This window comes from Colossoma macropomum, unplaced genomic scaffold, assembly GCF_904425465.1.
Source record: "Colossoma macropomum unplaced genomic scaffold, Colossoma_macropomum, whole genome shotgun sequence".
NCBI lineage: Eukaryota > Metazoa > Chordata > Actinopteri > Characiformes > Serrasalmidae > Colossoma > Colossoma macropomum.
In genome coordinates this window covers 42,439,863-42,511,791 of record NW_023494802.1, presented here as the reverse complement: position 1 = coordinate 42,511,791, position 71,929 = coordinate 42,439,863, and the positions used below count along the sequence as shown (strand labels likewise).

The 71,929-nt window shown below is 43.9% G+C and overlaps 3 protein-coding genes and 1 long non-coding RNA gene across 6 annotated transcripts in view; 2 read left to right on the top strand and 2 right to left on the bottom strand.

The window, feature by feature from the left end:
* The window catches only part of LOC118822949 (NACHT, LRR and PYD domains-containing protein 12-like), a 27,588-nt gene extending 21,538 nt beyond the window's left edge, over nt 1–6,050 (bottom strand). The window contains exons 1-3 of the mRNA XM_036592274.1: nt 5,867–6,050; nt 2,736–3,007; nt 197–309 (exon numbers count right to left, since the gene is read on the bottom strand). Coding sequence (XP_036448167.1) covers nt 197–309; nt 2,736–3,007; nt 5,867–6,050 — 569 coding nt within the window. The remainder of the gene's footprint in view (nt 1–196; nt 310–2,735; nt 3,008–5,866) is intronic.
* A 17,728-nt stretch (nt 6,051–23,778) lies between these two features.
* On the top strand, nt 23,779–25,265 carry LOC118822532. The gene has a single exon (XM_036591632.1). The coding sequence runs from the start codon at nt 23,809–23,811 to the stop codon at nt 24,739–24,741; it is 933 nt and encodes a 310-aa protein (XP_036447525.1). The 5' UTR covers nt 23,779–23,808; the 3' UTR covers nt 24,742–25,265.
* Nucleotides 25,266–31,199: 5,934 nt separating this feature from the next.
* LOC118821948 (alpha-2,8-sialyltransferase 8E-like) lies at nt 31,200–55,502 on the bottom strand. 3 transcript variants are annotated; one of them, XM_036590650.1, is made up of 7 exons: nt 55,107–55,500; nt 53,251–53,343; nt 52,557–52,643; nt 41,763–41,907; nt 40,756–40,868; nt 34,573–34,656; nt 31,200–32,863 (listed from the first exon to the last, which is right to left on the bottom strand). In XM_036590650.1, the coding sequence occupies exons 1-7, from the start codon at nt 55,211–55,213 to the stop codon at nt 32,389–32,391; spliced, it is 1,104 nt and encodes a 367-aa protein (XP_036446543.1). In that variant the 5' UTR covers nt 55,214–55,500; the 3' UTR covers nt 31,200–32,388. The 3 variants fall into 3 exon arrangements, with proteins under 3 accessions (XP_036446543.1, XP_036446544.1, XP_036446545.1); XM_036590651.1 differs by having other exon boundaries at nt 31,200–32,842; nt 55,107–55,497; XM_036590652.1 differs by lacking the exon at nt 53,251–53,343 and having other exon boundaries at nt 55,107–55,502.
* A 2,133-nt stretch (nt 55,503–57,635) lies between these two features.
* Nucleotides 57,636–58,450, top strand: LOC118822032. Its single transcript, XR_005008395.1, has 3 exons — nt 57,636–57,788; nt 58,236–58,311; nt 58,402–58,450. It is a non-coding gene; the product is annotated as an uncharacterized LOC118822032 (long non-coding RNA).
* Nucleotides 58,451–71,929: the final 13,479 nt, after the last annotated feature.

The following is a 71,929-nucleotide window of genomic DNA, read 5'->3' as shown; positions in this document are numbered from 1 at the left end:
TCGCGGCCGTGATCAGGGCCTGGGGGACGGGCGCATGCCTACTCACTTATTTATTGTGGTAAGGATATTAATACCCCAGTGTTGGTGACGGGTTTTACTCAATGTCTTGTTATAATGATGAGATTTACAGATGGTGGATTTTTACTGATGAATATTTTTAAGTGGAGAGGGGTTTTACATCAAGAATGGAGTTTACCTGATGACAAAAATCTGCTCACTGTCGATTCTCTTCCACAGCCACTGTTGAGTAGATCCACCACTGCCCACCACAGCACAACGGCCCAGAGAGCGCCCCTTCCAGGGCATGTCCTACACACACACACACATGGACTGTTGAATAAACAGTTTAAGATGAAACACCTCCATTACCAGTATTATCCTGGATTGATATCCTTCGACTGAGAATTTTACATTATAAAACCATATACAAGAGATTAACAAGACAATAGCAGTTTCTTAAAATTGATCCAGAGTAAAGTCTTCAGAAACAGGACGTGTTATCTCTCTGGTCTTGGGAGAGACATGTGCAGCAGATTTTGGAATCAACTGTAACTTATACTACACTACTGAGGAAGCTTATTCTGGGTTTATATGCTAGAATGAAGGGCAGTTGAAACTCAGTGTTTATGAGATGGTAAAAGGAGTTCTGGTGTACTTTCCTTACTTGCATTAAAGAGCACAGTTAAGCACAAGGTCATTATTAACGGCTGTATTCAGCAACATCCCACTCGTACAGAAAGCCAAGCTGACCTAACACTCAAGCTCACGACTCTGCACTCTCTCGATTACACCTTTCAACCGACCAGATCTCTGTTATGACACCACGAGCCTTGCCTTTATAATAGATCCTCATTCAAGGGGGGAAAAATAAACCCAGAGAAATAAACCAGAGATCCAAATCAACCCCATTCCATAAAAGTGGAAATGCTGCAGAATGTAAATAAAAATAGAATGCCATGATGCTCATGTAAATTCTTACATTAAATTGAAAATAGTACCATAAACAACATATCAAATGTTGAAAACGAAATTGTTTTTTGAAAAAATGTCCATTTTGAATTTAATGCCAACAGCACGTTCCAAAAAAGTGAGACGGGGCCGTGTACCACTGTGGTTTCATCACCTCCTCTTTTACAGCACTCTGTAAGCGTTGGGAAACTGAGGAGATACTGTGTTAGTTACAGTTCAGGGTTCCTTTGTCTTATTTTTTATTTCATAATCACACCAAATGTTCAATGGTTGACAGTTCTGGACTACAGCTGGTCAGTTTAGCACCTGGACTCTTTAATATGGAGCCATGCTGTGTAAATACATGTTAGAATGTGGGTTTACATGGTATGCCTGAAATAATCAAGCGGCTTCCCTGCAAAAAGACGTCATCTGGATGGCAGCATATGTTGCCAAAAATGTATATATAATTCAGCATATTAATGGGTTTTTCCCTTCACAGATCGTGCATGTCACCATACATGTGTCTAATGCCCCCCTTATACCATCAAGAATACGGCTTTTGAATTAGTGGCACTGATAACAAACTGAGTGGTCTTTAGCCAGAGGAACAGTGTCCATGATTTCAAAAGAATTTTCAAATGTATTGATTCGTCAGACCACAGGGACACTTTCCACTCCCCTCAGTCCATTTTAAATGGGCTCCCAGCCCAGAGAAAGGTATTTGGCAGGCGTTTCTGGACATGTTTATGCTCAGTTTATTCTTTGGTTTCAGGTTTTAACTCTCATTTGTGGAGCAGGATGAAACTGTTGTTTCAGACAGTGCGTTTTCAGAAGTGTTGCTGAGCCCATGCAGTGATTTTTCCACTACAGAATCATCTGTTGTTTATAATGCAGTGCTGCCTGAGGACCCAAAGATAACAGCCAGCAAATACTGGTTTTTGCCTCGTACCGTACATACAGAGATGTCCTCCAGTCTTTTAATGTTATTTTGCTACCATAGATGATGAAAAGTTCTTGGCTTTTTATGTGAGAACGTTATTCTGAATGTTGCACTATTGATTGTACCGTCTTTTACAGAGTGGTGAACCCCTCTCATCTTACTTCTGAAGACTCCGCCTCTATGAGATGACTCTTTTTATACGCGATATTGTTATCGGCCTGTGCCAGTTAAACGCCAGGTGTTTTTTTGTTTGTTTCCAGTCATTACTCCAACTTTCCAGCCTTTTGTTGGCCCCATCCCAGCTTTTTGGAACATGTTGTTGGCAGTCAAATTCAAAATTCAAATTTTTCCACAAAAAACAAAAAAATTCGGTTTCAAAAATTGTCATTGTTTTTTTTTGTGCTATTTCAATGAAATATCTATGGGTTAAATGATTTGCCCAATATTGCATTCATTTTGTTTTATTACATTTTGCACAACATCCCAACTTTTTTTTTTTGAAATGGGTTGTATCTGGAAAAATTAACATCGTCTCTTGAATACACTACAATATAGATTTTCAGCATATTATAAATCTGGATCTAAAACAGACAAAGATTTTCACACAACAGCATAGAAATGCTTGTAAAAGGTTTTTTTAAATGGTAAAGTTTGTCACTCTGGACAATCAGCAGGACAGAGTCACCCAGGGCATAAAACATACTCAGTTGTTAACGTCAGAGTTCATCTGAATCATCATGAGATTATGATTAAGAGGACCTGATTAACAGTGACAATCAGTCCCCATCATCTCTGATTACAGATCACAGAGGTGACATACACTGATAGAAACCCAAACAGTAACCTGGAACTCACAATGATACACAGCTACTAGAGGACATGAGATGACGTCAGTGCCTGCCTGATCAAACACACCTCTGGTCATCAGCGGTGAAGCTGTAGACTGAGAGTACGCTGACGCTGAGCCGTACCGAGGCAGACTTCCTGTACACATCAGGTCGAGTTTGTATTTTGGCGTTTGGTCTGGTTTCATAGGACCCGCTCTGATTAACTGAGGTTCTTCTGGGTCAGGAACAGAGAATCCGGACGCATTACAGCAGGAACTCAACCCGCACTCTACAAGAGAGAGAGAGAGCGAGAGAGAGACACAGACACAGACAGAGAGAGAGTGATAGAGAGATATTGGGTCATTCCTAGACTGAAGCTCTGATTTTTTTAAGGGTTTGTCTTGTAAAAGTTGATCGAGTGGAGAAATTTCATATGAACTAAACATCCGGACTAAATCAGTTATAGGTTAAGTTGACTCATTTCCGATGTAACTTGTGTCCACTGAGTGAAATATGAATGATTAGGAACACTAAATGGTCAGCCGTTACTTCTTGTTTCGATACTGTTTCAGAATGTCTCCGTACCATGTACTGCAGGCCTCAGGCTAAGATGTGCTGCGTGATGACACATATGACTGTCCATGTTTCATCGCTTCTGACTGCAGGAAAGCTCAAATATTTCACTGAATTTAACACTCCACTTACTACAAGAGCAGCTTAGAGTACAATAAATAAAAAGTTCTTTTCCACCAAAACATTGAGAAAAACAGAGTTTTGAGGATCATGGACTGTGTGCTCTCACTTGCAGCTCGCATCACGTTCATACGGCAGATTTTCAATTTTGTGACTGATCTTCTACATATTTACATCTGAGAACTTTTTCAGAAATTTCAGTAACGTTAGGGCGTTAGTTTGGAAACACAGTTAAAGAGTTCAGTTACTAAGTTTCATTTACACTGCCAGCTCACACAGCCGACACTGTAAAAATGTTTGTAGAAAGTACGGTAAAAACTATCAAATAGCAACAGTAAAAGACTATAAAATCCAAACAGTATTTCACTGTAAAAGATACATTGAATTACCAAATCAGAAACCGTAAATAACTTTAATTTTTATTCTGTACTGTGTAGAAAATACACAATTCAAACCTGTGAAAATACAATTTTTTTGTAAAATTACATGGAAAAATACCATAATGTAATAAGCAAGTAATTACCCTTAAAATTAATGCTGTAATTTTGTTCAATTACAGCATTTGTTGTTACATTACAATATAAAACCTCACTATCAGCAAATCATACCATCATTCTACAGAAAACAAGATGTTGAACTATGGTATATGTTGTTAAATAAGTTTATTTCAAGGGAAAAAATATATTTAAATATATATAATTAATTTACTGTCATTTTATGCAATGTTCTTGTAAATCTGACACGTAATGTGTGCTACATGCATGGAAAACTAAAAACAATAGAAAAGAATGCATTTTTCTTGGAGAAAGTTCAATCGAATACCTGTGCAGCAAGCTAGCAGTCATTTGTGGTAGCAGTGTTGATTAGGTGGTGTAAGGTTGTTTTAGATGGTCTGCTAGGGTATTTTAAGTGGTTGCTATGATTGTGGTAAGATGGATACTAGGTGGTTAACAAAAACTAAAAAAAATCTAAGTCTGCTAAGTTAGGCAAATAAAAAAACAGCTGGTCCCCCAAGATGTTCATATGATTTAATCACTCATCAGCCTTTACCGTGTCAGGCCGTCTCACTGCCAGGCAGATGCCCGAACTATTAACGTCAATGAAACGTTTTACGGATGCGCGCTCAAGTACTTAGGGCGGGGCAGCTGTTGGTGGGTGAAATCAGTAGCGTATCTGATTCCTCTATTAAAACGGTCGCTACATAACGGAAGGAGAAAATAAAAAACTAACATATCGGCTACAGACTATGCTATTCGGCTGCTAGAGTGGCACGGCCACATCATAATCGGCCCGGGCACGGAGAACTGGAGAGGCTCTGTGAAATGTGTCGGTGAAAAAATACAGGATTTTCCACCTGTATTAGGAGAGCAGATCAAACCCTATTGAGGTCCGAGCCGTCACCACAACGTTCACCGCAGAGGCTCGGCGGAAACAGTGCACCTAGAGCTGCTTCTGAGAACCTCGGAAGGATTCCAAACATGTTTGGTGAGTAGATTACTGCTTCGTCAATAAACAATAACTTAGTTTTCCCCCCCCCAATCGGATATTATTCAAACCTCAATCATAGATTTGTAAAATGCTCAACTTCCATATGTCAACACAGAAATAAGAACCACTACTAACAGTAAGTAGCTAGCCATCATATAAAATGTTGGTAAGTCTCTATTTAGATGATTGCTCTCTCAAGAAATCTGGGCATGTAAGTGGGACGGGGTTGTCGGATTTATTGGTGTAATGTAAAACCGGTGTGTTACACTTAGTAGAGTTGTAGCTAGTCTATTAGTGGCCTAGCATAGGCTATGTACGCGCGGAGCTTAGGCTAAGTAATATCTCTGCTGGTCGCGGGAACGGTTCACTCGGCTTGACCTGTGCTGACCAATGATGAATGGGCGAATGTGAGACAAAGGGACGACGTCGAGTGACTCTGGTGTTGTAGTGACAGAGAGAAGCAGGAAAATAGCTGGATACTACGCTCTGTGATGTGGGGGGGCTGTTAGCTTGGTTGGGCCACACACCACAGAGCAGATTTGATGTTCTCTCACAGAGTTTGGAGAATAAAACAGCATCATCTCCCTACCTTTTTCCGAGTAAACAACTGCCCACCTGCTGGAAGGACACAGATGGATGATTGTCTGTCGAGCTCTCCTGCTATCGCTTAATACCAGTTGCCCCAAGCCCAGTCCACCCGCAACTTGCCCAGCTACTGCCACTTGACTGGAACAAGCTGCACACTCCACTCTGCACTGAAGTTTCATGGACTTCCTAACACTACTATACTACGATTAATGTTAGTAGTATAATAATTTTGTAGGTAGTTTATGACCAGAGGAGGAGTGTCCCCCCATGTGGAGCCTTGGTTCCTTCCCCAGGTTCTTCCCTCAGCTTGAGGGAGTTTTCCTGGCTTGATCACTGGATGATTACAATTTCATGTTGAAATGTTGAAATGATCACTCACCGGAAACCGGACTTGCGTTCAATAACGCCGATCCTTGTTTGCTAACACTGGAAGAGGCGCCACTCATCTGGGCACCGCCGGACACCGCACCCGTCTGAAGACGCAGGGGAAAAAAAAAGAGCAAAGAGAGCCGGCGTGCTCGTCCAGACTCAGACGACGTGCCCATCGGCCGTCTCTCCACCATATTTAATGCTCACGTGGCAGTCCTTAGGAAAACAAGTTGTGTGAGCTTCATGCACGGGTCGCTTCCAGCGAGAGATCCGGGACTGCTAGCGTTATCTGCCTCACAGAAACGTGCGTTATCGATGAGTCCCTGATAATGCCATCGAACCCGCTGGGTTCTCTCTGCACCGCGCCGATAGAACCAAGCAGCCTCTCCGGGAAAAGCAAAGGAGGAGGTGTATGTTTTCTGATCAATAACGCTTGGTGTGATCGGAGGAATGTACATTTCATCGAGTCTTTCCTGCTCGCCGGATTTGGAACTTTCTCATCGTTCTTTGTTTTGCGGCCGCGTGGCTGCCCGTGAGATAGTGGGACTCTGTCTGGCCGCGGTGTACATCCCCCCGCAGGCGGACTCGGACCTCGCGATCGGGAGGAAGCACACTAGGCTTATCAGACAAGCAGATGAACGCGCGCGGAGGCTGCACTTAATTGTTGCGGGGGACTTAATTGGAATAACCTGCAAACCTACTGTCAGACATTATTCAAGCACGTAAACATGTTTCACTCGAAAGACAGGATTTTAGACCATGTTTACTCCAGCATTCCGGAACTGTTACAAATACCTCCCACCGGACCCCGTTTCGGCAAATCAGATCACTCCTCCATCCTGCTCCTGCCCACCTATAGGCAGAAGCTCTGAAACGTGGGGCCGGTCATACAGGGAAGGTGCGCCGCCTGGTCTGACCAATCAGACGCTACTGCGCAGGATTGTTTTGATCATGTGGGACTGGGAAATGTTCCGGATTCGTCGGGCAGCGTGGATGATGTACGCAGACCAGTCACCGCCTTCATACGCAAGTGTGTGGATGACGTTAGTGTCCTGCAGACAAGTCGCGTTTACCCCAATCAGAAGCCTGGCTGAACTGTGGGTTCGCTTCGCCCTCAGCGCACGCAGCGCTGCATTCAGAGCGGGAAATACGGAGGAGTACAAGCAATCCAACTACGCTCTCCGTAAAATCCATCAGAGCCGCTAACGTGCGTACAGAATGAAAAGTGGAAGCACAGTTCAACACCTGCCAACACACGAATCTGTATGGCAGGGGTTAAATACAATCTCTGACTATAAAACTGCCTCTCGCACTCTGCCCAGTACCAGCGCTGATCGCCGGACGAGCTTAATAACTTCTACGCTCGCTCGACGGAATTCCCGCAGCACACTGGAGAGCGACCGCCCCGCCCACAAATGATCCCAACCCCCCTCCGTCTCCGTAGCTGATGTGTGCAAAGCCTTCAAGAGGGTGAACCCAAGCAAGTCAGCAGGACCAGATGGCATTTCCGGGAGAGTGCTTAAAGCCTGCTACAGGGAATACAGGAGTTTTTTGCAGACATCTATAACACCTCACTGTCTCTCCGGTCGTGCCAGCTAGTTTCAAACTAGCACCATTGTGCATTTCCAAAGCAGCTAGGATACCTGTTGAAACGGACTGGCGATGTTGCCCTGACCTCCATCGTAAGCAATGCTTTGACGAGGCTGGTCAGGGATATCATCTGTTCCTCACGCCTGGCCAACCGGACCCACTGCAAATTGCATATAGGCGGAATAGATCCACGACGATGCAATCGCCCGGACCCTGCCACACTGCCCTCTCCCACTGGAAAAGAAAGCGAACACTATTGAGAAGGCTGTTTGTAGATTGTTACAGTTTCAGCATTCAACACAATCGTTCCTCGAGGCCAGACCTGCAAGATCCGGGGATCTGGGTATGAACAGCACACTGTCAGAGGATCCTGAACTTCCTGACGGACCGACGGCCAGGTGGTAAGGATGGAGAAGTATCACACTCTCTATTGACCCTCCAACATCGGAACCCACCAGGGTGTGTGTCAGCCCGCTCCTGTACTCCCGGAACCCTGACTGCATGCTAGACACAGCTCCAAACCGTCAGCTAAAAGTTTGCTGACGACACAACCGTTGTGGGCATGATCTCCCAACAGCGATGAATTCGGCTACAGAGAGGAGGTTAAATCCTGGAAAACTGGGGCCAGGAGAATAACCTCTCTCTAAAACAAAAAAAAAAATGGTTTAGTCAGACCAAGGAGCGGACGTTGGACTTCAGGAAGCAGGAGAGAGTACACCCATCGATTTCCATCAATGGGACTGACTGGTAGCGAGGGTCAGCAGCTTTAAGTTTCTCGGTGTTTCACATCAGCGAGGACCTGGAATGGGCAGTGCCACACCTCACAGGTGGTGAAGAAGGCCCACAGCGCCTCACTTCCTCAGAAGGCTGAGGAAGTTTTGGCCTGAACCCCGAATCCTTAAGACTTTCTACACCTGCACTGTGGAAAGCATCCTGGACGGGCAGCAAGCATCACCAACGCGTACGGGAACTGTACTGTCGTGAGAGGAAATCTCTGCAGAGGGTGGTGCGGACAGCACAGCCATCAAACGGGGTTCAGCCTCCCTAACCTATTGGATTTATACACCAGTCGCTGACTGAGGAATCACAGAAGGATTATGAAGGGACCCTCCCCATCCTAGTCACTGTCGTTCTCTCAGCTGCCGAGCGGTTGGAGGCTCAGAAAGCTTAAAAGCCAGGAACAGTCGGCTCAAAAGACAGCTTCTTTCCCACATGCAACCAGGCTATTGAACAGCAGTAATCACTGCTCTGCCCAGCCCAACCTTCCATTACACGTTACGTGCACCCACTGTACCCCGCACTTTACTGCATAGCTGGACTTTGAAACCTATACAAAGACAATACTCTCCCCCTGCGCCTTCCACTTAACTTCCTGTACCTTGCACTTTACTAAATACTCTGCACTACTGTACCATCTTCTTACCTCCACACCCTAGTGTGATATTTGCACATCCACATAGCATTGTAATATCCATACTATATATAGTAATAGTTGATTACACCCACCCTTACATTCCCAGCTGCAATATTATATGTCTCGGTGCAATATTACTTATTTTTAAGTTATTGTGTAAGATTATATGTAATATATTTTAGTTAAAGTGGTTTTATCTATTCTTCTATCTATCTATAGTTTTGTTATCTATGTGTAAAAATACTGTTCTCTGCATAATTTGTGGAACTCGCACTCAAAGTTTTTCACCAACCTGTGTCCCTGTACTCTTGTGATGTGACAATAAATCGATTTGATTGATTTGATTTGGATCTTGAACTTTGTCCTAAATGGATTTCTGTTGAAGCTGCTTTGTGACACAGTGGAAAAAGTGCTATACAAATAAAAATTTGATTGATTTGACATCGGAGGGCAGGGACGTCGAGCGGGGTGGTGATGGCTACAGTTAAGACAGTCCCGTTTGAGGTAATCAGGTCAAACTGAGCTAGCGATTTGTTCACTAACTCTCAAGTGGTTTTACATGTGAGTTAACTGCTATGTCAGGGGGGATAAAGTTTGTAAAATCTGTTCTTTCTTCCTCTTAAGTCAGTATTTTAAGGCTTAAACCACATCTTTTCGTCTTGCAGTGACTTACCACGTTTCCTACATTCGACTACCGGGCATTTCTAGGTGTGTAATGTTTATTTACATAAATACCTGCTATTCCACTCAATTTGTCTGAAATTGCTGTGCAAGATTTACATACTTTGTTAGGCAGTATAATGCAGTGTTCTCAAGGATTTCTGGTGTAATCAGTTCATTTATGCCTTACCTGTGAACACGGTTTTAAGAATTGTTGAACTTGTCTAGATATGAGGCAGTATGTAGTGGTTGTAGTGGTTAAATATATGATAATACATTATTACTTTCTTAGAACGGTGGCCAGATTATTGATTGGATCAGCTGTGTTCACCTGTGATTTACTTGTTCCTGCTTTGCTTGAGGACTAAGTTGTACCTAATATCTTCGAAAGACGCTTATTCCTTCGGGTTCACGGGGGGCGCGCTGGAAGCCTATTCCCAGCAGCATTGGGTGGAAGGCGCCGGTACACCATGGACAGGTACCAGTCCAATTGCAGGCACGTTGACGAACACCAAAAGAGAATCTATACGGTATACTAAGATGTAACATTGGCATGCTGGGGTGTTTCTAGATTGTGGTATTTGAACTAGATGGTCACAGATAGTGCCAGGTGGTTCATTTCCAGTGGATAATTTGGTTACTAAGGTGTCTGATGACGGAGGATCTGCACATTTAGCTACAAGTCGACAGAGATGACAACAAATGCTGATGATGGCTCAGTGTTGAAACAGGTCCTTTTTACCTTTCACACCCAAACTTTATCAGTTATAAACATGGTACCGGCAACTCTGATTACAGAATTCGCGGTTTCTCCTGAGTACTTTGGGCTCGTTTAACAACAGAAGGCCTTGTGTTTTATTTGAGGGAGTCATCACGTCAAGCGCTGCATCAATCTACTTTGCTTTGGTTTTCTGGTTTCTGGTTACAGAGAGGGTCATGCGGAGTCTGCTAAGTGGGAACAAACACTGATGGCAACATGCGAGTCAGTCCTCATGCAGAATGCGTGACAGAAAAGCATTGTGCACACTTTAAGTCCAGTCGTAATCAAACATCATGTCCGTGTGAGATCTATCCCATGTTGAGCACCCCTTCGGTCAAGTCTGGACTCAGTGACTTCATTATTCGTGATCAAACGGGCAAGTGGCATTTTATTATGTTTGTTTATTTTAATGTTATTCATTCCACCACTGATTATCCTGGGTAATATGGACACATGCTGCGTTTCTCACCCATCTCAACCCTGCTTTCTGAGAATCCTGGCCAAGTATGATCATGCAAGAAACTTCTTAAGATTTATCAAAATAATAGTCTGTAACTGGTTATTTATGTATTATTTGTGGTTATTTTTGTTTCCTGGGTAATAATCATTTAGCATTAGATGTAAATCTATGCCCACTAATTGTAATTCCTATTGTTGTTGCAGTGTATATTTTGCAGTGAAATCTGGCACCACAGCTGCTGGTAAGTTACTGAAAAGTTGAAACTTTGCAGTAGATAACTGTAATGTGTCATACGGTTGACTGTGTTATCACTGATAGACTGTAATTATGTTAACTAGTTATATTGTTGTTTTTATGTAATTTACTGTATACATATTACAATATATGCTGTTTTTCACAGTAAATTAACCATAAACAAAACAACAGTTTCTCAACAGTGTAATTACGGTTGCCACAAAGCATACCGCATGTAGAAAATTCTGGCAACCACAGCTGCCGCGTATTTTACGAAAAATTTCACGTTTTTTACAGTGTGTGTTCTTCTCATTGCACATACAGGGCCTGTTCTCCCGGTGGTAACTGTACTAGTTGGTTAGTTACAGTCAGTGTTGTGTGTGTTACATGTGCTGGTGTTTGTGTGGTCAGCCTCTGTGTGTGGTTTGTGTCTCCAGCAGGGGAGCTCAGTGAGTCTGGAGTTTCTCTGAGCTGTTATTTTACAGCTAAAAAAGATCACCTGCAGTTCACGCAGTGATTACTTGACCATCCGCCTTTTTACCATATAGCTTAATATGCTAAATGCTACGAGAGGGGACCATTACTTACCCACACACACACACCACACACACACCACCACACACAACAAACTCACACTGTACCTGTAAGTTTCCCTCAGAGTGATGTTGGGTTTGCTTCTGAACAGGTGAAGAGATCAGTTACATCAGCACAAACACACCTGCATGTCCATCCTGAAAAACAATGTTTTTTTTTTTTTTAAGCAAAAACAGTAATAAACAATGTATTTTAAATTGATTAAAAGCACTATATTATATATTTAATAGATAATTACAGTACTGCTGTTACTAAATATATGGCATCTCTAAAATAATACAACAGTATCATACACAGTTACAGCATTACCTATAATAACACTGCAGTATGTAAACAATTACGCATTGTCTATGTAATAGAGCAACATTATGTATACAGGTATTGTGTTGTAATATTACAGTGGTTCTATAATTGTGCTGTATATATACAGTTTATTGTGTTGTGCATTAAATACAGCAGTTATGATATCTGATAGCTTTAATTTCTGTGTTTTCTGTCTTTCTGTTTTCTAATCAAATCAAAACAGAAAGTGAATTCAGGTTTTAGTGACATAATCCAGTGGAACTGCCTCTGGTTCCCCTGTAAGACTGGTAAAAACCGTAACACGCACTCAGTACATTGTTCTGAACCGACTACAGATCTTCCGTTGGAGAGCTCTTAAAGAGGAAATGTTCGATAGAAAAGAATTGATCCTGCTCAGTTCTGAGTCAGCAGCAGTCAATCAGGAAACATCTTTCGGTACGGAGGAACAGCTCACTTTTTAGTGGTCCTCGTTGGAGATTCTTGGCCTCTTGGGGGCTGGGGAACAGTGACACTCTGTGATTAAAACTCCTGATTGATTGCTGGATACACTCTGCGAAATAATCTTTACAACACAGTCATTCGAGACGATAAATACGGACAGGTTTAGCGTGTTTGTAGTGGTTTGTGGTTTAGTTCAGTCCCTGACAGCGATCTACAGAGACGCAGATTATTAATAAATCTCTGTTAGATTCTTTCACGTAAACAGTTATGATTAGTGTTAGGATTAGGATTTGGTTTTAGAGTTCGATTCTATTGTATGCACTTAAAGTTCAGTTGCTTCTATCATTAATCTATCACCTTACATTTAAAGTTTACTTTAATAACATATTAGAACAATGTTGTTAAAGGGAAGTGAGTGTTCCAGGGACGTCTCTGCCAATATTAGCAAACAATAATATTCTGAAATATTATCAGCTGCAAATTAGTGTTAATCTCTGATAAATGTTATATAACAGTGAAAGTTATTTTATCGCGAAACTAAAATAAATTGCATTAAAAGGAAAGTTTAAGAAAATTTTCCTTTAGTTTCATCAGCGATGTTTCCAGATTAGACTAGTATATCATGTGTTTCTAATGAGAATCTGTATTATCATAATCCACACTCAAGAATCTGAATAGCGTACATAGAACATGTTGGCATAGTTGTATATCAACACAGAAACAATAAATAAAACCTATTTAAAAGTGCTGTGTTACTAAATCATTTCTGAACTCATTTGGTCTTTAATCATATTTACAAAACACTTCCTAAGTCGTGTTTTGGCCCACATGGTATCGTATAAAGTAACGGTACTAATACTGCAGTATTATTATAGATACTAATGGTTGTAGTTGACTGTAAAGGGGAAGGAAAAGGGTTTGATATGATCTAAAAATAAGGCGGGTCCCAAGCTCTGTTAATTAAGAAAACAATATATGACAAAAACCTGGACTGAAACAGAGACTATAAACACAGGCATGTAGGAATAACATGCTATAGTTTAGTCCGATATATGTCAGCAGAGCTCTGATGTATCGGTCAGTGTGGGTTTGATATGAGGTCATTCGAGTAAATTTTGAATAAATTAATGTGAATCTCACAGTGACCTGCAGCTGAGAGCTCAGTCTTCTGGAGAAAACTGGTTTTAGTGATCAGCTAATGTAGGAAAGTAAGAGCTATTGTCAGTTTTACGGCTCATTAAAGGCTCCTTACATTCTTACATATTAGAGTTAATGTAGTTCAGTACAGACATTGTACTCAATTATCTACACACTAATATCTCTACACACTAATAACTTCCACACTTTACATATATGCACACTTGTCTAATATCTCTACTGTCTCTAATATATCTCAGTTTATCTCTGTACTCCTCTTAATATGTCTTAAATTTAATGTCTTAGACCAGGGATGGGGAGTAGCTAAGTAGTGACTACTTTTTGAGTAGCCACTACAGTTGTATGAAAGTAGCTAACAGCTGTAGGCCTAGAATGATTGTTATGTAGCTATAGTGATAAATTTTCGCTACAGACTTCAGGCAAACCCGTGCAAAAAATCTTGGACCCACAGGAGCTCGGTCTGTAACTGGAGTGGTGGCGACTCGGCAGTAATGACTGAGCCGCGGACAGCCGAGCGAGCGAACGGTCACGTGCTGCCCCCACGCGCTGATCACCCTTACAGGTGATAAGCGATTAAAATGGACCACAGCGAGCAGGTGGGAAGGTTCTCAGCTGACCTTAGTACAGCTGTAGCTCGGCCAAAGATGAACTGCCCGCTGGTTTGTCCTGTACGAGACGTAAACATACCAGAGAACCAGAGTAGCTTTGACTCTTGAGCGTTCAGGTCTGCAGCACACAGGCTATAGCTTAACACACAACATCGCCTATGCAAAATTGTAGCTAGCTGGTTATGAGCACAATCACACGCATTACATTAAGACTTGTAAAATGAAAAACACTATCTCATTTTTTGCTTGGGCATGCCAAATCAGCTGCTTTAGTCTGGCTCCAGTAGCTGCTCAGGTTTAGGCTACAGGATCCACAGTCGGGCTATATTAGAGATTAGATGTGAAATACAGTTATATTGTGTTACTCATAACAGGACTACAAACACTGTTCCAATGTTAACCAGCATATGAAGGTTATAGTATCATGCGGAAACATTAGAAATCAGGCTAGATTAGACTTATTTTGTCTCATAACTATATGAGTAGCCACCTTTTACTCTAGCTGGCTTTGGTACAGACAGCCGTTATAACATGTGCTTTACAATAATCAGCTGAGTACAGAGACGCAAAGAGACAACGCGGAGAGAGAGAGAGAGAGAGAGACATGAACGAGAGAGAGAGAGAGGTAAATAAAACAAAGTCCATTTGAAACTATCGCCTGATTTAATGTAGGTTTAGTGTATATTTTAGCGTGAAAATAAACATAAATAAAGAGTTAAATATTGTATTCGGTAATTTTGTAGATTTTTGTTAGTAAAAAAAAAACCTGTAATTAATGACTTTGCCTTAGTTAAGTCTACATTTTAGTTGGATATCACGCCTTTGGCTGTGTAAGTTTGCTTGTTGTTACACTTCTACAAAAACTTACTTTTGCTGATCTTTTTGTAGATTTGCAGTCTTTCAACTGTGAGTTTCTTTCAGCTCATGATAACGCAGTGTCTTGTCAAACAGTCAGTTGGGCTTGTTTGGTGTGTAAGGTGGAGATTCACAAAATTCTGACAATAACGCTCGAAAGTAGCTAAAAAGTAGCCACTACTTTTTTGGAAAGTAGCCTTCATTTGTAGCAGATACAAAGTTTGAGAAAGTAGCTTAACGGCAGATTTTTTAATATTCTACACTATAATTTCTCTATACAGTCTATATCTCTACACTCTAATAACTCCACACACTTTCTAATATGCTTCTGGACATTATAGTATCTACACTCATTATTCCTCATTCTACACTGTAAAATCTCCACATCGATCTAAATATCTTTATATTTGTATATATAATATATAATTGACTCACTGCTGAGAAGGGAATCATATGAGTAAACAGTCAAAAGGCTGCCCACAGTCAGCAGCATTTTGGGAGATTTTGGGAAATTGATGGGACGACGACACAGCTTCTCAGTATTGTGTACTGGAACCATACAGGGGGACAGTTACACAGTAAACTCCTCTGTAACTATTCCCAGTAACCGTCTTCAGTAGTCGTCCACTGTAACAGTCCTCAGTAGTCATCCACTGTAACGTCCCAGTAGTCGTCCACTGTTAACCGTCTTCAATAGTCGTCCATGTAACCATCTCAGCAGTCGTCACTGTAACCATCCTCAGTAGTCGTCCACTGTAACCGTCCTCAGTAGTCGTTCCACTTGTACGATTCTCAGTAGTCGTCCACTGTAACCGCCTCAGTAGTCGTCACTGTAAACATTTCAGTAGTCGTCCACTGTAAACCGTTCCTCAGTAGTCGTCCACTGTAAGAGCCTTCAGTAGTTGTCCACGGTAACCGGCTTCAGTAGTCCGTCCACTGTACCGTCCTCAGTAGTCGTCCACTGTACACCGTGCTCAGTAGTCAGCCACTGTACCGTCCCCAGTAGTCTGTCCACTGTAGAGCCTCGGTAGTCGACATCACTGTAAACCATTCTCAGTAGGCGTCGCCTGTAACCGTCCTCAGTAGTCGTCCACTGTAAGAGCCTCAGTAGTTGTCCCCCTGTACGTCTTCAGTAGTCGGCCACTGTAAGAGCCTTCAGTATTCGTCACTGTAACCGTCTTCAGTAGCGTCCACAGTAACTGTACCTCAGTAGTCGTCCACTGCTACCGTCCTCAGTAGTCGTTCTTACACTCGTAAGAGCATCAGTAGTGTCTGCCCCGGTAACGTCTTCAGTAGTCGTCCACTGTACCGTGCCTCAGTAGTCGTCCACTGTAGAGCCTTCCGTAGTTGTCCACTGTACCGTTTTCAGTAGTCGTCCACTGTAAGAGCCTCAGTAGTGTCACTGTAACCTGTCTCAGTAGTTCGTCCACTGTAACCGTCTTCAGTAGTCGTCCACAGTCACTGTCCTCAGTAGTCGTCCACTGTAACCGTCCACATCGAGTCGTTCCACTGTAACCGCCTTCAGTAGTCGTCTTCCACTGTAACCGTCTCAGTAACTGTTCACTGTTAAGCTATACGATGCTGTCCTGAGTTTTAGGTTTGTGAGCGGATCGCGGAAATGGTTGGTAACCTTAGTGCTGTTTCCAGTGTGTGTGTGTGCGGTTATCTCTCATTGAGGTGGAGCTGGATGACCTCACACGCACACACACACATACACTCACACACACATACACACACACACACATAGACTCACACACACACACACACGCACACAAAGCACATAGACTCCCACACTGCACACCCATGGTGGCCTATGTGTCTCCAGCATTAGCATAGCATTAGCCTGTGGTAGTGTGGTTATGTAACCAGTAATTTCACTCATATATATGAAATTCAGATAGCCCGTCACACTGCATGTGTCCGCATGATATATGCTGTGCTTTTCATATGCTGCGCATGTGTGCTCATGAATTAGGGTGGACTGTCACTGTTCTCTGGCTGAAGAAAGCTAACAAATCAGCTCCTCCTCACAGTCGTTCAGGTCTGAATCTCCTGTTTCCCTCCACAGAGCTGGGAGCTGATAGAAGCTACAGTGGATCGTGTGGCCTTGAGGTACAGCTCATCTCAAAGAGACCAGATGTGAGAAAGACCGTCGCTGACCAATATGAATTCATTCCTGCTCATTAGTATGCATAATATTAACACTGTCTTCTGTGATTCATCTCACAATTATGTGTAAACAAGTGAATGTCACTCTCTGTTCTCTGTTACTGTAAAATCACCCACTGGAGACGACAGAACTTCTGTAATTGTGGTCTGATTCAGAGATCTCTGGGTGTCTGCCAGGAGCTTCTACCCACCCAGAGGTTTTTTAATAAATACGTACTCTGGAGCGATAACTAGTGATCTGCTGAGAGTCACTGTGTACTGTCTATGTGGAGATCCCACACTGCCTGACAACAACGGCACATTCCCTGAGAAGTGAGACGGCCCGCACTTCAGTTTAGATATTCCAGGTCAGGAGGAGAGTTTAGCGGTTGTGGGGCAAAAAGCAGCAGCTCTCTTAAAGTTCTCGAGTAGCCATATGAAATATATAACACAACTTTTCTTCTCTACACATCAAATTGATAACACGATCAATGCAAAACACAAACAAAGTGCAGAATCGACATCATCCTGAACATTCCCATTCACTCAGGTGGCAGGGAATTATGTAACTGATAAACACTCAGTCGGACAAAGCATTAGGCTTGTTAAATTTAACACAGTGGGGTGCGATGATCACCACCTGGCTTATTACAGTGCATGCTGGGATATTTTCAGTCCATCCAGCTGGCAAAGTAATTCTAGCCGATCACGGAAATATGCTAATAAGTTCATCAGCTGAAGGAAAACCCTTCCGAGAATATAGAGCGAGAAATCGTTACAGAGAATCTTTAATCTTAATCCTGAGTCTGATTTGGTGGTTGTATTTTTACATCATAGAGTAATCAGACTACACTTCACACTGACTCGCTCCCTAATCACTCGCGGACTCTGGCAGAAATTATGTCAAGTAATACTTTAACCTGCTGAACACTGATCCATCCGTACATCAAAAAGTCATGATGGCTCATCTCAGATGCTAACTGTTCGTAAAATGCACTCTAATAGGCCGCCATGTACACCAACATTGTTACCTCTGCTGTGACAACTAATGTACCTGCATATTACTGAAGAACACTCTGTCAACCTTGCTAGCTGGTAGATTAAGGCAGGCAAGTTTACTTTTGTACAGCACCTTCATACACAGTGCAGTTCAAAGTGCTTGATGCAAAATAAAAGGCATAGTGAACGAATTAAGAGCTAGAGATTGTATAATAAAGACATGACATAAAGTGCAATGAAACTGAAAGAATAGATGACAAACAGCTTCTGACATTTCTATCATAAAAAGCAGTGACTGGTGGAGCTTGTCACACCCTGAGATCCAGCACCTCAAAAAACGGCTTTGGCAACATAGTTCATCAGAAGAAGAAACAAAATGCATAGAAATAAGGTGGAGTGTGAAACAAAGCACAGAAAACATTGTTTTTAAAGAACGTCTTTGATCTGGACTTTGAGACGGCTTTGCTCGGAGCACATCTGACCTCAGCTAGGATTTGGTTCCAGCAGTTGGCAGCATCAGTGATCACTGACGCTGCCTCACCCTGCTTAGTTCTGATTCAGGCTCTTCTAACTGACCGTCTGAGAAGTGACTGAGAGGGCCAGACTGGGTTCATATTACTTCCAGGAGATCAGCAGTGATATTTGGTCCCGAAGGCCATAGTGATTTATGTATCATATCAGCACGCGCTTTAACAAGTGAATTCTGTAGCCACAGTAGCACGACAAGTTCTAGTTTGTCATGAGGTTATCCAGGTGCGACAATAAAGTCACCAATGATAAGAATGATAATGTCAGTAAAATAACTGTAGCAGCTCAGTGAATCATGAATAAAGTCAGTACAGTAAGTACTTAGGTGGCCTATAAATTGTTAGTGATAAAGCGATGGTGTACACCAAATTTTTAGCACAGTACGGAGAGTGATGCAAAACAGAGGAAGTGGCAAGGGCCGGCTGTTTACACTGAAATACACTTTAAAAATAGCTGCTATTCCCCCATCTATCTATTGGACTGTTTACATTCTCTAAGCACAGCTGCACTGTGCTATAATCCAGCCAGGTTCATTCAGAAACATGAGGTCTAGGTCATGTAAGTAGTAAGATCATTAGTATAAAGATTTGTTTTCAAGTGATCTAATATTTAATAGTGCCAGATCATAATGTTGCTTCAAATCAGATTTATGTTGAAGAGCAGCTGTCAGAGTAGACTGACGTACAGAGTGATTTAATGATCTGTTGATTCCATTTCCCAATCAGCTACAGGCGCCAGGGGCCCCAGTTTGTTTTACAAACCTTCATGAGTTTTATCACAACTACAGCGGAGACCCTAGACGTATCAAACTTTGCATTATCAGCTGTGTTGACTGAACATTGCCGTGCTGTTTGCTTTCTGAAGAGGTGATGAGGGATGCGGATGTGCTTTGCTGTGGTAACAGCCCGTGCTCTACCAGAGGAGGCATAGCCGAGTGGGCAAGCTGGGGCAGTTTTTAGGAGTGGAGGTGCCCGTTGTTTCTAAGAGAACCTGAGGGTCTCAGTGCTATCGACTAGGAAAACAGGTTATTTCCTGCGTACAGCGGTTCTTTCATTTTCTCTGAAAACCCCAGCAGCGATGACATCAGAGGTGAGACATCATCAGTGCTCCTGTCGTGGGACTGATACCACGTGTCCTTGGATGGTGATGATGGTGTCTGACTCTTACTATCAGCCCACTGATGCCTGCAGGTCGAAGTGCAGAGTCATCATGTCCTCGGACAGGCCTGTGAGGAATCATTGTGAACCTGCCGAGGGTCATCATGTGATGTGACAGTAGAATGATCTCGGTCAGGCTGATATCTGTCCAGCCGATCCTCAGGTTCCATTGCTTTGTTGCATTTTGGAGCGAGACCACAGGGAGTGGATGAGTGATGAAGAGAGAAAAGAAGGTGATCTGTTAGCACTCGCACAGCAGTCCTGTTCACATTGAGGCCATTTAGTCTGAACAACTTTCTACGTCCCCAAAAGATGTTAAAATTCTGTATATAATTAAGCCCTTTTGGATGCAGGTGATGCTGAGCCAAGTGTTGAGATATAAAAGACAGGAGAATGAGTTGGAGCCTCGAACTGGAAGAGGTCCACTGAGAAATTCTAAGTTTAGTCTGTAAGTGTGTTAAACTGTTCAGAAAATCCCTTTCAGGAGCTCAAACTGTTCCTTCGGATGTCATGCTTCCAGCATGCACAATGATAGGTCTGATTGTCTGATGGTTGACTGCGATGTCAGGAAGCTGACTGCAGATGACCGTAGTGTCAGGAAGGCAGTGTGTAACTGTAGCCCTGCTGCTTACGTTCTGTATGATGGAGTCCAGCACAATCAGAGCTCTCTGCTGGGCCAGGGGTACCACCGAGAGCCGCTGCCTGCTAGTCCCTGAGAGTCTGATTCTCCGTCTGCTGGGGCCGAGCGGCTATAGTTCCGGTTCCACTCTCTGTTCGTACACACCGTGGGACGACCAGCTTCGTTTTCATCTGTGTCAGGGGCTTAGTTAATACTGGAGGGTCCTCTGTTACATCACTCAGTGGCTTCTGTTCTCAGCCGCAGATGCAGCAGTAGCTTAATAGCATTAGTGTTAACTGACCCAGCTACTGTAGCAGTGACTGGAGTGGAGGAGGCTACCGGGCAGTGTGTGAAGCCTGTGACGGCGCTGCGCTGTGTATAGCTTTGTGTTTGGCCCCCTGCTCGAGCCATCAGTCAGATCTGTCAGTGCTCTTTTTCAGTCCTGCCCCATTCTGAGGTGCAGCTGACCCCACTTTAGTAAGTTTAGGAAGCTCTCTGGATTGTCCAAGGCTAACACAGCCAGTGGTGCTGTGCTACATTGAGCAAACTCACCAGGCAGTGGCTGAAGGAGAGAGCAACTGAGATCTGTCTCCGATTCTCAGCCCAGAGTAAAAACATTAAGCACAAAGTAAACAGTGTCAGTGTTGACACACTGCGATAAAGTTAAAATTAAAAGTAAAATAGATGAAAATGAGGAAAGCATAGGAAGAGTGGAGAACTAGGAGCAGAAGGCAGAAGCAGTATTATTAAGAAGTATTTAAGGCAACTATTCGCATTATTGCTCCAGTCAAATGGAAGTAAAACTTTCATACTAAAAACCTGCAGATGAATGAGGAAAAACTCTGGCACGAGAGAAACAGTGATAAATCAGAGCACTTACTAAAAAAGAGCAACATGGATGCTTCCATACTAAATCATTTCAGTCAGGTTTTTGTTCTAACTCTACTGGTTCACGTTCTGAGTGACCTCAGGCTCAGCACTGACCCAGATAGCATAAAGACTCAGCCCGAGTTCGGCTGATCTGTGGCAGCATCAGCTCATCATCGGCCAGCTTGAATTGGGCCGAGTGTGGGTGACGCTCAGCAACCGAAGGGCTTGAAAACGGGGCTCGGGCCGACTCTCGTATGTATTGACGCGGCCCAGGTGTGTATTCATAGGCTCGGGCCAGTTGCGGATTACACTTGGCAGTTGGCAAAAGGAGCTCAGGCCGATTCCCATACAGTACGTGCTCATCCGGTCCAAGCATGCACTACAGGTTCGTGCCGATTATGGATAAATCTCAATTGGCTTCCTGGTGCCTGCATAGTGCACTAGTGGTCTTGAAATAACTAGTGCTCCTGAAACCAAACAGTGCATCATACATCTTACAAAGAGTCAGTTGGGATTCAGGCAGGTGTGCATAGCTCCCTACTGGACACAGAAGAAGTCAACATTTCTTAACTGATATAGTGCACTATACAGGGAGTAAGGAGCCATTTGAGATTCAGCCTGTCTGCAATCGCAGTAATATTATAAGTCCTCACCAAATTATTAAGAAACAAATACTGCAATACTGTATTTTATTCTAATAAAATTTGGTAAAATAATAATTCCTTTTTGGAAAAGGTTATTTAATCACTGCTTGTACAAAAATATCACTGATAACGTGTCATTGGCACGAAAACACAGATAAGACCCCACCTTCACTGGAATTCCCCCTTTCAAGAGAGTTTAATTATGGTTATGTCATAAGTTAAATGACTTTAGATTACTGTAAACAGTTTCTAATAGGGATCTAATATTAGATACTATTTAATATTTGTTAATGTTCATTAATATTTTCGTATTGACAGATTAATTCCTGTAGCACATTTTCTAGCTAATTAGCTGTTAGCTGTTCCTAGCTAAGTCGACTAGCAATGAAAAGTTAGAAGACTAATAACTCCACGCATCACAGGGCAGGTCATTTTTATTGTCTTGGGCGATTAAAAAAAGTACTTACTCTATTGGTTTGTAAAATGTTGAGCTACATTTGAACACTTTCTGTGTTCACAGATGATGAACTGGCCTGAAAACGCAGTGGAGTAAGGTGAGCCATCTGTTGTGTGTATTATTTATCTATAGGACTATACGTAAAAGTTAATCATCGCCATGTTGGAAAAATATCCGATAGAACTAGAGGGGACTAATAGCTCCTCCCTCTCCTGTTCATCTTACTTTACCTTAAGTTTAGCTTGACTGCATGAACCGAAATAAATGCCGTTGTGCTTTAGAACTAATACTCGCTTCAGTGTGACTCGATGCGGTTAAAGAGCAGAAAGTGACTGGGCATTACTCTAAAACAGCACCAGCCCTGGAGAGAAAGATCCGCTTATCCTTGGTTTCGCCCCGGAAACAGGTTCAGAAAAAGGAAACAACTGATATTAGATCATACATACACAGTGTTTTATTCACTGTTACTGTTGAAACGTCAAGTTATAGAGCTGAACAGTCTGGTTCTGGAAGCAAAAATCCCTTAATCACCATTGGAATTAGATGATTTAGATGATTTTATATGATTCAATTAAAGCCACAAATCAGTCCGGTTTCAGCTTCATTTCCGAAAAATCGTGTTTTACCAGAGCAGGTTTATGAGGAGTCTGGCCACTTCCTATTCCCCCCGTTATATCAAAACAGGACTGCTAAACAGCAGGGGGCGCCCACGAGGGAATCCTCAATGAATGGGAGTGAATGGAGCTAAACGGCTAAAAATGAAAAGTTAAAATAGTTTCTAATCACTGAACCAGAACTGTCCTTTAATTTTAGACAGTGGAAGGATGGATTTCACTAAAAAAGCAGAGAAAACTCACCTGTATGGTTCCTTTACTACAGCAAACGGGTTTTGGGCAGCAGGAGGCGGGCTTTAGTGCTAGTGAGTGATGATTGATTGGCAAGCGGAGCAGCTCATTGGCTGTTCGTGCTCACTGACGTCGTGAACGTACACGACGCGTCATTTTAAACTCCTATAACTTGAGTTTAAAAGCTCTTAAAATATAACAGCAGTGTTAAAATGTTTTAAGCTGCTCTGTGTTCAGGAAATGATCAAATTAAAATGTTTCAGCATTTATAAACTATGATTTTGCTCAAATGCTCCATATCAACTCTTTCATTTTGGACTCACTCGGGAGCGCCCCCTGTAGCGTCTGAGAAACTCAGAAGGCACTGCAGAGTCTCTCTACAAGTTCTTTGGTTTTACTCCCGTAATGTGTAAATACATTACACATTCGTCCCAAAGAGAGCTCCACCAATCAGAGACATCGGCGTCTGGCCGCGATCAGCAGCAGTGCGGTTTTCGGGAACCGGAAGTGACGACGCACAGATGCACAGACTGCTGACCCGCCGCTCCAGCGCTATCTTTCTGCTAAAGTTCCTAAATCAACCAAAAACGGTAAGTTCCTGCAATACCATGGCTACTGCTGGTTTCTTTGCCTGCTCAGAGTGTGGCATGTTTAGTTTAATCCCCTTTTCCACCTCTAGCGATAATGATAGCGGCTGTGTTTGTGCTAAGTGCCAGCTAGTTAGCTCCCTGGTGGAAAAGGTGGACCAGCTAGAGGTGCGCATCCGGGATTTATTAAGGGACAGACAGCGAGATTCACCGCTAGCAGCCCTGGGTGCCTTAGGGAGAGTCAGCACCCCCTCGACTCCGGCGTTAGAGCCCTCACAGCGGGGTGAATGGGTGACGTCTCGGCGACATAGCCGGAAAGCTAAGGCTAATGCTAACGCTGAGGCCAAAGCTAGCCCACCAGAACACCACGCTCCTCCGATTCACGTGTCAAACAGGTTTGCCCCGTTTAGCGAAACACCCGCTGAGGAGCCTGTTAAAAGTGCTCTGGTTATAGGAGACTCGATCGTTCGACACGTGCAATTAGCTACTCCTTTAGGGGCGCCAGCTGTAACAGTTAGCTGTTTACCGGGAGCCAGAGCGCCGGACATTAGCGGCAACCTTAGACTGTTAGCTAATAAGAGATATTCGAGGATAGTCATCCATGTAGAGGCCAATGATATTCGTCTGCGGCAGTCTGAGGTAACCAAGGGTAACATTAGAGAGGTGATTAAACTGGCCCAGACGATGTCCGATGCCGTAATCTGCTCTGGTCCCATCCCAATGCGGCGCGGCGCTGAAGCCTACAGCAGACTCTCAGCGTTAAACTGCTGGATGTCCAAGTGGTGTTCGGAAAATGAAGTGGGCTTTATAGATAATTGGTTACATTTCGAGGGCAAGCCTGGTCTTATAGGTAGGGATGGTGTCCACCCCACGTGGGAGGGTGCTGCCTTACTTTCTTGCAGCATAGCACATAGTCTTTTAGTTAGTCGGCAGAGTAGTGTAAACAGCTGCTGACAATCCAGAGCCGGGACCAGGCTGCAGACAGACAGGCTAAACCGACCGTCTGCGAACCACCTTGAGGCGTCACCTAGGATCCACTATATTGAGACTGTGTCTTTACCCTGAATTAAATCAAAATCTAAATGTAGAAAAACTCAATCAGCCCGCTTCAATAACCTAATCAATATTAAATCATATTTAGATGATAGCAGCAACACCTCAGTTCTAAAATTTGGGTTATTCAATATAAGATCACTAAACTCAAAAGCAGTCATCATAAATGAAATAATAAGTGATCATAAATTTGACGTTTTCTGTCTCACTGAAACATGGGTTAGACAGGATGATTATTCAGCACTAAATGAAGCCACCCCTATAGGCTATAATTATGTACACAGCCCAAGATTATCAGGCAAAGGAGGGGGATTATGTGTAATCTACCAGAATACCCTAGATATCAGTCAGAAACAATGTGACACCTTCACTTCTTTTGAGGTTCTTTCCATCAACATTACAAATCCGGCCACAAAAAAGAACACATTTTCATTATTTAACATTTACAGACCACCAGGATCCTACTCAGAATTTTTAAAAGAATTTAGTGATTTCGCTGCAAACCTAGCTGTGTGCAGTGATAAAGTAATGTAGGAGATTTTAATATCCATTTTGAGAAGGCAGATGACCCACTAAAAAAGGCATTTACTTCAATCCTAGACTCTGTTGGTATTACCCAAAATGTAACAGGGCCTACGCACTACTGCAGTCACACTTTAGATCTAGTTATGACACTTGGACTTGACATAGACAGGCTTAATATCCTACCGCAAACCTCAGTAATCTCTGACCATTACCTAATCTCTTATGAGCTACGTCTTCGCCATAATACATGTACGTCCCCTCGCTATTCTGCAAAGCGCTCAATAAAACCATTTACCGCCCTGCAATTCATAGAAAACCTCCCAGTACTAACAACCCTAGTCTCCACTCCATCAGACCCAATGGAGCTAGATGTATTAACCGACTATTTAGAAAATACCTTTCGATCTACTTTAGAAAATGTGGCGCCACTTAAAATCAAAAGGATAAGACAGAAAAAGCTCACCCCATGGTACGATGATAAAACCCGTACATTAAACCAAACAGTACGGAAACTAGAGCGGAAATGGCGATCAACCAAGCTGGAAGTGTTCCACTTGGCCTGGAAGGAAAGCCTTATAGAGTATAGAAATGCTCTCACTAAAGCTCGCTCAGCATATCTGGCCTCGCTGATCAAGAATAATAAATATAATCCTAGAGGACTGTTTAGTGTGATTTCCAGAATTACAAAAAATCAGGCAGGCACTGAACCAGAAATTCCGGCGACCCTCACCAGTGAAGTTTTTATGGACTTTTTTAATAATAAAATTGAAAATATTAGACAACAAACTCAACCCACAGTATTAAATCCAACTTGGCTGTCATCTGACATGGCTGATATAAAACATAACGTAGTTGCAGAGGAAAGGCTGGAAACTTTCTACCCACTACCACAGTTAGAACTAGAGAAGATTATCTACTCTGCAAATTGTACAACCTGCACACTTGATGCAATCCCCTCAAAAACTCGTCCCTTAGCCTGGGCCATGTACCCAGAGCTTTTAAACTAGCAGCTATTAAGCTTCTGATCAAGAAACCAAACCTTGACGCTGCGAATTGTCTAATTACAGGCCTATTTCTAACCTACCATTTATATCTAAGATCTTAGAAAAAGCTGTAGCCCAACAACTTAGTTCATATCTACATAAGAACCACATATTTGAGAAATTCCAATCTGGATTCAGGCCACATCACAGCACTGAGACAGCTCTAGTTAAGATAACAAATGATCTTCTTGCCTCTGATCAAGGCTACGTATCCCTGTTGGTACTACTTGACCTCAGCGCAGCTTTCGATACGATAGACCACAATATTCTCCTAGAAAGGTTAGAAAACATGGTTGGAATCACAGGGACAGCCCTATCGTGGTTCAAATCTTACTTAACGGAACGTTATCAGTTCGTAAAGGTAAATGATTCATCTTCCAGTTATTCACGAGTAAGATCTGGAATTCCGCAAGGCTCTATTTTAGGACCATTATTATTTACATTATACATGTTACCGCTAGGCACAGTTATAAGTAGCCATGGCATTAACTTTCACTGTTACACAGACGATACGCAATTATACATATCAGCCAAGCCTGATGACAAATACAGGTTAAAGAAAATAGAGAACTGTGTAAAAGATGTGAAAGGCTGGATGTTACGTAACTTCCTCCTTCTAAACAGTAACAAAACAGAGGTTCTCCTTCTGGGTCCAAAAGTGGCAAGAAATAAATTACCAGATTTAATTTTAAATCTTGCTGACTTTCCAGTTATACCTGGTTCAGCAGCAAAAAACCTTGGCATCATAAATGATCCAGATTTATCATTCGATCAACACATAGGCAGCATCACTAGGACAGCTTTTTTACATCTTCGCAACATCGCCAAAATAAGAAATGCCTTATCGCTGCATGATGCAGAAACATTAGTACATTTATTACTAGTCCTTTATTACTTCAAGGCTAGACTATTGTAACGCACTACTGTCAGGATGCACCAGAAGGAATTTAAGTAAACTTCAACTAGTTCAAAATGCTGCAGCCAGGGTTCTCACTAAAACTAGAAAATTTGATCATATCAGTCCAGTTCTATCATCACTTCATTGGCTGCCTGTTAAATTCCGTATTGATTACAAAATTCTTTTATTGACGTATAAAGCCCTACATGGGCTCCTGAGTACCTACAAGACCTTATTTCCCTTTACGAGCCACCACGATTACTCAGATCACAAAGTGCTGGCTTTTTAACAGTTCCCAAAATTCAGAAGGCTTCAGCTGGGGGAAGAGGCTTTTCTTATAAAGCCCCCAAACTCTGGAATGATCTTCCAGAAAATGTTCGGGACTCAGACTCAGTCGCAATCTTCAAATCTGGGCTGAAAACTCACATGTTTAGTTTAGCTTTTGGTAGTTAATGTCCCCCCTTAGATAAAGGCAGCAGATCCAGGGGTCCATGGACGCAGGGAATTATAGTAAACTGAGACGCTGGTGCTGTTGTCCTGCCGCTCGCACGCCATCACTCAGGTTTGTGGACGGTGGAGCGGAGGGATGCCAGATTGTTTCAGGGTGCTCCCGTGTCTGTGTGCCCTTTTGGTTCTCTCCTTTTAGTTAAGCTGTTATAGTCAGATTTACCGGAGTCGTTAGCCACACTCTGGAAATGTTCACATTCTCTGTTTTACATACACTCAAACAGAACAAAACTAACTCCATCTCCCTACCTTTTTCAGAGACTGCCCACCTGCCGGACGGACACTGATGGATGATTGTCTGTGGAGCTCTCCTGCTATCCGCTTCAGACCAGTTGCCCACGCCCCAGTCGCCGCCACTTGCCCAGCTACCGCCACTTGACTTGGACTAGTTGCCCACTCCCACTCTACACTGAAGTTTTCATGGACTCCTAACTACTACTACTACTACTACTACTATTAATATTAGTAGTATAATAATTTTGTAGGTAGTTTGACCAGAGGAGGATGGGTCCCCCCATGTGAGCCTTGGTTCCTCCCAAGGTTTCTTCCTCAGCTCTGAGGGAGTTTTTCCTGGCTTGCTCACTTGGAGGATTTACATTTCATGTTAAAACTTTGTCTTTAACGGATTTCTGTGAAGCTGCTTTGTGACAACATCAGTTGTAAAAAGCGCTATACAAAATAAATTTGATTTGAGGTCCAAGCTAGAAAGAGGGCAAAATTCAGATGTACAAAAGGAACTAATGCCTCTCCTCTTTGCAATTCGATATTCTTGCCTACTGCGCTCATTCTGTGGCAAAATGATTTTGAAAATGCATTGTATTTTCTTTTTTATAGACTTTCAGCTGTCAGACATCCCATCAGGTCAGGGCCAGCAGCACACTCAGCAAAAAGGGCTTAATCTGAAGAATGGGGCCCAAGAGTAGCTATTCTTACATTAGCAGATGGGGTAAATCAGAGCAATATATACCCTGGTGCTGCTTACTGCTTTATACATAACCTGATGAGTGTTTAATTGAAAGTGTGGCTAGGTTTTCTGGTTTATCAGTCTGGGAGTCGTTGATAAGCCTAAGGCTAATGTTAGGCACATTTAAGTGGCGCTGCAGTAACGTTTCGGTGGATTTAGCCACCAGAATGTAACTGCTGCACCATTTAAAGTCCTTCATGAGCTGGATCAGGTGGGGTGAAGAGGGAGTAGACAAAACTCAAGTGCTGTGGGTTGCTAGGAGCATAATTAATAATAAAAAGGAGCATAATTAAGAAGCAGTTGTCTGTTCACATGCTGTTCTCAAAGAAATGTAATAAAATGTAATGTTTTGAAAAGCTTACGTTCTTGTCATGGTTGTTGGTTACACAAGGCAAACAAGCATGTGGTGTTTGATGATTATTGATTAGATATGTGACTTTGACATGTTTTAAGCTTTAAAAGTACACAAATTCCTTATAATGTAATTTTATATAGTGTAATCTATAAATTATATAGTGTAGAGTAGTGTTTCCCAACCCTGGTCCTGGAGCCTCCCCTGCTCCCTTCCTGTTTTCCTCTCTACACACCTGATCCCAGCTAGTCATCTCATTAACAAAACGTTCCTTTGTTGAAGTGGGAGAGTCAGAGCAGGGAAAACACTCAAATGTGCAGAGCAGGGGTTCTCCAGGGGATTGTTGAATATCACAGCACATGGTATTTGGCCCGGATGTGATCCGAACAGTTGGACCAGAATCGGACCTAGATTCAAACCGAGGCTCTGCCGACTGTCACGGCACACAGTACTCGGCCTGGACGTGAGCCAGTCATTCGGGCTGGACGTGGGCCGATCAAATAAATACTGGTATGCGGCACTTGGCCCGAATGTGAGCCGAGCATTTGGGCCAGAATTGAGCCTAGATTCAAACCGAGTCTGGGCCGATGAGATTCAGGCTTGGTATGCAGCATTTGGGCCAGAAGTGGCCCGACTGATTTTTGCTATCTGGGGATGCACAAATCCTTCTTTTTGGTCTTACTATATCTTAGTACAGCTTTTGATACCATTGACCACAAGATTTTAATCCAGTGTCTTGAATGCTGGGTCGGCCTCTCGAGCACAGTTTTAGAAACTTGTAGCTGCGTTTGTTCAGCAGAGTTGATCACTGTAATGATCTTCTTACTGGAGAAAACAGTCCATCCTCTAGAACCCATACAGAACGCAGCAGCACAGATCCTCACAGCACCAACACAGAGAGCTCATATCACCCCGTTACACACTGCACTGACTGCCTGGATCTGTTAGAGAGAGTTTAAAGCTCTGCTGCTGGTTTTTAAAGCTCTAAATGACCTTAAAGCTCCTGACCGTCTGTCTGTTTATGATCTCAGATCTGCAGATTCTGACCTTCTGAACTCCTTCAGTAAAACACAGAAAACGTGGAGAGACTCTTTCAGTTATTCTGCTTCTAAACTGTGGAGCTCAGTTCAGCTTTTATTAGACAGTCGAGCTCAGAGCTCACTTTTAATAAACATTTCATTGTAAGTCACATTTTAATTAAAATTATAATTCATAATCTTATTTTCACTTTTGTTATTAATTTAAAATGTTGTCTATTACTATGTAGTTAATTTTTATCTTGTTCTTGCTTTCAGTTTTTTGAACTTTATTTTAGTGTTCCAGCTCTTACAGAGAAATGCTGTTTAATATTTAACAATAATAACCTGAGGGCTCCCGAGAGGCGCAACCGTCCAAGAGTTGGCCATATTGGTAAGAGATCAGGAGTTTGATCTCTTGTGAGACTACAGCCGTCTGTGGCCAGTCCAAGAGAGCATAATTGGCCTTGCTCTCTGGGTGGGTAGGTTGGCCCCCATCAACCAAACCCAATGCTAGTCAGTGCAGGCGTCTGTTAGCTGATGTAGCAGAACTGGCAGTTAGTGTTTTCCTTCGAGTGCATTCAGCCAATAACACTGCATTAGTGGCAGTTTGAAAAGATGCAGTGGAGCTTCACAGAACTTGGAGGAAGACTGTATTTGCCTTCACCCTCCTAGAGGTGGAAGTATCATGTGATTGGGGGAGTCAGAACTAGTGAGTGGAATTGGAAACAACTAAATTGGGGAGAAAATAAATATTAAGCAGTAGAGAAGGTGAAGAAACCTCTAATGTCTCTACAGGCTCTAATATCTTCAGGCTCCACTGTTTCGAACTAACTTGAACTTATTTTATCAGCTTAATACACAAAGTGTTTTATATACATAGATGATATAATTACATGCATAAATATACTGCACATGCACAATATATACATCAATAAAAACATTATTTACTCACTGATTGCACATGGAAATCATAATGATGTGGTCAGCAGGATGCCCAGGCTCAGCAGCATTTTTCAGAAGTTTACATTTTAATAGCATTTCAGTATCTGTATATGATTCACTGTCATGGATGTAATTTAATGAAATGAATTCTGACAGAAACACAATAATTACAGCAAACTTTTATATAAATTACATTAATGGTGAGATTCTTTCATTAATTATTTAGTTTTATTACAAATAATTTTAAACACTTTTGCATCCCTTTTTACGATGTATCCCCAAACGAGGACGAGACACTGTACAGACGAGACTTTATAAACGTTATCAGATTTACTGAGACAGCAGTGATGATATGAAAGTGGGTTCAAATATAAACCTTTTGAAACCTTTTTAGTGACTTTTCAAAGCTAATTTAGCTGCTTTACTGAACGTAGCTGAGTTCACGTTCTGTCACGAGTGAAATAACTTCAGTATAATATAAATGTCCTTCAGTTCTGATGACTTGGTGAGTTATTTCAGTGTTTGTTACCAGCTTGTACTGATTTATAGGGACATTTCAGAGCAGGTTAATCTGATATCTCTCAGATACGCTGACCAAACAAGTGAGTGAAGATTTGATCAGCTTCCTCTCACAGCGGTCAAAAGTCAGAAGCTCAGCCCTGATTGGTCAGCAGAGCTGTTATGGTCCTCAATCCTGAATGTAACCATCCCTGGAGCAGGTCAGAGATGCAGCATTTTATCATGGTGATGTACAACAACAAAAAAGATCCATTTACATTTACATCATTTAGCAGACGCTCTTATCCAGAGCGACTTACCAAAAGTGCTCTGTCTATCTAGAGAAAGTATCTTTGCTAGTTACCAATAGGTTAGAGAGAAAGACAGTCCTGAGCTCAGATACTGCTAGAAACAAAAAGTCCCTGTTGATACAGAGAGAAAAAGGAAGAGAGTTAAACACAGAGCAGTGCAATACAATACAATACATAAGTGCAGTCCACCGTCCTGAGACAGAAAAATAGATCAAACTAAGTGTAAAGTCAGCTGGACAAGCAAAAAATCCTGCTTTGTGGGATCAGATTAGTAGATACAGTGGATTTTAATGATCATCACACAAAACTATCAAGGTTCACTGCACATGCTCTCAGTTTTGCATTTAAATACATTTAAATACAACTTATATATCTGCATATGAAGTTTTCTGTTTGATGGAATGAATTTTAGTTTTATTCAGAAAAACAGAATCACTGAAATGAAGCTGCAGTGGTCGATTTATCCTCCACAGCGCTGCCCCCTGGTGTTCAGGCACAGGGCTGCAGGTGCAGTGTTAGCGCCCCCTGGCTGTGGAGCTGCAGTAAGCGCAGGAATTCCTCGGGCATGGCGTGCACTGCACGGTCTGGCTGCATTTTATCGTAGTAATGATAATTCACCGGCCGCTGGTGCAGGTCAGTGCTAAACGGCCAGAATCCGTACACGTGCACATTCTCGCATAGCTCCAGCGCCGAGCTGATTAGCATAAACCCTGTTGATAGGCGCTGTGCCCTCAGGCCACGCCCCCTCCAGAATCGGTCCAGTGTGCGCATGTAGGTGGGGCTTAAGAACAGCAGGTGGCGCTCAGGCCACATTGCCTGCAGCAGGTTAATGGACTGTTTAGTGCAGAATGTGTAGGCGAAGGCAGCGATCATGAAGGACGTGTTAGTGTATTCACTCAGCCTTCGTCTTAAACGGCTGTCGTTACGCATGAAGTCAGAAAACCTAAAACAAAAAGAGAAACAACTGCTACTTGTTATTTCACAATCATCTACCAGAACAATGATTAAATTTACTATCTGTACCAGCTAACATGTCCATGTGGGCCCCATGTGAGTTTTAAAGGGGCTGCGCGGGTTATACCTGGGAATGGGCTTGCAGTGGGCTATATGTGGGCCCCACCTGGGTTATAATCATGGGTCCCAGCTAGCCTCCAGTCATGGGCCTCAGGGGGGTACATTGTGGCTCCAGTTGGGTTAATAATGTGTGACCGAGTTAGGCTGCAGATGTGTGCCTGAGATGGGTTAATATTGTGTGACCCAGTAAGGCTACAGTTGGGCTACAGATATGAGCTCTCGTTGGGTTAATGTTGTGGCCCCAGTTTGTTAGAGATGTGGGTCCCAGGCGAGTTAATGCTGTGGGCCACATATGAGTCAGAGTTGTAGGACCTAATTGGGCCATTGTTATGGGCCCCAGTTGGGTTAGAGTTTTGGGCCATAGTTGGGTTAGGGTTGGGGGCCCACGTTGAGTTAATGTTGTGTGACTCAGTTAGGCTACAGATGTGGGCTCTAGTTGAGCCTCACTCAAATTACCAACTCATGTGTGAGTCCTGGGAGTTGTTTTGTAATCAGTTTGTAATCAGCATTTATTTTCATAAATATACAAACATGGAATTTGAAATACGTAAAAAATTTATAAACAACATTTAAATTTTTTAAATACAATATTATAAATAATCATAATGCATAATTAAGGATTAAAGACCAATTTCTATAACTGGTTGAAACTGCTTGGAACATTCTAGATGCCCTCAGCCTTAAAATGCTAAAAGGCTAGCCTTACATGGCTGAGGATCAATTAACAGAAATATGGCTATAAGAAAGTGATAATTAGTCCGATATCACTGATATGGAACATTTTGTTAAAGGGATTAGTTAGTTAGTTAGCTATCAATCATTTCATTTTCAATTCGATTTATAGAATTATCTATACAATTTATGCTAATCTTTTTATTTTGTTGATTAAGAAGTTGTAAAATTAGATTCAGTTTGATTTCTGATACAAATTTGTGAGGAATTTGCTGTGTAATACGCAGTTTTGCAGATAGCTAACAGTCTAAAAAGCTTGTCAAATAATATTTGGAGTTAAGCTACTAGTTAAAGTACAACCCCAATTCCAACAAGTTGGGACATTGAGTAAAATGTAAATACATGTAAATAAAAACAATGTATTGATTTGCAAATCTCATAGACCCATATTTTATTTACAGTAGAACATAGCGCACAGATCAGATGTTGAAAGTGAGACATTTTACCATTTCATGAAAAATATTAACTCATTTAGAAGTCACTGTAATTAACTACAATTTCTCTTTGAGATCAATAAACTTCTATCTATCTACCTATCTATCGATCGATCGATCTATCTATCTGTCTGTTTGTCTGTCTGTCTGTCTATCTATCTAATTGAAGCCAACCTTGACCCCTTTTTTAACCTACATGTGGGGCCAGTGGATGATTACTCAGATGGGCTCATTAATGGCCCACATGAAGCTGGTGGACAAATCTTTGTAGGTCCCAACTGGGCAGCCCAAAGGGGGTCCAATTGGCAGCTCATTGTTAACCCATGGGGGCCATAAGTAGAAATGTTGGCTGGGGTGTCACTCCGTTAAAGAGGAATAGCTTTGTTTACGTTAAATAACAGTTATAATGTGTGTAGATGAGGCAGTGACTTACTCTCTGCTGATCTGACTCAGGTTGATGTTCATCAGATCACATTTCACACCCACATCACTGTTATTGACTGGAGCCATGTTAAATCTGCTCAGACACATTAGAATGAAGAGTCATTAGAATTAAAGACACGCTGTTGACACATCGTTCCTGTTTCCTCTATAAATATTACTCAGAATCTGAATCTTTCCGTGAACTGATGTTCTAACTTGATGTGAATTTAACTGTAAGTTTTAAGCACTTACTAGTCTAAAATGTCAGAGCTGAACTCACACACTTTTACCAGAACTGTCTGTGTGTTCTGAGTTGAACAGCTACCCATCCTGTGCATCTGATGCAGTTCTTCTTCTGCCCTGATCGGGTGTCCACTGCTCGCCCATCTTCTGCATCAGTTTGACCACCACAGAGCTGTACAATGCTGTGCAAACCTCACCTGCATGAACTGACCCTCCTGATGCTACTGCTGTGGTCCAGACTCAAAATATTTAATCAGAGCCATTACTTCACCTGCTTTTCCCTTTTCTGTATTTTAATCATTTATAGTAATGGTAAAATCTCATTTTGGTAAAATCTCATTTTGGTAAAATGTTCATTTTGCTCTTGTGCTATTGTTTGCTATCTGGTATCGACCAGAGGAGGATGGGTTCCCCTTTTGAGTCTTGGTTGCTCTCAGTGTTTCTTCCTCTTGCTCTGAGGGAGTTTTGACTGCCACTGTCAACATTGGTGAAGATCTTGGGGGCTCAGACCTGGATTCTTCTGTAAAGCTGCTTTGTGACAACACCTGTTGTAAAAAGTGCTCTATAAATAAACTTGACTGGAACATATCAAACCCAGTGACTTCATACTTTTTTTTACCTCAACCTCCTGGAGTCTGTGCTGCACTCTGTTAACACTGTATACTGTAATCAGTCACTCTTAACAGGACTATCTGCCTGTGTGTTTCTTTGCTGAGTTGAACAACTGCCCATCCTGATGCTGCTGCTTCATCTTCCTTGATTGTATGCCTTGTGGAGCTTCAAGCTGTACAATGATGTTCTTCACCGGCATGAAACTTACCCTCTTGATATTTTTGCTGCACAGACTTTATGTAGTTATAACTGAAGTTTGGGGGGAGGAACATGGCTGAAACTCCTCCTTCTTCCAATCTAGGCCTATAAATTCATATCCTCACTTTTTGTTCCTGTGATTTGCAGTCAGTTGCGAGAGGCCAGTGCAGCTACGAGCCGCTCTAGTACAGACCTGGACTCTCTCTCCTGAATTCCCTTCAGCTGTCTGCCTGCTCCTTCTGCAGATACAGTCCAGTCCACATTGCTATGAAATCCATTTTCATCGCTTCTGCTGCTCTGGCTAGTGAGCCCTCGATAGGATGTAGGATCTCGATTTCTCTGGCCACACACAGTCTCCCTGCTCGTTTTCCGCAATTCCAACGAGGCTTGAAGCCTTGACGGCTCGTGCTCCTCTGCCAAACTTCCTGTCTTACCCTGCCTTGCCTAGCTTTTCAACTCCTTTCTGACTTTTCATGACTCAATCTCATCCCAGCTCCATCTCAAGTTCAACCCTTTCCTGGTTCAGCTCTGATGTGTCTCAGCTATACAGCTCCTCACTCCAATCGGCACCATCCCGGACCAGCTCCATCTTGGATTAGCTCCAACACAACTCAGCTCTGCAACTTATTTCTGTCTCAACTCTGCTTCATAATGGATCAGCTCTGCAACTTATTTCTTCGCCTTTGCTCCGTTTCGGGTTAGCTCCAGTACAAAAAGCTCTGCATCTCATTTCTGACTCCACTTGGCTTCTTCTCAGATCCACTTTTATGCGCCTTAGCTCTGCAACTCCTTTCTGTTTCAGCTTGGCTCCATGTCAGATCAGTCCCATCTCGGATCTGCTCCATCTCAAATCAGTTCTACCTAGGTTCAGAGCGGACAGAGTCAGCTCTGCAACTCACCGCTGTCTTAACTTGGCTTCACCTCAGGTCAGCCCCACTTCAAATGAGCTTTATCTCGACTCAGTTCCATTTCTTCATTTTTCCCTCTGACTGGACTGCTATTGGTTTGTTTGTGAAAATGGTGCCAGTAACCTGCTGCTCTCCTAGTGACTTTGGCTGTTGCCTTTACTCTCTCATCTCATTCAGCTCTCAGTCCTGGGAGCCATGTCTTTTCACCATTGTCAGTGTTTTGGGGGCTTAAATTCCAAGCAAGTGATTCTCAACCAGTGTCATAACTGAATATCTGTGCTGTTACCAAGAGTATTTTCCATGCCAAACTACCTCCCACAGTGGCCAGAACATCATCCAGTTGCCTCTCAGGCCCATCAACTGTCATATGGATCAGCTACCTCCAGCAGCCATTCCTGGTCCATGTTCAGTTCATTCAGGAGGATGTAATCTGCTTTATTCTCATCCAACCCCTTTGCCTGCCTCGTTTAACACAATCTTCACAATATGGGATCCACCAGAGGAGGATGGAGAGGAATTCCCCTGTTGAGTCCTGGTTCCTCTCAAGGTTTCTTTCTCAGTGGGAGTTTTTCTTGCCGCTGTTGCCCTTGACTTTCTAATCAGGGGTTCAGACCCAGATGTCTGTTAAGCAGCATGTCACCATGTCACACTGAATCAAATTCATCTGCTCCATTTTTCTTCTCATCTAACATCCTTAATAAAAGTCAAGTCAAGAGGCTTTTATTGTCATTCCATCTACATGCAAGTACACAGTGGAGTGAAATTACGTTCCTCCAAGAACAACAACCTGCAACAAGGAACAAAAGTACAAAGTACAAAATTACAAAGTGCAAATGTACAGCGTGCAAACAAAAATTAAGCTAGAAACAATACAATAAATACAATAAATTAAACAGACATTAGGCACAGTAAACAGACCGGACAGTGCAGCACCGACACAGCACTCATTTCTGGACATGAGGTAGTGGAATAAGGTGCAGACATATTAAACATGCTGTGATCGGTAAGTTACATAGTCAGATAACATACATAAACACAGCAGATTACTGAGGTAGTAAAACAGTGCAAGTAGAGCATCAAAAGAGGTGTGTGTGTGTGTGTTGGGGATTTAGTTCAGTCCTTGTGAGTTTAAAAACCTGATTGCTTGAGGAACAAAGCTGTTGCAGAGTCTCGCAGTGATGGCACGGATGCTCCGGTACCTTCTGCCAGACGGCAGCAGTGAAAAAAGTCTGTGTGAGGGATGGATGGGGTCGTCCACAATGGTGGTGGCTTTGCGGATGCAGTGTGTGGTGTAGATGTCTGTGATGGAGGGGAGAGAAACCCCGATGATCTTCTCAGCTGTCCTCACTATGCGCTGTAGGGTCTTGCGGTCAGATGCAGTGCAATTCCCAAACCAGGCGATGATGTAGCTGCTCAGGATGCTCTCCACAGTCCCCCTGTAGAACATGGTGAGGATGGGAGGGGGAGATGAGCCTTCTTCAGTCTCCGCAGGAAGTAGAGGCGCTGCTGGGCTCTCTTGGCTATGGAGTTGGTGTTGAGGGACCAGGTGAGGTTCTCTGTGATGTAGACAGCAAGGAACTTGGTGCTCCAGACGATTTCCACAGCAGAGCCAGTGATGTTCAGTGGGGCATGGTCAACTCGCACTCTTCAGAGGTCAACAACCATCTCTTTAGTTTTGTCTACATTCAGAGACAGGTTGTTGGTTCTGCACCAGTCTGTTAGCCGCTGCACCTCCTCTCTGTACGCTGACTCATCATTCTTGCTGATCAGACCCACCACAGTCGTGTCATCAGCAAACTTGATGTGGTTTGAGCTGTACTTTGCAGTACAGTCATGAGTCAGCAGGGTAAACAGCAGCGGACTGAGCACACAGCCCTGAGGGGCACCGGTGCTCAGTGTGGTGGTGCTGGAGATGTTGTTACCTATCCTGACTAACTGAGGTCTCTCAGTCAGGAAATCCAGGACCCAGTTACAGAGGGAGGTGTTCAGGCCCAGCAGGCTCAGTTTTCCCATCAGCTGCTGAGGGATGATGGTGTTGAATGCTGAACTGAAGTCTATGAACAGCATTCTGACATAAGTGTCTTTATTGTCCAGGTGGGTGAGAGCCAGGTGGAGTGTGGTGGAGATGGCGTCATCTGTTGAGCAGTTGGGGTGATATGCAAATTGCAGTGGGTCCAATGAAGGAGGAAGCTGATCTTTAATGTGCCTCATAAAAAGCCTCTCAAAGCACTTCATGATGATGGGAGTGAGTGCAATGGGATGGTAGTCGTTGAGGCAGGACACTCTTTAGCACAGGGATGATGATGGTGGACTTGAAGCACATTGGAATGACTGCAGTGCTCAGAGAGATGTTGAATATGTCTAGGAGAACATCAGCCAGCTGTACGGCGAATTCTCTGAGCACTCTGCCCGGTATGCTGTTGGATCCTGGTGCTTTCCATGGGTTGACTCTGTGTAGAGTTCTCCGCACATCAGCTGTGGACAAACAGAGTACCTGTTCACTTGGAGGAGGTGTGGATTTCCTCACCGTCGTGCCGTTCTGTGCTTCAAACCAAACAGAAGTTATTTAGCGTGTCTGGAAGGGAGGCATCACTGTCACAAGCAGGTGGAGGTGATTTGTAATGATGGAGGTGAGGAGGTAAGGAGGTGATGGCCTGGATGCCCTGCCACATGCGCCGTGTGTCAGCGGTGTTTGAAAGTGATTGTGGATTTTCTTTGAGTAGGCACTCTTGGCCTCTTTGATGGCCCGGGAAAGCTTGGCTCTTGCTATCCTGAGGCTTGCTTTGTCCCTTTGACTTGAAAGCCTTGTCACGGGTTCTCAGCAGCATGCGCACCTCTGCAGTCATCCATGGTTTCTGGTTGGGGTGTGTTGTGATGAGTTTGGAGACAGTAACTTCATCAATGCACTTGCTGATGTAGCCAGTCACTGATTCTGTATACTCCTCCAGGTTGATGGAGTCACCGGAGGTTGCTGCTTCTCTGAACATCTCCCAGTCAGTGTGCTCAAAACAGTCCTGAAGAGCAGAGATAGCTCCTGGTGGCCAGTTTCTGATAAATGGTCTGTATGCTGGAATAAGCATCACAGAGATGTGGTCTGAGTAGCCGTAATGGGGCGGGGCTCAGCCCTGTACGCGCCGGGGATGTTTGTGTAAACAAGATCCAGCACGTTAGCCCCCCGGGTTGCAAAGTCCACATACTGGTGGAATTTAGGGAGCACTGACTTCAGATTGGCATGGTGGAAATCTCCAGCAACAATAAACAGTCCGTCTGGGTGTGTTTTGCAGATCGCTGATAGCGCTGCACAGCCTGCTCAGTGCGGTGTTAGCTTTAGCACTGGGAGCTATGTACACCGCTACTATGTACAGCGTATTTAGCTCTCTTGGCAAATAAAATGGCCTGGCTCTGACAATCGCAAACTCCACCAGCGGTGAGCAGTGACTGGAGACTAGCATCATGTTTTTACACCATTCAGAGTTACACTTCGAGTCTTACTGCACAGCTCAGCATCTCTGTCTGCACAGAAGCACAACAGGCTGTCGAGCTGAATGGCTAAGTCCATGTCTCCGTAAAAACGAAAACACAACATACCTGTGTTTTAACTCCTGCATGTTCTATGAACTCTGAGTGTTGAACTGCCCCAAATAAAGCCATTCCACACTGCCAACAGACCTACATGCCTCCTTCATTACAACATTAGTCCAATCTAACTGCAGTGTCAGTGCTGATAATAATAAGTTATTTCATTTCAAACAGAAAATGTAGAGACTCTCAGTATTTTAATTCCGTGTGGACAGTGCTTTAGTTAACCATCTAAAAATAGACTTTACAGTATTATTTTTTGTTCCCGCTTTTTATAGATATTTTTAACGGCCGTGAGAGCCAGCAGAAAGGCAGGGCCCAAACTCCGAGTGAGGATGAAGCCTGGCGAGGATGGCACATGAATCCTGAACACCGCCGAGGGATGTGAGTGAACACAGTGAACTCACGGTTCTCCTCTCCCCACTGTCCTCACCGGGCTTCGTCTTCCTGCCGGCTCTCGCGGCCGTCATCAGGGCCTGGGGGACGGGCGCATGCCATACTCACTTATTTATTGTGGTAGATATTAATACACAGTGTTGGTGACGGGTTTTACTCAATGTCTTGTTTTATAGATGATGAGATTTACCGATGGTGATTTTTACTTGATGAATATTTTTAAGTGATGAGGGGTTTTACACAATGATGGGTTTTACCTGATGACAAAATCTGCACTGTCGATTTCTCTTCCACAGCTACTGTTGAGTAGAATCCCACCACTGCCCACCACAGCACAATGGCCCAGAGAGCGCCCCTTCCAGGGCATGTCCTACACACACACACACACATGACTGTTTGAATAAACAGTTTAATCTAAACACTCGAGATCAATTACTAGCTTTTTAAAAAAAGATCATCATCCTGGATTTATATCCTCTGATTGTTGACCTTTACTTTATAAACTGTTTGTTCCCTAAAGATTAAAAATACAATGAAAGTGTCTTAAAGTTTAGAGTAAAGTCTTCAGAACAGGACTAATATGGGTTATCTCTCTGGTCTTGGAGAGAACATGTGCAGCAAAATTTTGGAAAAAGAGTCATTTATTGTTATGTTGTTTCACTTATTATTTTTTTGGAGAACAGAAACAGCATCACTACAGTCCAGATTACTAGTTATAAAATCACGAATAAGCATTTCTGCATTTGTTTCAAAGAACTGTTAAACTGCACTTCTGGAGAAAATTTTAAAATGCATTCACTGCGATTAAAGAGACGCAGTTAAGCAGAAGTCAATTTCCTTTATTAAAGACTGCAGGCGGCAACAGCCACACTGTGCAATAGAGTCCTAGTCAGAACAAACCTAGGAAATAACTGGAAAACAAACACTCTGGAATTACCATGTAAAGCACATCTTGAACAGTCTTCAATACAGATTTCAAAATTTAAATCTGTATCTAAAACACACATGTAGGATTGTTTACAAAAGGTTTTAAAATGGGTGAAATTCACTCTGGACACAATCAGCAGTACAATCAGTCCCATCATCTCTGATTACAGATCACGGAGGTGACATACACTGATAGAACCCAAAACAGAACCCTGGGGAACTCCACAATAATATCACAGCTACTAGAGGACATGAGACGATGTCAGTGTCCTGTCTGATCAAACACACCTCTGGTCATCAGCGGTGAAGCTGGACTGAAGTCCTGACTGAGCCGTACCTGAGGCAGCTTCCTGTACACATCAGGTCTGAGTTTGTATTTGACGTTTGGTCTGGTTTCATATGGAACGCTCTGATTAACCTCAGAGTTCTTCTGAGTCAGGAACAGAGAACCGGACGCATTACAGCAGGAACTCAACTGCACTCTACCAGAGAGAGAGAGAGAGAGAGAGAGATACAGACAGAGAGAGAGTGAGAGAGAGATATTGGGTCATTAATAGACTGAAGACCTGATTTTTTAAGGGTTTGTGTTTGCAAATAGTTGATCTAGTGGAGAATTTCATATTTCATATGAACTAAAACATCAGGACTAGTTTTAGTTCTAGGTTAGGTGGACTGAATGAAAAATGTCTCGCAGGATTAGTGCTGTACGTGTTACATGTCTGTCTTAACGAATATGTAACTGTAAAAACAGTTTATAGACGTTTACAATAGTGTTTAGTTTAAAGCGAACAGCAGGAAGGAGCAGCTGCAGAGATTTACTAGATCTGAAAGGCGACTGTTCGTAGATTAAACCCAGATTAAACCTGTGGCTGTCAGTGACACTCACTACTGAAACATGATCAGAAAAAGAAATCAGTAGTGCAGATTAAACTGGAGTGATGGACTGATGGAGTGATGGACTGATGGAGTGATGGTCAGATTGAGTGATGGCGTGACGGTCAGATCGAGTGATGGAGTGGTGGTCAGATTGAGTGATGAAGTGGTGGTCAGATTGAGTGATGAAGTGGTGATCAGATTGAGTGACGGAGTGATGGTTAGATCGAGTGATGGAGTGATGGTCAGATCGAGTGATGGAGTGATGGTCATATTGAGTGATGGAGTGATGGTCAGATCCAGTGATGGAGTGATGGTCAGATTGAATGATGTTGTGTTGGTCAGATTGAGTGATGTTGTGGTGGTCAAATTGAGTGATGGAGTGATGGTCAGATTGAATGATGGCGTGATGGTCAGATTGAATGATGTTGTGGTGGTCAGATCGAGTGATGGAGTGATGGTCAGATTGAGTGATGGCGTGATGGTCAGATTGAATGATGTTGTGGTGGTCAGATTGAGTGATGGCGTGGTGGTCAGATCGAGTGATGGAGTGATGGTCAGATTGAGTGATGGAGTGATGGTCAGATCGAGTGATGGAGTGATGGTCAGATCGAGTGATGTTGTGGTAGTCAGATCGAGTGATGGAGTGATGGAGTGATGGTCAGATTGAGTGACGGAGTGATGGTCAGATTGAGTGACGGAGTGATGGTCAGATCGAGTGACGGAGTGATGGTCAGATTGAGTGATGGCATGGTGGTCAGCTCGAGTGATGGAGTGATGGTCAGATCGAGCAATGGCGTGGTGGTCAGATCGAGTGACGGAGTGATGGTCAGATCGATTGATGGCGTAGTGGTCAGATCGAGTGATGGAGTGATGGTCAGATTGAGTGATCGAGTGATGATCAGATTGAGTCACGGAGTGATGGTCAGATTGAGTGATGGTCAGATTGAGTGATGGCATGGTGGTCAGATCGAGTGATGGAGTGATGGTCAGATCGAGTGATGGTCAGATTGAGTGATCGAGTGATGATCAGATTGAGTCACGGAGTGATGGTCAGATTGAGTGATGGAGTGATGGTCAGATCGAGTGATGGCGTGGTGGTCAGATCGAGTGATGGAGTGATGGTCAGATTGAATGATGGCGTGATGGTCAGATTGAATGATGTTGTGGTGGTCAGATCGAGTGATGGAGTGATGGTCAGATTGAGTGATGGCGTGATGGTCAGATTGAATGATGTTGTGGTGGTCAGATTGAGTGATGGCGTGGTGGTCAGATCGAGTGATGGAGTGATGGTCAGATTGAGTGATGGAGTGATGGTCAGATCGAGTGATGGAGTGATGGTCAGATCGAGTGATGTTGTGGTAGTCAGATCGAGTGATGGAGTGATGGAGTGATGGTCAGATTGAGTGATGGCGTGGTGGTCAGATTGAGTGATGGCGTGGTGGTCAGATTGAGTGATGGAGTGATGGTCAGATCGAGTGATGGCATGGTGGTCAGATCGAGTGATGGAGTGATGGTCAGATCGAGTGATGGTGTGGTGATCAGATTGAGTGATGGAGTGATGGTCAGATTGAACGTTGGTGTGGTGGTCAGATCGAGTGATGGAGTGGTGGTCAGATTTAGTGATAGAGCGGTGGTCAGATTGAGTGATAGAGCAATGGTCAGATTGAGTGATGGAGTGATGGTCAGATTGAGTGAGTGATGTTGTGGTGGTCAGATCCAGTGATGGAGTGATGGTCAGATGGAGTGATGAAGTGGTGATCAGATTGAGTGATGGAGTGATGGTTAGATTGAGTGATGAAGTGATGGTCAGATTGAGTGATGGCGTGGTGGTCAGATTGAGTGATGAAGTGATGGTCAGATTGAGTGTTTGAGTGATAGAGTGATGGTCAGATTGAGTGATGGAGTGAAGGAGTGATGGTCAGATTGAGTGACGGAGTGATGGTCAGATTGAGTGATGGAGTGATGGTCAGATTGAGTGATGGTGTGGTGGTCAGATCCAGTGATGGAGTGATGGTCAGATTGAGTGATGGAGTGATGGTCAGATTGAGTGATGGAGTGATGGTCAGATTGAGTGATGGAGTCATAGTCAGATTGAGTGATGGAGTGATGGTCAGATTGAGTGATGGCGTGGTGGTCAGATCAAGTGATGGAGTGATGGAGTGATGGTCAGATTGAGTGATGGCGTGATGGTCAGATTGAGTGATGATGTGGTGGTCAGATCGAGTGATGGAGTGATGGTCAGATTGAGTGATGGAGTGATGGTCAGATTGAGTGATGGAGTCATGGTCAGATTGAGTGATGGAGTGATGGTCAGATTGAGTGATGGCGTGGTGGTCATATCGAGTGATGGAGTGATTGAGTGATGGCGTGGTGGTCAGATCGAGTGATGGAGTGATGGAGTGATGGTCAGATTGAGTGATGGAGTGATGGTCAGATTGAGTGATGGAGTGATGGTCAGATTGAGTGATGGAGTCATGGTCAGATTGAGTGATGGAGTGATGGTCAGATGGAGTGATGGTCAGATTGAGTGATGTAGTCATGGTCAGATTGAGTGATGGAGTGATGGTCAGATCGAGTGATGGAGTGATGGAGTGATGGTCAGATTGAGTGACAGAGTGATGGTCAGATTGAGTGATGGAGTGATGGTCAGATTGAGTGATGGAGTGATGGTCAGATTGAGTGACGGAGTGATGGTCAGATTGAGTGACGGAGTGATGGTCAGATCGAGTGACGGAGTGATGGTCAGATTGAGTGATGGCATGGTGGTCAGCTCGAGTGATGGAGTGATGGTCAGATCGAGCAATGGCGTGGTGGTCAGATCGAGTGACGGAGTGATGGTCAGATCGATTGATGGCGTAGTGGTCAGATCGAGTGATGGAGTGATGGTCAGATTGAGTGATCGAGTGATGATCAGATTGAGTCATGGAGTGATGGTCCGATTGAGTGATGGAGTGATGGTCAGATCGAGTGATGGCGTGGTGGTCAGATCGAGTGATGGAGTGATGGTCAGATCCAGTGATGGAGTGATGGTCAGATTGAGTGATCGAGTGATGGTCATATTGAGTGATGGAGTGATGGTCTGATCCAGTGATGGAGTGATGGTCAGGTCGAGTGATGGCGTGGTGGTCAGATCGAGTGATGGAGTGGTGGTCAGATCGAGTGATGGAGTGATGGTCAGATCCAGTGATGGAGTGATGGTCAGGTCGAGTGATGGCGTGGTGGTCAGATCGAGTGATAGAGTGATGGTCAGATCGAGTGATGGAGTGATGGTCAGATCGAGTGATGGAGTGAGGTCAGGTCGAGTGATGGAGTGATGGTCAGTTCGAGTGATGGTCAGATCGAGTGATGGTCAGGTCCAGTGATGGAGTGGTGATCAGATCGAGTGATGGAGTCATGGTCAGGTCCAGTGATGGAGTGGTGGTCAGGTCGAGTGATGGAGTGATGGTCAGATCGAGTGATGGAGTGACGGTCAGATCAAGTGATGGAGTGATGGTCAGGTCGAGTGATGGAGTGATGGTCAGTTCGAGTGATGGCGTGATGGTCAGATCGAGTGATGGAGTGATGGTCATATTGAGTGATGGAGTGATGGTCAGATCCAGTGATGGAGTGATGGTCAGGTCGAGTGATGGCGTGGTGGTCAGATCGAGTGATGGAGTGATGGTCAGGTCGAGTGATGGAGTGATGGTCAGATCGAGTGATGGCGTGGTGGTCATATTGAGTGATGGAGTGATGGTCAGATCCAGTGATGGAGTGATGGTCAGATCGAGTGATGGCGTGATGGTCAGATCGAGTGATGGAGTGATGGTCAGGTCGAGTGATGGAGTGATGGTCAGGTCCAGTGATGGAGTGATGGTCAGGTCGAGTGATGGAGTCATGGTCAGATCGAGTGATGGAGTCATGGTCAGATCGAGTGATGGAGTGATGGTCATATTGAGTGATGGAGTGATGGTCAGATCCAGTAATGGAGTGATGGTCAGGTCGAGTGATGGCGTGGTGGTCAGATCAAGTGATGGAGTGATGGTCAGGTCGAGTGATGGAGTGATGGTCAGGTCGAGTGATGGCGTGGTGGTCAGATCAAGTGATGGAGTGATGGTCAGGTCGAGTGATGGAGTGATGGTCAGGTCAAGTGATGGAGTGATGGTCAGGTCGAGTGATGGCGTGGTGGTCAGGTCGAGTGATGGAGTGGTTGTCAGATCGAGTGATGGAGTGATGGTCAGGTCGAGTGATGGAGTGAGGTCAGGTCGAGTGATGGAGTGATGGTCAGTTCGAGTGATGGTCAGATCGAGTGATGGAGTGATGGTCAGGTCGAGTGATGGAGTGATGGTCAGGTCGAGTGATGGAGTGGTGGTCAGGTCGAGTGATGGAGTGATGGTCAGGTCGAGTGATGGCGTGGTGGTCAGATCGAGTGATGGAGTGGTTGTCAGATCGAGTGATGGAGTGAGGTCAGGTCGAGTGATGGAGTGAGGTCAGGTCGAGTGATGGAGTGATGGTCAGTTCGAGTGATGGTCAGATCGAGTGATGGAGTGATGGTCAGGTCGAGTGATGGAGTGATGGTCAGGTCGAGTGATGGAGTGGTGGTCAGGTCGAGTGATGGAGTGATGGTCAGATCGAGTGATGGAGTGATGGTCAGGTCCAGTGATGGAGTGATGGTCAGGTCGAGTGATGGAGTCATGGTCAGATCGAGTGATGGAGTGATGGTCAGGTCGAGTGATGGAGTCATGGTCAGATCGAGTGATGGAGTGATGGTCATATTGAGTGATGGAGTGATGGTCAGATCCAGTGATGGAGTGATGGTCAGGTCGAGTGATGGCGTGGTGGTCAGATCGAGTGATGGAGTGATGGTCAGGTCGAGTGATGGAGTGATGGTCAGGTCGAGTGATGGCGTGGTGGTCATATTGAGTGATGGAGTGATGGTCAGATCCAGTGATGGAGTGATGGTCAGACTGAGTGATGGCGTGGTGGTCAGATCGAGTGATGGCGTGGTGGTCAGATCGAGTGATGGAGTGATGGTCAGGTCGAGTGATGGAGTGATGGTCAGGTCGAGTGATGGAGTGATGGTCAGGTCCAGTGATGGAGTGATGGTCAGGTCGAGTGATGGAGTCATGGTCAGATCGAGTGATGGAGTGATGGTCAGGTCGAGTGATGGAGTCATGGTCAGATCGAGTGATGGAGTGATGGTCAGGTCGAGTGATGGAGTGATGGTCAGATCCAGTGATGGAGTGATGGTCAGGTCGAGTGATGGCGTGGTGGTCAGATCAAGTGATGGAGTGATGGTCAGGTCGAGTGATGGAGTGATGGTCAGGTCGAGTGATGGCGTGGTGGTCAGATCAAGTGATGGAGTGATGGTCAGGTCGAGTGATGGAGTGATGGTCAGGTCAAGTGATGGAGTGATGGTCAGGTCGAGTGATGGCATGGTGGTCAGGTCGAGTGATGGAGTGGTTGTCAGATCGAGTGATGGAGTGAGGTCAGGTCGAGTGATGGAGTGAGGTCAGGTCGAGTGATGGAGTGATGGTCAGTTCGAGTGATGGTCAGATCGAGTGATGGAGTGATGGTCAGGTCGAGTGATGGAGTGATGGTCAGGTCGAGTGATGGAGTGGTGGTCAGGTCGAGTGATGGAGTGGTTGTCAGATCGAGTGATGGCGTGGTGGTCAGGTCGAGTGATGGAGTGGTTGTCAGATCGAGTGATGGAGTGAGGTCAGGTCGAGTGATGGAGTGAGGTCAGGTCGAGTGATGGAGTGATGGTCAGTTCGAGTGATGGTCAGATCGAGTGATGGAGTGATGGTCAGGTCGAGTGATGGAGTGATGGTCAGGTCGAGTGATGGAGTGGTGGTCAGGTCGAGTGATGGAGTGATGGTCAGATCGAGTGATGGAGTGATGGTCAGGTCCAGTGATGGAGTGATGGTCAGATCGAGTGATGGAGTCATGGTCAGATCGAGTGATGGAGTGATGGTCAGGTCGAGTGATGGAGTCATGGTCAGATCGAGTGATGGAGTGATGGTCATATTGAGTGATGGAGTGATGGTCAGATCCAGTGATGGAGTGATGGTCAGGTCGAGTGATGGTGTGGTGGTCAGATCGAGTGATGGAGTGATGGTCAGGTCGAGTGATGGAGTGATGGTCAGGTCGAGTGATGGCGTGATGGTCAGGTCGAGTGATGGAGTGATGGTCAGGTCGAGTGATGGAGTCATGGTCAGATCGAGTGATGGAGTGATGGTCAGGTCGAGTGATGGAGTCATGGTCAGATCGAGTGATGGAGTGATGGTCATATTGAGTGATGGAGTGATGGTCAGATCCAGTGATGGAGTGATGGTCAGGTCGAGTGATGGCATGGTGGTCAGATCGAGTGATGGAGTGATGGTCAGGTCGAGTGATGGAGTGATGGTCAGGTCGAGTGATGGCGTGGTGGTCATATTGAGTGATGGAGTGATGGTCAGATCCAGTGATGGAGTGATGGTCAGACTGAGTGATGGTGTGGTGGTCAGATCGAGTGATGGAGTGATGGTCAGGTCGAGTGATGGAGTGATGGTCAGGTCGAGTGATGGAGTGATGGTCAGGTCGAGTGATGGCGTGGTGGTCATATTGAGTGATGGAGTGATGGTCAGATCCAGTGATGGAGTGATGGTCAGACTGAGTGATGGCATGGTGGTCAGATCGAGTGATGGAGTGATGGTCAGGTCGAGTGATGGAGTGATGGTCAGATGGAGTGATGGAGTGATGGTCAGGTCCAGTGATGGAGTGATGGTCAGGTCGAGTGATGGAGTCATGGTCAGATCGAGTGATGGAGTGATGGTCAGGTCGAGTGATGGAGTGATGGTCATATTGAGTGATGGAGTGATGGTCAGATCCAGTGATGGAGTCATGGTCAGATCGAGTGATGGCGTGGTGGTCAGATCAAGTGATGGAGTGATGGTCAGGTCGAGTGATGGAGTGATGGTCAGGTCAAGTGATGGCATGGTGGTCATATTGAGTGATGGAGTGATGGTCAGATCCAGTGATGGAGTGATGGTCAGACTGAGTGATGGCGTGGTGGTCAGATCGAGTGATGGAGTGATGGTCAGGTCGAGTGATGGAGTGATGGTCAGGTCGAGTGATGGAGTGATGGTCAGATCGAGTGATGGCGTGGTGGTCAGATCGAGTGATGGAGTGATGGTCAGGTCGAGTGATGGAGTGGTGGTCAGGTCGAGTGATGGAGTGATGGTCAGGTCGAGTGATGGAGTGATGGTCAGATCGAGTGATGGAGTGATGGTCAGGTCGAGTGATGGCGTGGTGGTCAGATCGAGTGATGGAGTGATGGTCAGGTCGAGTGATGGAGTGATGGTCAGGTCGAGTGATGGAGTGGTGGTCATATTGAGTGATGGAGTGATGGTCAGGTCGAGTGATGGAGTGATGGTCAGGTCAAGTGATGGCGTGGTGGTCAGATCGAGTGATGGAGTGATGGTCAGATCCAGTGATGGAGTGATGGTCAGGTCGAGTGATGGAGTGGTGGTCATATTGAGTGATGGAGTTATGGTCAGATCCAGTGATGGAGTGATGGTCAGATTGAGTGATGGCGTGGTGGTCAGATCGAGTGATGGAGTGATGGTCAGGTCGAGTGATGGAGTGATGGTCAGATCGAGTGATGGAGTGATGGTCAGGTCGAGTGATGGAGTGATGGTCAGATCGAGTGATGGAGTGATGGTCAGATCGAGTGATGGAGTGATGGTCAGATCGAGTGATGGAGTGATGGTCAGATCGAGTGATGGAGTGATGGTCAGGTCGAGAGAACAATAAAGCAATGTTGTCGAATGGAGGAAACTTCAGTAATAAATCTGCATCATCGTGTTAAACATATTTACATGACAGTGTTCAGTGTTCAGATTCAGCTCTCCTCTCCAACATAAACCCACAGAACAGTTTTACAGCCATGCATGATTATTTTCGAGAAATATGAAGTAAATTTGCAGGTAAAAGCAGAATCAAAGCGAATCTCTGTTAGTTTCATCATCAGTGTGTTTCCAGATTAGACTGTATTCATGTGTCAATATTGATAATGTGAATTATCATAATCTGCACTCAGGAAATCAGAGCACGCTTTGGTTCCTGAAGCCTTTCGTGTTATTAAAGAGCATATTTCCCCTCATTGTCCTCTCTTCTTCTCTGGCCGCAGCGGCAAAATAAAGCTGCATTACTGGCACTTGTCCAAACTCTTCTGCACCGCCCCCCCGACCCACATGCTATAATATAAACTTATCTGCATTCGGCCTGCGAGGACTGAAACCTGACACATGTGGTTTAGTTGACTGTGTTTTCTAGCAGAAGCATAAAGAATGGGAAGAAAGTGGTTTGATGTAAAATCAGGCGAGTCAAAGAAAACTGGCCACAATACCAGTTCAGGCCAAAAAGAGAGACTGTAATACATTCTATTAAAAGTTACTAAATTGGTCAGAAACGATTTTGGTAACGGGTCTGATGTGTGGGTCAGTATGGAGTATGGTGAGTTTCATAAGTGACCTGCAGCTGTGAGCTCAGTCTGCTGGAGAAAATCTGTTTTAGTGATCAGCTGATGTAGCCTTGATCTGACCCACAATGCTATGTTTGTTCTTTATGTGTCGCTCTAAATAGTGTCTACAAGTAAAGAGAGACGACTGAGCCGCTGGTGAGCAGCAGATACCTTTGTTTTCAAGAATGCCTCTTTGATGGGCTTATTAAGTGGTGCTGCTTTTTAGCTGTACAGCAAGCTAAACACAAGGCTATAGGATGATCAAAGAACATGGATGCAGAACTTGATCTTCAGTTCCTTTTCTCCTATTCCTTTATTGTAAAATTGAAAAAATACAAATTAACCCTTTTTAACTCATACGTGTCTCAATAAAGCGTAAATCCTTGAGATGCTCTAGAGTAACTGGGACCATGTTAAAATTAGCCATGATTACAGAAATAAAGAAGAACTAGTTTTAGCAGAGAGCTACAAAGCTGATTACCTGTTTTCATAGATATACATACATACATCATCTAAACCGCTTATCCTTCTGGGTCGCGGTGAGGTGCTGGAGCCTATCCCAGCTGTCATTGGGCAGAAGGCAGGATACACCCTGGACAGGTCGCCAGTCCATCGCAGGGCAGACAGACAGACATACACATTCACACCTAGGGGCAATTTAGCATGTCCAATTAACTTAACTGCATGTTTTTGGACTGTGGGAGGAAACCGGAGTACCCAGAGGAAACCCACACAGACACGGGGAGAACAGGCAAACTCCACACAGAAACGACCCTGGTCGCCCGGGAATCGAACCCAGGCCACTCTCGCTGTGAGGCAACAGCGCTACCCACTGCGCCACCGTGCCACCCCATAGATATGCAAATAAAATGAAATTAAAAAAGAAAAGTTATACACATTGCCCATCTGGTGAAAAGAATGAATTTAAAGGCAAACTGCTTCTACTTGAACATCAGGTGACAACGAGTGAATTATGACGCTCTTTCACCTATGAGAACTGGAAGTGAACATGAATCTACATATGATAAAGTGAATTACTCGCCACTAGAGGGCGCTCTAGGACTGAAAACATCAAGTAAAAACCTTCTATTGCATGAACAAAGTACATTCGTGGTCTACTAAGACCATGACAGCTTCCATACCACATACTACGTTCCTTACGTCAAAGAGTGATGACGCATACACCGATCAGATTTCTACACTCATTGTCCATTTTATCAGCTCCACTTACTATATAGGTGCACTTTGTAGTTCTACAGTTACAGACTGTAGTCCATCTGTTTCTCTGATACTTTATTAGCCCCTTTTTACCCTGTTCTTCAGTGGTCAGGACCCCCATGGACCCTCACAGAGCAGGTCCTATTTGGGTGGTGGATCATTCTCAGCACTGCAGTAACACTGAAGTGGTGGTGTGTTGGTGTGTTAGTGAGGTTTTAAACATTTAGTGTGCTTCTCATTTGCATACAGGGCCTGTTCTCCCGGTAACTGTACTAGTTGGTTTAGTTACAGTCAGTGTTGTGTGTTTATCTGTGCTGGTGTTTGTTGTGTCAGCCTCTGTGTGTGGTTTGTGTCTACAGTCAGGGGAGCTCAGTGAGTCTGGAGTTTCTCTGAGCTGTTTATTTTACACTAAAAAGATCACCTGCAGTTTCCCGCAGTGCTTACTGACCATACGCCTTTTTACCAATAGCTAATATGCTAAATGCTACGAGAGACCATTACACACACACACACACACACACACACACACACACACACACACACAAACTCACACTGTACCTGTAAGTTTCCCTCAGAGTGATGTTGGGTTTGGCTGAACAGGTGAAGAGATCAGTTACATCAGCACAAAACACCTGCATGTCCATCCTGAAAACAATGAGCAAAAACAGTAATAAACAATGTATTTTAAATTTGATTAAAAGCACTATATTATATATTATAATAGATAATTACAGTACTGCTGTATAAATACGATTATGGCATCTTCTAAAATAATACAACAGTATCATACACAGTTACAGCATTACCTATAATAACACTGCAGTATTGTAAACAATTACGCATTGTCTATAGTAATAGAGCAACATTATATACAGTTATTGTGTTGTAATATTACAGTGGTTCTATAATTGTGCTGTATTCTATACAGTTATTGTGTTGTGCATTAAATACAGCAGTTATGATATCTGTAGCTTTAATTTCTGTGTTTTCTGTCTTTCTGTTTTCTAATCAAATCAAACAGAAGTGAAATCAGGTTTTAGGAATAATCCAGTGGAACTGCCTCTGGTTCCTCTGTAAGACTGTAAAACCGTAACACTGCACTCAGTACAGTCGTTCTGACCGACTACAGATCTTCCGTTTGGAGAGCTTTAAAGAGGAAAATGTTCCTGAATAGAAAATGAATATGATCCTGCTCAGTTCTGAGTAGCAGCAGTCAATCCAGAACATCTTCGGTAACGGATGAACAGCTCACTTTTTAGTGGTGCTCATGTTGGAGATCTTGGCCTGGAGGCGGGAACAGTGCACTCTGTGATAAAACTCCTGCATCTGATTGGCTGGATACACTCTGGAAATCATATTTACACACAGTCATTAGAGACGATTAAATACGGACAGGTTTAGCGTGTTTGTAGTGGTTTGTGGTTTAGTTCAGTCCCTGCAGACGATCTACAGAGACGCAGATTATTAATAATCTCTGTTCAGATTCTTTCACTGTAAACAGTTATGATTAGTGTTAGGATTAGGATTTGGTTTTAGAGTTCGATTCTATTGTATTCCACTTAAAGTTCAGTTGTTCATCATTAATCTATTCACTTACATTTAAAGTTTACTTTAATAACATATTTAGAACAATGTTTGTTAAAGGTGAAGTGAGTGTTCACAGGGAAGTCTCTGCCAATATTAGCAAACAATTAACATATTTCTGAAATATTATAGGCTGCAAATTAGTGTTTAAATCTCTGATAAATTGTTATATAACAGTGAAAGTTTATTTATCGGAAAACTAAAATAAATTTGCATTAAAATGCAAGTTTAAGAAAATCTTCCTTTAGTTTCATCAGCGATGTTTCCAGATTAGACTGTATTCATGTGTTTATAATGATAATCTGTATTATCATAATCCACACTCAAGAATTCTGAATAGCGTACATAGAAACATGTTTGCATTAGTTTGTATATCAACACAGAAACAATAAATAAAACATATTTAAAAGTGCTGTTACTAAATCATTTCTGACTCATTTGGTCTTTATATCATATTTACAAAACACTTTCATAATGTCAGTGTTTTGGCCCAACCTGGTATCGTATACAGTAACTGTACTTAATACTGCAGTATTATTATAGATACTAATGGTGTAGTTGACTGTAAAGGGGAAGGAAAAGGGTTGATATGATCTAAAATCAGGCGGGTCAAGCTCTGTTAATAAGAAACCAATATATGAACAAAACTGGACTGAAAACAGAGACTATAAACACAGCCTGTAGGAATAACACTGCTATAGTTTAGTCAGATATTATTTCAGCAGCAGCTCTGATGTATCGGTCAGTGTGGGTTTGATATGAGGTCATTAGAGTAAATTTGAATAAATTAATGTGAATCTCACAGTGACCTGCAGCTGAGAGCTCAGTCTTCTGGAGAAAATCTGTTTTAGTGATCAGCTAATGTAGGAGAGTAAGAGCTTTGTTCAGTTTTACTGGCTCATCGTAATGTGGCAGAACTGACCAGACAAAATAAAAGCCAGATGTTTTAATGTGAAGAGGATCAATTAAACACAACATTGTAAAACAGGCGAGAGTCAAAACCAGAGAGAGGCTAACAAGAATCATTAGCGACATCAAATGTAACGCCGTGAACCAAACAGAGGTCAAAAACTGAGAGGCCAAACATGAGTATAAGTAGACTCAGCCAAAGAGGACAAAGTCAAGAACCATGGTCAGAAAACAAACCAGGTCAAACACAGAGTAACAAGAGAACAGTGAAAGCTCTGTGTGCACTAGAACAACAGCAGCAGTGCTTCACATACGAGTGAACAGAATTAGACCTCAGGTGACTCGGATCTGGAGAGTGGTCTCTGATTGGCTGATGCTCCTTTACATTCTTTACATATTAGAGTTAATGTAGTTCAGTACACAGAGAGCCAGAAGCTAAACCCAGCAGTCATTATACACTAATATTTCTGTCTAATATCTCTACACTCTAATATCTCTACACTCTAATATCTCTACACTCTTTAATATCTCTACATTTTAGTACTTCTACACTGTAAAATCTCCACATGATCTAATATCTTATATATTTGTATATATAATATATAATTGACTCACTTGCTGAGAAAGGGAATCATCATGATGTAAACAGTCAAAAGGCTGCCCACAGTCAGCAGCATTTTGGGAGATTTTGGGAATTGATGGACGACTGACCACAGCTTCATCAGTATCTGTGTACTGGAACCATCCAGGGGACAGTTACCACAGTAAACTCCTCTGTAACTATTCCCAGTAACCGTCTTCAGTAGTCGTCCACTGTAACCATTCTCAGTAGTAGTCCACTGTAACCGTCCTCAGTAGTCGTCCACTGTAACCGTCCTCAGTAGTCGTCCACTGTAACCGTCCTCAGTAACTGTCCACTGTTAAGCATCCTGCTGTCCTGAGTTTTAGGGTTTGTGGAGCTGCTGGAAAATAGTTGGTAACCTTTGCACTGTCCCCAGTGTGTGTGTGCGGTTATCTCTCATTGGGTGGAGCTGGATGAACCATCAACACCCACACATACACACACGCACATGCACACACACACACACACACACACACACACACACACACACACTCACACACACACATACACACACTTGAGATCTATATACTGGTGGGTAGAATAAAATAACAGAAGTTGTTCTTCCTTCAGACCTGAAAACATTTATGACCTTTATATTAATACTGTACACACTTCACCTCACACACAATGCACACTCCATCAGTTTCATCTGTAAACACATTCAACATAAAACAGGACACTGTGGGTCCCAGTACAGCTTTACATTCAGGAACTTTGTCATTGTGAAAGCACTACGAAACTGGAAATGCATCAGTCTCAAATGGTGCATTTATATTTGAGACTGCACATATTTACCAGGAATAAATTTCACAAAAATGAGTTAAGAAATACAAAATATCAGCAATATACAGTATGAAATACTGATAACATCAGGGTGAAAAATGTATCAACAGCAGTAAAAGCAGTAAAGGTGCAGTGTGACAGATAAAGAGTGATTGGGGTGTTAAATGACGTGTGGTTGAAATGCTGCACATAGTCAGGGGCTTGAAATGACAAATGACATGAGAAAATAGTGCATACAGTCCAATAACAGCAACAAATCAATCTCTCAGACGGATATCTGAGTTTATTTGGGCCACAGCTTTCAGGAAGAAGCTGTGTTTCAGTCTGTCTGTGCTGATTGACCTGAGGTCAGTGCTCCTACCTGCTCAGGAGGACCTTAAACAGATGGTGTGATGTCTTTTATGATGTTATAAGTGCTCCTCAAACAGCGAGAGCTGTGAAGAAGTAACAATGATGGCAGCTCTATGACAACAATACAGTCAGCGAGGCTGACTCTCCGTAGTCTCCTCAGACAGTAAAGGCTTTATTTTGCCTTATCCACCTCTGCTGAGGTGTTGTTGGCCCAGGAGAGGTTCTCTGTGTGGATGTGAATGGACTGTGTGTGGTTTCTTATTAGTCCCAAAGTTCACAAGAATTTTCTCGGTCTTTCTGGTGTTTAAGACCAGGTTATTGTTGGTGCATCACAATGTCAGATTCTGCACCTGTTGCTGTTTGTGGCTTCATCGTTGTCTGATATGAGCCCAATGACCGTCATGTTATTTGCAAACTTAAACAGTAGCGTTTTAGAGATGTTGACAGTCGTATGTGAAAAGTGAATAAAGAAGGGGGCTTAGTATACGGCCCTGGGGGACGCCGGTGCTCAGGGTGAGGGTGGAGGATGTGTGCTTGCCCAGTTTGATACTGTGTGGGCATGCTTGCCCCAGTCCATCTGTTAGCCTGGTAGTCAATCTGGTGTTGGTCTAGACCAGCTAGGACAGTGTCTTTGATGTAGGTGAGAACCTGTCGTTAAAGCATTTGGAAATGACAAGGCTGAGAGTGACTGATAGTTATTGGGAGAGAGAAAATATGTGTGAATACCTCTGCTAGCTGGTCAGCAGAGGCCTGGAGTACATAACCTTGTACACCATCAGGCCCTGCTGCTTTCAAGTGTTATCATGATAATAATAATAATAATAATAATAATAATAATCTTAATAATATTAATAATAACAATAATCATAATAATAATAATAACAATAATTACAATAATAATAGTATATAATAATAATAATTATTATTATAATTATAATAATAATATGATAATAATAATAATAATAATAATAATAATAACAATGATAATAATAATAATAATATTAATAATAATTTGTAGTTGTGTTTTGCAGACCTGTTTCCTCCCTTAAGGTTCGCTCTGGTGATGCTGAAGTGTCTCCTGCCCAGAGCACTCATTTGACTTCACTGTTCATGTGTGGTTCCTCGTTTGTGTATGGTCAGATCCTTTCACTAACAGTGACACTGTCCACACAGCAGCTGATGTATGATGTCGTTTCTGTATTTTAATATTTTATACTAATGCTCATTCCTCTCAGTGTTTCTTCCTGTTGCTCTTAGGGAGTTTTTCCTGCCACTGTCGCCATTGGCAACGCTCATGGGGGCTCGGACCTGCTTTATGACAACACCTATTGTAAAAATCACTATATAAATAAACTTTGACTTGACGACAGTACAGATGAAGTGTTCACTTCCTGTCTGTCTGATGGGCAAATATGTTTCATTCTGCGAGTGTAAAACAGTCGGTCATGGAGAAAAACTTTAACTGTCCTGCTGGTCGGCTCGGCACTGTTATCAAGCTTTGTGTGAGATAAGAAACAAAGAAAGTTGGTCAGACTGTCCAGGTTGGTGGGGGTGCAGCCCTGTAAGCGTCCTTTATGTTAGCATAGACGTAATCTAAGGTGTTTCTCCTGGTTGTGCTTTTGCCATGTTGGTCGAATCTGGGAGGAACATTCCTGAACTTCTTCTGGTTGAAGTCACCAGCACTGATGGAAACTCTGTCCGAGTGTGTGTTCTGTTGTTTACTCATGGTGGCATATGTGTATCCAAGCATTAGCTTAGCATTAGCCTGTGGTGTGTGGTTATGTAACCAGTAATTTCACTCATAATATATGAAATTCATATAGCCAGTCACACTGCATGTGTCCTCATGATATATGTCTGCTTTATATGCTGTGCATGTTGCTCATGAATTTAGGGTGGACTGTCACTGTTCTCTGGCTGAAAGAAAGCTAACAAATCAGCTCCTCCTCACAGTCTGTTCAGGTCTAATCTCCTGTTTTCCTCCACAGAAGCCTGGTGAGCTGATAGAAGCTACAGTGGATCATTGTGGCCTTGAGGTTACAGCTCATCTCAAAGAGACCAGATGTGAGAAGACTTGCTGACCAAATATGAATTTCATTCCTGTTCATTAGTTATGCATAAATATTAACACTGTCTTCTTTATTCATATCGTAGTTACACTATATGGACAAAAGTATGGGGACACCTGCACATCACACCTACAGGAGCTTTTATGAATCCCATTCTAAATCCACAGGCATAAATATGGAGTTGGTCCCTCTTTACAGCTCTAACAGCTTCCACTCTTCTGGGAAGCTTCTACAAGATGTTGGAGAGTCTGTGGGAATTTCTGTCCATTCATCCAGAAGAGCATCTGTGGGGTCAGATACTGATGTTGGACGAGAGGATCTGGCTCACAATCTCCATTCTACCAAAGGTGTGTGATGGGGTTGAGGTCAGGGCTCTGTGAGGGTCAGTCAAGTTCTTCCACACCAAACTCACCCAGTCAGGCCTTTATGGAGCTGCTTTGGTCACTGGGGCTCAGTCATGCTGGAACAGGAAAGATTCTTCCCCAAACCGTTCCACAAAGTTGGAAGCATATAATTGTCCAAAATGTGTTGGTGCTGAGTCATTAAGGTGTCCCTTCACTGGAACTAAGGGTTCTAGATCAACCCCTGAAAAACAGCCCCATATCATCATCCCTCCTCCACCAAACTCTACAGCTGGCACAGTGCAGTCAGGCAGGTAACGTTCTCCTGGTATTCGCCAAACCCAGACTCGTCCATCAGACTGACCGATAGAGAAGTGTGATTGGTCACTCCACAGAATACGTTTCCACTGCTCCAGAGTCCAGTGGTGGCACTTTACACCATTACAGCCAATGCTTGTCATTGTGCTTGGTGATGTAAGGTTTTCATGCAGCTGCTCGGCCATGGAAACCCTGCCATGAAGCTCTGGGTGCAGTTTTAGTGCTGATGTTGATGCCAGAGAGATTTGAACTCTGCAGTTATTGATCAGCAAAGTGTTGGAGACGTTTATTTTCTGTGCTCCTCAGAACTCAGAGACCCACTCTGTAACTTTACATGGTCAGACTCTTCGTGGCTGAGTTGCTGTGATTCCTAAACGCTTCCACTTTTCAATAATACACTCACAGCTGGTCATGGGAAATCTAGGAGGGAAGAAACTTTGTGAACTGACTTGTAGTAATGGTGGCATCTATTACAGCACCACGCTGGAACTCAGTGAGCTCATTAGACCCAGTCCTTCATTAATGTGTGTGAAGGCAGGCTGCATGGATTTTATACACCTGTGGCAATGAAACTGAATGAAACACCGGAATTCAGTGATTAAAGGTGTGTCCCAAAACTTTTGTCCATATAATGTATTATGGCAGCTCATTACAGTATAAACCATCTGCTGTGATATGTTGACATGGCATGATTATGTCAATGTTATGCAAAGGGGTTACCAGGAAATCACTTTGCACTTAAAGACAAAAATATATATAAAAAAATGTACATGTGGTTTTCAGTATAATTTGAATGGGCCTGAATGTTGTGCACTGTGTTGAATTAGATTTCTCAGATTCACAGTTTGAATGGTTTCATCACAGAAAGTAAAATATTAGATTTTATACATTATGTAGCGTCTATTGGGTCACAGAGGTAAACGTCCTCTAACAAACTCAGCATGTTGTTCAGTACAGTGAGCGTTTATTACTGTAATCTGATTCCCCTGGGATTTAACTGTCTCTGAGACCTCCCCCTGACTGTGATTGGTCCTAATCTCCTCCTCATTAGTTCTGAGACCTCCCCCTGACTGTGATTGGTCCTAATCTCCTCCTCATTAGTTCTGAGACCTCCCCCTGACTGTGATTGGTCCTAATCTCCTGCTCATTAGTTCTGAGACCTCCCCCTGTGATTGGTCCTAGTCTCCTCTTCTTTAGTTCTGAGACCTCCCCCTGTGATTGGTCCTAATCTCCTGCTCATTAGTTCTGAGACCTCCCCCTGTGATTGGTCCTAGTCTCCTCCTCATTAGTTCTGAGACCTCCCCCTGTGATTGGTCCTAGTCTCCTCCTCATTAGTTCTGGGACCTCCCCCTGACTGTGATTGGTCCTAGTCTCCTCCTCATTAGTTCTGGGACCTCCCCCTGACTGTGATTGGTCCTAGTCTCCTCCTCATTAGTTCTGAGACCTCCCCCTGTGATTGGTCCTAGTCTCCTCCTCATTTGTTCTGAGACCTCCCCCTGTGATTGGTCCTAGTCTCCTCCTCATTAGTTCTGAGACCTCCCCCTGTGATTGGTCCTAGTCTCCTCTTCATTTGTTCTGAGACCTCCCCCTGTGATTGGTCCTAGTCTCCTCCTCATTAGTTCTGAGACCTCCCCCTGTGATTGGTCCTAGTCTCCTCTTCATTTGTTCTGAGACCTCCCCCTGTGATTGGTCCTAGTCTCCTCTTCATTTGTTCTGAGACCTTCCCCTGACTGTGATTGGTCCTAATCTGCTCTTCATTAGTTCTGAGACCTCTCCCTGACTGTGACTGGTCATAACCTCCTCCTTGTTTGTTCTGAGACCTCCCCCTGACTGTGATTGGTCCTAATCACCACCTCCTTTTTTGACTAAGCACTATACAAACATAAATCACTGTTTTTTGTTTTTTTTTTGTTTGTTTGTTTTTTTTGCTAAAACTTTTTACAGGATGTTTGGATTTGAAGTTTATGGCTGGCTTTACTGTGTCATAATAAAAGTCCTCCGTACTGACTGATGTGAGTGAACTCTCAGAGTTTGTGGACTTTGGAGCTGTAAACTGTGTGAATAATTAATCCTGTGCTGCCGTCACACTGAACACCAGAAGAGTTAGTTTATTTCTGCTGTGGCTGCAGCATTTATACACACAGAAAAACAACCACAACAGCAATAACAACACTAACAACAACAACAACAACAACAACAACATCAACTGGAGCTGCAGCACTTCAACAGGTACACCTCTCTCTCTCTGTCTGTCTCTCCCTCTCTCTCTCTCCCCCCTCTCTCTCTCTCTGTCTCTCCCTCTCTCTCTGTCTCTCCCCCCTTCTCTCTGTCTCTCTCTCTTCTCTTTCTCTCTCTTTCTGTCTGTCTCTCTCTCTCTCTGTCTCTTTCTCTCTCTCTGTCTCTCTCTCTCTCTGTCTGTCTGTCTCTCTCCCCCTCTCTCTGTCTGTCTCTCCCCTCTGTCTTTCTCTCTCTAACTGTAATGATATTGTGTTGTTTATACTGTAGATCTGAAGGTGATGGAAGAACAGATGAAGGTGAGTAATGTTTGTTGTGAAAGTAAATTCCTTTCAAACTGATATTTTGTGAGTCAGTATGTCTGTCAGTTTTAGATCAGTTTTATATAATGTTAGTCTCACCTGTTACTTACCTCTCATTGTCTGATGCTTACATCAGCAACGGATGATGACTGTTCACTGTTGTTCACTGTGTAGTTCACAAACACAGGGGTCAGTGTTTGTAACTTTGAGAGTGTTTTCTGTAAGGTGTCATTATGTTTCCTCTAGTTTTGCACACTGTAAACATTTGCGACAGAAAGCTCTGAGAGCTGGTAACACATCTGCAAAGGGACGTTTCTGCTCCACTGAGAGAGTGACGATGAAGATTAAGTTGATCTCAGTTTCATTGACTGTGTTTTAGTGATGAAGAAAAACTGTAATTTTAACCTCTCTGACTCTGCATCTCTCCGTCTTTCTAACAGACCCACCCTTCACCCGGTTCTCCTCTCGGGTCTCCTCTCAGGTCTCCTCTCGGTTCTCCTCCTACAACACCCTGCAGCCCGACTCCTCACCCAGCATCTCCCACTCACTGCAGTAAGTGTGCGTTAGGGCTTTTATTGAAACATTTACGTTTTAATAGCGTAGTAATCATTCGGAAAGCAGCACTCAATTCTGTACCACCTACCAGAACCTGTTAGAACCGGCGGCAGTGACGGCCGCATGTGCTAATCTGACTGTTCTGCTGTGGCAGGAACATCAGCTGACTGCAGTCTCTTACACATATTGTTTAACTGAGTCAGTTTGAATTCCAGTTTATCTACATTAAAGACGCTATTCTTCCAACAAGTTCAGCACAAACTGTTTAAAGGCACATTAGTTCAGACACTCGCTCTTAGCAGTCAGTGGTGAATGTTTCATTCTGAGGTTGTTATGTTGTTTCTGGTCTCACAGACTGGAGCTCTGGATGCTCAGTTACATTGAAATAATAATGTTTATTAATGAATTATGTCAGTTATGGATAAAATGCAGATATTTATGGTGATGTCACCAATCCTGGAAGCAGAGATGAACTAGTAGAAGGCCTTGGTTGAGGTGTTAGATACTGAATTTCATTAACTGACTGCTGCAGCTTTACTTCCTGAGGGCCGGTTGGAGGACCAATGGTCTAAATATCTCTGTAATGGACTAAAACGACACACAAATACAATAAACATAATAATCAGCTTCAGATTCACAAAAACATTTCTAAGAAAAAACTTATGAAGGATCTTCAGACAGTCACTGAGGAGTAAGAACGAGCCTCATTCTCCAACATCTTCCTAAGTGTGTTCTTAAGTGTGTTCTTCTGAAAGGTCCTAAGAAAAAGTCTACGTCGGCTTCATGACGTGTTCTTAAAGCACAGAACTGTTTCACCTTTGTGCTCTTGACTGTGTGTAGATTCTGTTCTTACCTGAGAACAAATCCCAAATTAGAGAACACTGGTGAGTCAGAGTCTTCATCAAAACTGCATAAGTGGGTTTAAGGAAATTTCTTCTTCAGATCGGTTGGTCTCAGCATTATGAAACACATTTCTCAGAAAAAAATTAAGAAGTTCTCAAATATTCTCTCGTAAATATTTTCATTAACCAGTTTAATTTATTCACATCTGCACCTGAGAACAGCAGTTTAGCCCCACCATTCAGTCTACAGCAGTTTAGCTTCACCATTCAGTCTACAGCAGTTTAGCTTCACCATTCAGTGTACAGCAGTTTAGCTTCACCATTCAGCTACAGCAGTTTAGCTTCACCCATTCAGTCTACAGCAGTTTAGCTTCACCATTCAGTCTACAGCAGTTTAGGTCCCACCATTCAGTCTAAAGCAGTTTAGCTTCACCATTCAGTCTAAAGCAGTTTAGCTTCACCATTCAGTCTACAGCAGTTTAGCTTCACCATTCAGCTACAGCAGTTTAGCCCCACCATTCAGCTACAGCAGTTTAGCTTCACCATTCAGTCTACAGCAGTTTAGCTTCACCATTCAGCTACAGCAGTTTAGCTTCACCATTCAGTCTACAGCAGTTTAGCTTCACCATTCAGCTACAGCCGTTTAGCTTCACCATTCAGTCTACAGCAGTTTAGCTTCACCATTCAGATACAGCAGGCTAGCTCCACCCATTCAGTCTACAGCAGTTTAGCTTCAACATTCAGTCTACAGCAGTTTAGCTTCACCATTCAGTGTACAGCAGTTTAGCTTCACCATTCAGCTACAGCAGTTTAGCTTCACCATTCAGTCTACAGCAGTTTAGCTTCACCATTCAGTCTACAGCAGTTTAGGTCCCACCATTCAGTCTACAGCAGTTTAGCTTCACCATTCAGTCTACAGCAGTTTAGCTTCACCATTCAGCTACAGCAGTTTAGCTTCACCATTCAGTCTACAGCAGTTTAGCTTCACCATTCAGATACAGCAGGCTAGCTCCACCCATTCAGTCTACAGCAGTTTAGCTTCAACATTCAGTCTACAGCAGTTTAGCTTCACCATTCAGCTACAGCAGTTTAGCTTCACCATTCAGTCTACAGCAGTTTAGCTTCACCATTCAGATACAGCAGGCTAGCTCCACCCATTCAGTCTACAGCAGTTTAGCTTCAACATTCAGTCTACAGCAGTTTAGCTTCACCATTCAGCTACAGCAGTTTAGCTTCAACATTCAGTCTACAGCAGTTTATCTTCAACATTCAGTCTACAGCAGTTTAGCCCCACCATTCAGCTACAGCAGTTTAGCTCCACCATTCAGCTACAGCAGTTTAGCTTCACCATTCAGTCTACAGCAGTTTAGCCCCACCATTAACCTACAGCAGTTTAGCTCCACCCATTCAGGCTACAGCAGTTTAGCTTCACCATTCAGTCTACAGCAGTTTAGCTTCACCATTCAGTCTACAGCAGTTTAGCTTCACCATTCAGTCTACAGCAGTTTAGCTTCACCATTCAGATACAGCAAGCTAGCTCCACCCATTCAGTCTACAGCAGTTTAGCTTCAACATTCAGTCTACAGCAGTTTAGCTTCACTATTCAGCTACAGCAGTTTAGCTTCAACATTCAGTCTACAGCAGTTTATCTTCAACATTCAGTCTACAGCAGTTTAGCTCCACCATTCAGCTACAGCAGTTTAGCTTCACCATTCAGTCTACAGTAGTTTAGCCCCACCATTCAGCCTACAGTAGTTTAGCTTCACCATTCAGCTTACAGCAGTTTAGCTTCACCATTCAGCTACAGCAGTTTAGCTTCACCATTCAGTCTACAGCAGTTTAGCCCCACCATTCAGCCTACAGTAGTTTAGCTTCACCATTCAGCTTACAGCAGTTTAGCTTCACCATTCAGCGTACAGCAGTTTAGCTTCACCATTCAGCTACAGCAGTTTAGCCTCACCATTCAGCTTACAGCAGTTTAGCCCCACCATTCGGCTTACAGCAGTTTAGCCCCACCATTCAGCTACAGCAGTTTAGCCCCACCATTCGGCTTACAGCAGTTTAGCCCCACCATTCAGTCTACAGCAGTTTAGCTTCACCATTCAGTCTACAGCAGTTTAGCCCCACCGTTCAGCTACAGCAGGTTAGCCCGACCGTTCAGCTACAGCACTTTAGCTCCACCCATTCAGTCTACAGCAGTTTAGCTTCACCATTCAGTCTACAGCAGTTTAGCTTCACCATTCAGTCTACAGCAGTTTGGCCCCACCATTCAGCCTACAGTAGTTTAGCTTCACCATTCAGTCTACAGTAGTTTAGCTTCACCATTCAGCCTACAGCAGTTTAGCTCCACCATTCAGCTACAGCAGTTTAGCTCCACAATTCAGCTACAGCAGTTTAGCTCCACCCATTCAGCTACAGCAGTTTAGCCCCACCATTCAGCTACAGCAGTTTAGCTCCACCATTCAGCTACAGCAGTTTAGCTTCACCATTCACCTACAGCAGTTTAGCTCCACCCATTCAGCTACAGCAGTTTAGCCCCACCATTCAGCTACAGCAGTTTAGCTCCACCATTCAGCTACAGTAGTTTAGCTTCACCATTCAGCCTACAGCAGTTTAGCTCCACCATTCAGCTACAGCAGTTTAGCTTCACCATTCACCTACAGCAGTTTAGCTCCACCCATTCAGGCTACAGCAGTTTAGACCCACCCATTCAGGCTACAGCAGTTTAGCCCCACCATTCAGCTACAGCAGTTTAGCCCCACCCATTCAGCTACAGCAGTTTAGCCCCACCATTCAGCTACAGCAGTTTAGCTCCACCCATTCAGTCTCCTGCAGTTTAGCTTCACCATTCAGTCTACAGCAGTTTAGCTTCAACAACCAGTCTACAGCAGTTTAGCTTCACCATTCAGCTACAGCAGTTTAGCTTCAACATTCAGTCTACAGCAGTTTATCTTCAACATTCAGCTACAGCACGTTAGCTCCACCCATTCAGTCTACAGCAGTTTAGCTTCACCATTCAGTCTACAGCAGTTTAGCTTCACCATTCAGTCTATAGCAGGTTAGCTCCACCCATTCAGCTCACAGCAGTTTAGCCCCACCATTCAGCTACAGCAGTTTAGCCCCACCATTCAGCTACAGCAGTTTAGCCCCACCATTCAGCTACAGCAGTTTAGCTTCACCATTCAGTCTACAGCAGTTTAGCCCCACCATTAACCTACAGCAGTTTAGCTCCACCCATTCAGGCTACAGCAGTTTAGCCCCACCCATTCAGCTACAGCAGTTTAGCTTCACCATTCAGCTACAGCAGGTTAGCTCCACCCATTCAGTCTACAGCAGTTTAGCTTCAGCATTCAGTCTACAGCAGTTTAGCTTCACCATTCAGTCTACAGCAGTTTAGTTTCAACATTCAGTCTACAGCAGTTTAGCTTCACCATTCAGTCTACAGCAGTTTAGCTTCACCATTCAGCCTACAGCAGTTTAGCTCCACCATTCAGCTACAGCAGTTTAGCTTCACCATTCAGTCTACAGCAGTTTAGCCCCACCCATTCAACTTACAGCAGTTTAGCCCCACCATTCAGTCTACAGCAGTTTAGCTTCAACATTCAGTCTACAGCAGTTTAGCTTCACCATTCAGCCTACAGCAGTTTAGCTCCACCATTCAGTCTACAGCAGTTTAACCCCACCATTCAGCTACAGCAGTTTAGCTCCACCATTCAGCTTACAGCAGTTTAGCCCCACCATTCAGCTACAGCAGTTTAGCCCCACCCATTCAGCTACAGCAGTTTAGCCCCACCATTCAGCTACAGCAGTTTAGCTCCACCCATTCAGTCACCTGCAGTTTAGCTTCACCATTCAGTCTACAGCAGTTTAGCCCCACCATTCAGCTATAGCAGTTTAGCCCCACCATTCAGTCTACAGCAGTTTAGCTCCACCATTCAGCTACAGCAGTTTAGCCCCACCATTCAGCTACAGCAGTTTAGCCCCACCATTCAGTCTACAGCAGTTTAGCTTCACCATTCAGTCTACAGCAGTTTAGCTTCACCATTCAGCTACAGCAGTTTAGCTTCACCATTCAGTCTACACCAGTTTAGCTTCATCATTCAGCTACAGCAGTTTAGCCCCACCATTCAGCTTACAGCAGTTTAGCCCCACCATTCAGCTACAGCAGTTTAGCCCCACCATTCAGTCTACAGCAGTTTAGCTTCACCATTCAGTCTACAGCAGTTTAGCTCCACCATTCAGCTACAGCAGTTTAGCTTCACCATTAGTCTACAGCAGTTTAGCTTCACCATTCAGTCTACAGCAGTTTAGCTTCACCATTCAGCTACAGCAGGTTAGCTCCACCCATTCAGTCTACAGCAGGTTAGCTCCACCCATTCAGTGTACAGCAGTTTAGCTTCACCATTCAGTTTACAGCAGTTTAGCTTCAACATTCAGTCTACAGCAGTTTAGCTTCACCATTCAGCCTACAGCAGTTTAGCTCCACCATTCAGCTACAGCAGTTTAGCTTCACCATTCAGTTTACAGCAGTTTAGCTTCAACATTCAGTCTACAGCAGTTTAGCTTCACCATTCAGCTTACAGCAGTTTAGCCCCACCATTCAACTACAGCAGTTTAACTTTACCATTCAGTCTATAGCAGTTTAGCTCCACCCATTCAGTCTACAGCAGTTTAGCCCCACCATTCAGTCTACAGCAGTTTAGCCCCACCATTCAGCTTACAGCAGTTTAGCCCCACCATTCAGCTACAGCAGTTTAGCCCCACCATTCAGCTACAGCAGTTTAGCTTCACCATTCAGTCTACAGCAGTATAGCTTCACCTTTCAGTCTACAGCAGTTTAGCTTCACCATTCAGTCTACAGCAGTTTAGCCCCACCATTCAGCTACAGCAGTTTAGCTTCAGCATTCAATCTACAGCAGTTTAGCCCCACCATTCAATCTACAGCAGTTTAGCTTCAGCATTCAGTCTACAGCGGTTTAGCCCCACCATTCAGTCTAAAGCAGTTTAGCTTCACCATTCAGCTACAGCAGTTTAGCTTCAGCATTCAGTCTACAGCAGTTTAGCTTCACCATTCAGTCTACAGCAGTTTAGCCCCACCATTCACCTACAGCAGTTTAGCTCCACCCATTCAGCTACAGCATTTTAGCCCCACCATTCAGGTACAGCAGTTTAGCCCCACCATTCAGCTACAGCAGTTTAGCCCCACCATTCAGCTACAGCAGGTTAGCTCCACCCATTCAGTCTACAGCAGTTTAGCCCCACCATTCACCTACAGCAGTTTAGCTCCACCCATTCAGCTACAGCATTTTAGCCTCACCATTCAGCTACAGCAGTTTAGCCCCACCATTCAGCTACAGCAGTTTAGCCCCACCATTCAGCTACAGCAGGTTAGCTCCACCCATTCAGTCTACAGCAGTTTAGCTTCACCATTCAGCTACAGCAGTTTAGCTTCACCATTCAGCTACAGCAGTTTAGCTTCAGCATTCAGTCTACAGCAGTTTAGCTTCACCATTCAGTCTACAGCAGTTTAGCCCCACCATTCACCTACAGCAGTTTAGCTCCACCCATTCAGGCTACAGCAGTTTAGCCCCACCCATTCAGCTACAGCATTTTAGCCCAACCATTCAGCTACAGCAGTTTAACCCCACCATTCATCTTACAGTAGTTTAGACCCACCCATTCAGCTACAGCAGTTTAGCTCCACCCATTCAGTCTACAGCAGTTTAGCTTCACCATTCAGTCTACAGCAGTTTAGCTCCACCATTCAGCTACAGCAGTTTAGCTTCACCATTCAGTCTACAGCAGTTTAGCTTCACCATTCAGATACAGCAGGCTAGCTCCACCCATTCAGTCTACAGCAGTTTAGCTTCAACATTCAGTCTACAGCAGTTTAGCTTCACCATTCAGCTACAGCAGTTTAGCTTCACCATTCAGTCTACAGCAGTTTAGCCCCACCATTCAGTTACAGCAGTTTAGCTCCACCATTCAGCTACAGCAGTTTAGCTTCACCATTCAGCTACAGCAGTTTAGCTTCACCATTCAGTCTATAGCAGGTTAGCTCCACCCATTCAGTCTACAGCAGTTTAGCCCCACCATTCAGTCTACAGTAGTTTAGCCTCACCATTCAGCTTACAGCAGTTTAGCCCCACCATTCAGCTACAGCAGTTTAGCCCCACCATTCAGCTACAGCAGTTTAGCCCCACCATTCAGCTACAGCAATTTAGCTTCACCATTCAGTCTACAGCAGTTTAGCTTCACCATTCAGCCTACAGCAGTTTAGCCCCACCATTCAGTCTACAGCAGTTTAGCCACACCATTCAGTCTACAGCAGTTTAGCCCCACCCATTCAGCTATAGCAGTTTAGCTCCACCATTCAGTCTATAGCAGTTTAGCTCCACCATTCAGCTACAGCAGTTTAGCCCCACCATTCAGCTACAGCAGTTTAGCCCCACCATTCAGCTACAGCAGTTTAGCTTCAGCATTCAGTCTACAGCGGTTTAGCCCCACCATTCAGTCTAAAGCAGTTTAGCTTCACCATTCAGCTACAGCAGTTTAGCTTCAGCATTCAGTCTACAGCAGTTTAGCTTCACCATTCAGTCTACAGCAGTTTAGCCCCACCATTCACCTACAGCAGTTTAGATCCACCCATTCAGCTACAGCATTTTAGCCCCACCATTCAGGTACAGCAGTTTAGCCCCACCATTCAGCTACAGCAGTTTAGCCCCACCATTCAGCTACAGCAGTTTAGCTCCACCCATTCAGTCTACAGCAGTTTAGCCCCACCATTCACCTACAGCAGTTTAGCTCCACCCATTCAGCTACAGCATTTTAGCCTCACCATTCAGCTACAGCAGTTTAGCCCCACCATTCAGCTACAGCAGTTTAGCCCCACCATTCAGCTACAGCAGGTTAGCTCCACCCATTCAGTCTACAGCAGTTTAGCTTCACCATTCAGCTACAGCAGTTTAGCTTCACCATTCAGCTACAGCAGTTTAGCTTCAGCATTCAGTCTACAGCAGTTTAGCTTCACCATTCAGTCTACAGCAGTTTAGCCCCACCATTCAGCTACAGCAGTTTAGCTCCACCCATTCAGCTACAGCAGTTTAGCCCCACCCATTCAGCTACAGCATTTTAGCCCAACCATTCAGCTACAGCAGTTTAACCCCACCATTCATCTTACAGTAGTTTAGACCCACCCATTCAGCTACAGCAGTTTAGCTCCACCCATTCAGTCTACAGCAGTTTAGCTTCACCATTCAGTCTACAGCAGTTTAGCTCCACCATTCAGCTACAGCAGTTTAGCTTCACCATTCAGTCTACAGCAGTTTAGCTTCACCATTCAGCTACAGCAGTTTAGCTCCACCCATTCAGTCTACAGCAGTTTAGCTTCACGTTCAGTCTACAGCAGTTTAGCTTCACCATTCAGCTACAGCAGTTTAGCTTCACCATTCAGTCTACAGCAGTTTAGCCCCACCATTCAGCTTACAGCAGTTTAGCTCCACCATTCAGCTACAGCAGTTTAGCTTCACCATTCAGCTACAGCAGTTTAGCTTCACCATTCAGTCTATAGCAGGTTAGCTCCACCCATTCAGTCTACAGCAGTTTAGCCCCACCATTCAGTCTACAGTAGTTTAGCCTCACCATTCAGCTACAGCAGTTTAGCCCCACCATTCAGCTACAGCAGTTTAGCCCCACCATTCAGCTACAGCAGTTTAGCCCCACCATTCAGCTACAGCAATTTAGCTTCACCATTCAGTCTACAGCAGTTTAGCTTCACCATTCAGCCTACAGCAGTTTAGCCCCACCATTCAGTCTACAGCAGTTTAGCCACACCATTCAGTCTACAGCAGTTTAGCCACACCATTCAGTCTACAGCAGTTTAGCCCCACCCATTCAGCTATAGCAGTTTAGCTCCACCATTCAGTCTATAGCAGTTTAGCTCCACCATTCAGCTACAGCAGTTTAGCCCCACCATTCAGTCTACAGCAGTTTAGCCCCACCCATTCAGCCTACAGTAGTTTAGCCCCACCCATTCAGCTCACAGCAGTTTAGCCCCATCCATTCAGCTACAGCAGTTTAGCCCCACCATTCAGCTACAGCAGTTTAGCTCCACCATTCAGCTACAGCAGTTTAGCTCCACCATTCAGCTACAGCAGTTTAGCCCCACCATTCAGCTACAGCAGTTTAGCCCCACCATTCAGTCTACAGCAGTTTAGCCCCACCATTCAGCTACAGCAGTTTAGCTCCACCATTCAGTCTACAGCAGTTTAGCCCCACCATTCAGTCTATAGCAGTTTAGCTCCACCATTCAGCTACAGCAGTTTAGCTCCACCCATTCAGTCTACAGCAGTTTAGCCCCACCATTCAGTCTATAGCAGTTTAGCCCCACCATTCAGTCTACAGCAGTTTAGCCCCACCCATTCAGCTCACAGCAGTTTAGCCCCACCCATTCAGCTACAGCAGTTTAGCCCCACCATTCAGTCTACAGCAGTTTAGCTTCACCATTCAGTCTACAGCAGTTTAGCTCCACCATTCAGCTACAGCAGTTTAGCTCCACCATTCAGTCTACAGCAGTTTAGCTTCACCATTCAGTCTATAGCAGTTTAGCTTCACCATTCAGCTACAGCAGGTTAGCTCCACCCATTCAGTCTACAGCAGTTTAGCTTCACCATTCAGTTTACAGCAGTTTAGCTTCAACATTCAGTCTACAGCAGTTTAGCTTCACCATTCAGCCTACAGCAGTTTAGCTCCACCATTCAGCTACAGCAGTTTAGCTTCACCATTCAGTCTACAGCAGTTTAGCTTCACCATTCAGTCTACAGCAGTTTAGCTTCACCATTCAGCTACAGCAGTTTAGCCCCACCATTCAGCTACAGCAGTTTAACTTTACCATTCAGTCTATAGCAGTTTAGCTCCACCCATTCAGTCTACAGCAGTTTAGCCCCACCATTCAGCTACAGCAGTTTAGCCCCACCATTCAGCTACAGCAGTTTAGCTCCACCCATTCAGTCTACAGCAGT

What these genes read in the sequence shown, in the direction of transcription:
- LOC118822532 (XM_036591632.1), top strand. Translation starts at nt 23,809, where the DNA reads ATGGCTACTGCTGGTTTCTTTGCCTGCTCAGAGTGTGGCATGTTTAGT.
- LOC118821948 (XM_036590650.1), bottom strand. Translation starts at nt 55,213, where the DNA reads ATGAAGCTGTGGTCAGTCGTCCATCAATTCCCAAAATCTCCCAAAATG. An exon ending in ACTCTGAGGGAAACTTACAG is followed by an intron (nt 41,908 to 52,556) that starts GTACAGTGTGAG and finishes TCTCTCTGGTAG; the next exon opens with AGTGCAGTTGAGTTCCTGCT. An exon ending in AGTGCAGATTTTGTCATCAG is followed by an intron (nt 34,657 to 40,755) that starts GTAAAACCCATC and finishes GTGTCTGAGCAG; the next exon opens with ATTTAACATGGCTCCAGTCA.